Source organism: Podarcis tiliguerta, assembly GCF_965153285.1.
Source record: "Podarcis tiliguerta genome assembly, chromosome: 1".
NCBI classification, from domain to species: domain Eukaryota; kingdom Metazoa; phylum Chordata; class Lepidosauria; order Squamata; family Lacertidae; genus Podarcis; species Podarcis tiliguerta.
This window is the reverse complement of record NC_139534.1, coordinates 62,547,345-62,619,433: the sequence shown is the minus strand read 5'-3', so window position 1 is coordinate 62,619,433 and position 72,089 is coordinate 62,547,345. Positions and strand designations below refer to the sequence as shown.

At 43.1% G+C, this 72,089-nt stretch overlaps 1 long non-coding RNA gene across 2 annotated transcripts; it reads right to left on the bottom strand.

The window, feature by feature from the left end:
* Positions 1 to 37,194: 37,194 nt before the first annotated feature.
* On the bottom strand, positions 37,195 to 71,446 carry LOC310670466. 2 transcript variants are annotated; one of them, XR_014507577.1, is made up of 3 exons: positions 71,384 to 71,446; positions 38,774 to 38,908; positions 37,195 to 37,259 (listed from the first exon to the last, which is right to left on the bottom strand). It is a non-coding gene; the product is annotated as an uncharacterized lncRNA (long non-coding RNA). The 2 variants fall into 2 exon arrangements; XR_014507578.1 differs by lacking the exon at positions 71,384 to 71,446 and adding an exon at positions 59,975 to 60,098.
* Between the last annotated feature and the right edge of the window lie 643 nt (positions 71,447 to 72,089).

The window sequence follows — 72,089 nt, the reverse complement described above, 5'->3', positions numbered from 1 at the left end:
TGACATTTTGCTGTTGGCACTTTCATGTTATGAAACCCTTTATTGACAGATTAAAGAGCTGTGGATATGAAAACAGTCATCTGTGTTCCCAAAGAGTGAGACTCACTGGAACCTCATATATCATTGCTTTCTGAAATTTTCTTGGCCCAAAGCATCTTTTGACAACTAGCCTAGTGTCTCTTGGGAAGGATCTTAAATTGGGGTGTATATTTAAAGCAGGGATGGCCAATTATTGAATCCTCTGTATTAAGGCAGACAGTGGTTCAGGGACTGGAAGTACACGTCGCTACAGAAAGTAATCCCCTTGTACAAATTATTCTAGAAAAAACTTTCCTATTTATATTCTCACCAGTGAAACTGGGGGCATGCTGATTACCACGTGTTACATCACCTCCTGGCAAATAGAAGGGGAAGAAATGGAGGCAGTGAGAGATTTTACTTTCTTGGGTTCCATGATCACTGCAGATGGTGACAGCAGTCACGAAATTAAAAGATGCCTGCTTCTTGGGAGAAAAGCAATGACAAACCTAGGCAGCATCCTAAAAAGCAGAGACATCACCTTGCCAACAAAGGTCCATATAGTTAAAGCTATGGTTTTCCCAGTAGTGATGTATGGAAGTAAGAGTTGGACCATAAAGAAGGCTGAAAGCCGAAGAATTGATGCTTTTGAATTATGGTGCTGGAGGAGACTCTTGAGAGTCCCTTGCAGAGAGACTGCAAGAAGACCAAACCTATCCATTCTTAAGGAAATCAGCCCTGAGTGCTCACTGGAAAGACAGATCCTGAAGCTGAGGCTCCAATACTTTGGCCACTCCCTGGAAAAGACCCTGATGTTGGGAAAGATTGAGGGCACAAGGAGAAGGAGACGACAGAGGATGAGATGGTTGGACAGTGTTTTCGAAGCTACCAACATGAGTTTGACCAAACTGCGGGAGGCAGTAGAAGACAGGAGTGCCTGGTGTACTCTGGTCCATGGGGTCACAAAGAGTCGGACACGACTAAACGACTAAACAACAACAACAACACTTAAAATTTAGAAGGCCTACTAGGGCTCAGATGAGACTGCTTCAGGGTCTATATTTATCCCACAGGCCAGGGGCTGCCAACCCAGTGCTCATGGGCACCATGAATACCATGGTCCCTGCAAAAGTGCCCCAGAGCTTCCATTCATTTTTATATTAAAGTAAGTAAGTCTGTAGGCCTCCTGGAAATAAAGTTATGGGGGAAATTTGCAGGTACCTTCTAGTGATTATGTGATGTGACAGTGATTATGTGATAGTGTAGCTGCCTTGTATTTCTTGGATTCTGCCTGTTATTATAGGACAGCAAGTGTGTGTGTGTGTGTGTGTGTGTAAGTAAAATCAATATTGTGTGATCTATACACTCTGGACCAGAAGGCCATAGCTGAGTTTCCATGTTAAGCATAAGGTTGTCACAGGGGTGCCTGTCTCTCTAATGTTATGCTATACCACTCTCCCCACTGCAGCCATTCTGTGGTCCAAAAAAGCTTGGCAACCCTGATCATTGGCCATCTCTGATTGAGAGTAGAGATTTGCACAAAGCTCTTTTCATTGTGGTGCCAATGATGGGTGAAGTGCAATGGATGTGAATTCTATCTGAATAAAGAGCAGTTGATAGGAGGCCATTCTATCTTTTCAGTTATTAGTGGATAAACAAATGTTCTGTCAGAAAAAAATAATTATGTTTCAAAGCATATAAATATAGATATGGGGCTGGATCCTTTTAGTCTACACCTTATTTGAAGTACATTTTTTCCCTCTGGGCACTGTAGCTTAACCCCTCAAAGAGTTAAAATTCCCAGCAACCATTAATAAACTACAGTACCCAGAATGCTTTGAGGTGGCGAAATATGTTTCAAAGGCATTGTGTGCACACATCCATACTTTGATCAGACCCATTGAAATCAACCAGATTCACAACTAACATAAATCAAACTTGATTTCAGTAGGTCTACTCTGAGCATGGCTGCATCTGGATACAAAACCCCATAATAAGGATACTGTTATTGGTTTGGATGAGAAGCAAGCCTGAGGAAACACCAAATAATTCATTTACTTAGGGTGCTAATTAGTAAAATTATTCTGGAGGAAGCTCAATATGTTTGTCTGTGCGAAGTGGGTTGATCTGAGGTAACAGAACCCTTTAGGATAGGAATATTTTCCTCCCAAAAAGACCTCTTGTGTTTGTGTGTGTGTGTGTGTTTTTACAGTGGATATAAACCATTTTATGGTATTTCCAGCAAAAATGTTTCTGAACATATGCACACATGTTCTCCATTAATTAGGAAGAAACCACTGCTAACAACACATTGCACCAGAGTTGCCAAGAACTGTCAGATGAAGGACAAGGAAGACCACTGAGTAGAGCTTGCTGCCTCCCTGGAGAAAACAAGAGTCAGCCAGCAGGCAACTCTTGACTATTGGACCAGGCCAGATTCATGCTTAGGGCTGCCACCTTTTGAAAAACACAACTAAATATCCGTGACTAGAACCAGGGGCTTACCAAAAGAGAGGGGGGAAAGCATCTGAAAACAGCAGTTTAGCTTTGGAACTATTTTTGGAATTTTTAAAAACACTCTGAGGGGAGAGGCGCCTCCCACTTTTGGAAATTTGGGTAGAGAAATCTTTATTGTGTATTAAATAAATTAGGGGGAAGATTTGGAGGGAAGGGGAGGGAAGAATCTGGCTCCCTGCTTTGGTTTGATTGAATTTACTTTAGAAGTCAAACAAAAGCAAATCTGTACTAAAGCTCTCCTTCCCCACCCCCTCCTTAGCACACTCCCAGCATGCACCTCAGCTTCTGATAGCCTCAGCCAGGCCAAGGGGTTTTAACTCCCCATATGGATACGCTGCACAATCTGGGAAGTCTGCCCTGGGATTCTTTGCAGTGTTGTGGAGGTTGGGAGAGTTCCATTCTTGGGCTGTGTGTGGCAGTGCACAATCTGAGGTTTGCTCCCCTGGCATCCATCCATTATGGCATTGCAAAGGATATTGGGATGCTTCTCTTATATCTGCTATGCCTGTAAAAATATGTGATTGTTTATTTGCTTTGTTATTTGTGATTGTTTAAAAACTATTTAAAGACCTCCTGTCATTCATATATATAAATGTGTGTTTGTGTGTGTGCGTAGGCAATTTACAGCTTCATCACAGTGACCCTCACTCCCAGCCTGCCTGCCAAGCCAGTTCAGTAAGATACCATGACTGATGGTATCAGAAGTTGATGAGAGATGCAGCAAGATCAATAGGGTCACACTCCATCAGGGTGACCAAGGCATATTCTGTCTCATAATGAGTCCAGAGTGAAACGAACCTAGATAATTTGTTTTCTCCAAGGGAGTCTGGAGATTCAAGGTGGGCTTTTTTTTAGTTGTGATCACCCTACCACTTCCTTAAGCGAAACAGGAACCACTCCCTCACACAAAGATATGTTAATCACATTCTGGAGCCACCCTGACAACCTCCACATCCACATTTTCAAACCAGCTATGGTAGACAATTGAGAGGGCATGTGGTAGACATGACAGCTGCAGATACCTTATCCATGCCTCCATTCTCAGTTTCCAAAATATTTAAATTGTTCTATTCATAGTCTTTAATAAAAGTTCTTTTGAAAACATCCTGAACCAATTTTTTTTTTACTGTCCCTCAGCTTGAGAGCTGCACCCATTATGGATCAGCACTCACCTCTTTTTGAACAGATTTCCTCCTCCCACATTGAACTGAACTCAGGAGCAACTAGTTCTTCCTTTCCCCCATCAGAATCTGACTACATAGGATGCTGATTGGATGGCCCTTATGATAATCGGGAAACTATGCCTCCTAGCCATAAGTGGTGTTTCAATATTTTTTCTTTTAAAAAAGCGGAGGTTGGCTTTTCTTTTCTTTAAAAAAGGCACCAAATAAATGTTTAACTAGATCAATGAGTCAGGTTTAGTATCATCTTTCCATTTCATTTCATTAAGCAGTAGTTGGAATCAGTGGCAACTTTCGTTGTTACTAAATTTATATACCTTGCAGCAACCAATTGTCATCTGGCAAACTATGCATGCCCATAGTACTAAAAATAGCCCCATAATCCATGCCCCTATGGCCAGCAGTTCCAAAATGGCCAAAGGTGCTTCCACATGCAAGCTTTCTTCACAGCCCAGCAGTTTACCTAGCTGACCTTTTAGCAGTTTAAAATGTGTCCAAATATATGCTCGTATGTGGGAAGCAGTAACACCTCTTTGTCTACTAGGTGGGGGGTGAGGGAGAGAGAGAGAGGCGGAGAGCAATCCAGTCAGGAGCGCAGCCAAGGGAGAATATTCTGGCAGCCTGTTCTGGAGGTCATAGTGAAGTTATTTATCATCACTGTGCATTTTCCTTCTCATCTGTGTACAACCAGCTCCAATGGCTCAGCTTGCATTTTGGCTCCCAGAGCCAAGCCAGTCCCTTGGCTATGCTCTGCCTTGGCTTTCCATTCACACTTTCTGTCTCATTCAGTTGAGAAGAGAAGGGAGCGATGAATGCAATAACTCGATTGGGAGAACCGGGTCCAAAGGTTTCTTTTTTTGGGGGGGGGAGGGGGGTGTCTGTAGCCAAACTAGAGAGAAACAAGATATCAACAACACGTATCTCTGATATGCTGCGAACGTATAGTTGTGTGTCTGTATTCTAATTAGGCAAGTTTGTGTGCCACTGTTTATTTCAGCTCATGTTTATTTTAGCACAAAGGAGCTTGTCCACAAACTCCTCTGAATTGTTTTCATCCTCTCAGCCAGCATGTCTGGTGGAGCTAGTGGGCTGCCTGATTAGTGCTATACCAATGTTTTTTTCAAAAAAACACCCTGGTGTTTTTTTTCCAAATTGGCAAACACAGTAACATTTCATTTACAGGCACTCTTACCATACCAATCGTAAACTTCTTTTTCAGATAAGCCTGAAGCTATGTTTTTAAAGTAGTACAAAACAATATTTAGAATGGAGGGTGGTGGGTGGGGAGACAATATATAGAATATATAAAATGTGAGAATTTTAGAAGTCATGCAATGCACCGCGCACACCACAATTTCCATGCTTTGTTTAGTGAACTTTGTGTCAGTTGCATTAGGGTGATCCAGACATAAAAAAGAATAATGAATAACTGAACACAGAATCACAATCTAGAATTGTGTCAGATATTGAAACCGATCTTTCCTACAGCTAGGAAACAAAGACTGACTCCTCTGCAACAGAAGGTAAGTTCATATGAACCCCTCCATGTTTTAAAGAATGCACAGAGAGGGGCATGCTGTCAACCCCCAACAAGCTCTGCATGGGTTAGACCAGCCTTTCTCAACCTGTGGGTACCTAGATGTTGTTGAACTACAACGCCCATCACCCCTAGCTAGCAAGGCCAGAGCTCAGGGATGATGGGAGTTGGACTACAACATCTGGGAACCCACAGGTTGAGAACCGCTGGGTTAGACCTTCCTGTAGATTCTCCCTCAACATCTGCTTGTTCAGTGCTTGTCAGAATGTAATCAATGCAGATCTTCTCCATTTGAGAAGAGTTCCTGGTCAGAAAGGGTACCCCCTCATACGGAAGAGCTCCACTAGTATATATCTGTATACAGTGCTATTTTTCTAGAAAATGGGGTCTGGAACTCACCATGAACACCTCCCTTGTTCTCTTATAATGGTAATGACACCCACCTGAGAGGTGCCGGAACTGAATTCCCTGTCTGTATCTGCATAGATCTCATTCTGACATCTACCGAACAGACAAATTTTGGGGAGGAGTGGTGGTAGCTGTCTCCATGTATTCTCTCTCTCCACGACTCTCTCCACGTATTCCTTCTACATGTGGATTCTTCCAACATGAAGAGAAAGCTAATGATTTTACACATTACCTTGACCACTTTGGTGGAAAGAAAGAAAGAAAGAAAGAAAGAAAGAAAGAAAGAAAGAAAGAAAGAAAGAAAGACTGTGGGGAAAGAAAGACTGTGGGGAACCTCGAGCCACGGGTCGAATTTGCCTCCAAGCCTCTCTATGTGGCCCTTGAGGCACCCCATATGCCACCACCCTCTCCCCAATCAGTGCATTAATGCCTCTTTGTTTCCCTGAATGATTGCAAGAGATTGCATAACAATGATCAAACTCACGAGCAACCTAAGCATGGTCATCATTAAGATTAATTAGTGAAAAAAATCCCTGGTCCCTATAATGTAGTGTGCATGATACATTGTATGACTGCTGTAACTCACAAATTTTATCAATCATATGTGTGTGTGTGTGTATTATCTTTTTAGTAATAATTTTAGTGTATGTGTGTGTGTGTATTACCATTTTAGTAATAATTTTAGTGTGTGTGTGTGTATTAAAATGTATATATATTCATATGTAAATCTAGTGTTTGTGTGTGTGTGTGTGTGTGTGTGTGTGTGTATTTCTGTGTAAATATGGTTCTGTACTAATGTAAAAAGTTAGCTTCAGGCTTATCTGGAAAAGAAGTTTACGACTGGTAAGAATGCCTGTAAATGGAATGTTTCTGTGTTAGCAAGTTATGAAAAACCCACTATAACAGCAATGTGGTGTTAACAACCAAATGCCTAAGGCCTGAGAGAAGAGAAAAGTCTTTGGCCCCTAAAAGATGTTAACATGGGTGCCAGGTGAGTCTTTTTGGGGATAACATGCAACAAACAAGGGATGGACCACTGAGAAGACTTTGTCTTCATATCTCTCTCTGCTATCCACCAAATTTCTGTCTGATAGGGCACTTGGAGGCCCATTTCTGAATATGATACCTGCATATATTTGTTAAACATACCAAGTATATTTCTACATGCTATATTGGGGATAAAAATGTCCTAATAGTGGAAGATTTATAGCCAATAGATAGTGGAGGAGACAACGGGTGACAACTAGCTTTGTTTGGCATTTCAGGACCTGCTTAGTGCTATTTTCTAGAAAAGAGGTTCTGGAAAAATGAGTGCCTCCCTTATTCTTTTATAATGGCAATGGTGCCCACCTGAGAGATGTTGGCTGAAGAAAAGCCCTGGGCCTACCCAATCCCATACTCAACAGATGATATCATCATTCATGCATAAATGGAATTGGGATTGAACTCGTGAATGAGTATCACTACCTTAGGTTTTTGTGATCATCATCAAATCATAAAGGTTATCACTCATAGTCCACCCAAAAAATCAAAAACAACTCCTGGAGTCACCTTCTGAGCTGATTCTGCCTTGTTCTTAGAAATGTTTTCAGGATTGCTCAAAGTCTCTCAGAAATAGCCACTGGGAGTACATTTAATAGGCTCATAATAAATAATCTGGAGAACGTAAAACATGTTTGATGGAGCATTTTATGTTACTTTAAATTTGGAATTCTTTGGAGAACATCCGAGGAGTTTCAGAAACACACATAAAACATTTGCACTGTAAGACCTTGACCTTGAATAACTTTTCAGCTTGGTAGAGTTGTGAGAGGACCCCTAGTATCTTATAAATCTGAAGACTTTGTTTTCCATATAGGTTTTTCAAGGATAAATTTCAAATCCAATATGGGAGGGGGGGAGAACAAGCGAGCTGAGAATGCTCTTAAGAGAATAATACAAGGTTCACATGCTAACTCTATTTTCTTGAGTATATTAAATGATGATGATGATGATGATGATGATGATGATGATTTATTAAATTTGTATAGCACCCTCCATCCAAAGATCCCAGGGCAGTTCACAACAGAAAAATACAATATGCAAAAATGAGCCTACATAATCAAACAAAAACAAACCAATAACCCCCTCCCACAAACACATTTTAAAAGCCATAGAATGTTAATTAGTCAAATACCTGGTTAAAGAGAAACATTTTCACCAGTTGCCCAAAGATATGCAATGAAGGTTCTATGCCAGCCTCCCTGGGGAAAGGAAATGGATAGCCAGTTCAGAAAAGGCCTGTTCTCTTGTTTCCACCCTCTGGACGTCTCACAGAGAAGGCACACAAAAAGGGCTCCAGATTATGATTGCAAGGTCTGGGTTGGTTCATATGGAGAGAGATGGTCTTTGAGATACTGTGGTCCTGACCCATTTAGGGCTTCATAGGTCAAAATCAGCACCTTGAATTGGGCTCAGAAACTAATTGGCAGCCAGTGGAGTTAGATCAGGATTAGTTTAATATGTTCAAACCATCTTGCCCCAGTGAGCCACTTTTGCCGCTGAATTTTGCACCAGCTGAACCCTGAGGAACCTCACATTGAAGGTTCCATGGGGCTGAAGTGCATCACCTCAAGCATCACCCTCTGGAAACAACCATCCAAGTAGGACCCGAACTAGTTCCACCCACTCCTAACTCAGACAGCGACTTCAGAAGAATATCATGGTTTATGGTATCGAAAGCTGCTGAGGGGTCAAGGAGAATTAACAGGGACACAATTCCCCTGTCTCTCTCCCAACAGAAGTCATCATATAGGGTGATCAAAGCAGTTTCTGTGTCAAAATGAGGCCTAAATTCTGATTGAAATGGATCTAGAAAATCAGTTTCCTCCAAGAGTGCCTGGATCTGGTCCATGACCACCTGCTCAAGAAGCTTAAAAGTATAATGTTTCATTCACCAGGAGGTGATGTATTTTTGAGGTATTGTTTTGAAAAATGATGCATTTTCATATAGGGCAATCTATTTTGACTGAATCCCTCCAAAAAAAGTCTTCCCAAGGTATGAAACTTTCTCCCTTACCCCATAAAATTCCTAGTCCTTTTTAAAATAACAAATATAGAGACTGACTATTAGCACCCTCAACTGACTTATTAGTACTTCACCAAACAAACTATTTAATTCATAGTAGTTTTAGCCATAAGGGCATTCTGATGACAATATGAATGGATAAGAGCCTCTTTCTTTTGATGTGTCTCATAAATCTATCAACCTTATACTTAAATATCATAATTTGCTACTAAGTATGCCATCCTCTTCATCTTCAAATTATTACACAAATACTGATAGTAGAAATGTCTATGCACATCATTGAAAAGTTTGGGCCAATAGTTTCTTTTAAAAAGTGATGTATGGATGTGATATTAGATGTCTGAGATGAAGAAGAAAGGCAAAGCAAAAAGGGATGCAGACTAAAATATTAATGCTTCAAACTATGTTTATTCGTTTAAAGGAATGAGTGTAATACCAAATACTACTTGATCCACCACTTGATGCGGTAATATTATTTGAACATAAACCCATCATTTTACTTCCATGGATACTTTTGTCTATCCAGCAAATACAATCCTATGTTCCCCCAAACACCTGTTACTTTTATGAGAGCTTTCTGACAAATCAGATGATCAGAGTGCAAAGCAGCTTGGCTACAGCACTTTGACATCAAGACCTCCAAGAGAGCAAGACATACCATAAATATCACCACATCTTGAAAATGCCCCGAGAGAAGATTTGACCCCAAAGCATGGTGACGAGAATTAGGTTTGCTAAGTAGGAGGTCAGGCCACTATGCCTGACAACCCTAACGCATATCAAGATGGGGAGGAAAGACCGACTGATAAGGAGAGATCCCGTCTGCCATCCCTGTTAGAGATCAGGCAAACACACACACACATATACCTTTCAGTTCTGTGAGACCTCCAGGTTACTGTGGCTTTAGTTTTACAACATCCAAGGCTCCAAGCAAGCACTCATCATAAACAGCTGCTTCTGGTTTTATGAAGGGGGAGTTCTTTTTATGGCTCTTGTGGCTACTGAACTTAATGGGGAGCCAACAATGGAAAGCCAGTTGCATGGATTACCCAGCAACTGTTGCTTGAAATCTTTTATTATCATCACAGGCTGAAATCGTTGGCTCCCATTTGCAGACCCATGGTGTGGCTACAGGAAATATTTGCAAGGCATTTCTTCCTTTCTTGAAATGTCTGTGGCAAAGCAATCTTTCCATGGGAGTGAGAAGCCCAGGCATGTCGTTTCCTTCCACCCTACCCATTGAGTTCTTTCTGCCATACATTACAGAAAACATTAGCTGGTGACTGGAAGCTATAGCTAATACTTTCCAAAGGGTGGAGCTCGTGAACATGCAAGTAACATCTTCCAGAACCTGCAAGCCGTATCATTCTTTGGGAATGCTTCCATTGATTTCTGCTGATATATTTTCTCCAGCTATGACAAGGCTTCCCAAACAGAGCCAGCCCTATCATTAGGCAGAATGAGACAGCTGTCTCAGGGAGCAAATGTTGAAGGGTGGGAAGCAGCAGCGAGGTGCTGGAGGACAGAGCTGCATGTGCCACATGGCCTGCCCTGCCCTGCTTGAGCCAGCCTGTTGCCTTCAAGTGCAATGGAAAACACAAGTTTGCAAAATTGTTCCATCGCCAGCTATACATCATATTAACATGTCTTTCAGAAGCCACTAATGTTGAAGGAAGATTCAAGTGCTGGTCTGATCAGCTTCTGTATGTGGGATGGTGAGAAGGGCCACACCACATCCTTCACTTCAACCCACCAGGCTCACCCCATACTCAAACTTCCGCTGGATGAGACACACTTTTTGTGTAAATTTGATCATTCATAATGGACAAAGTCACAGGAATACAGGAACTGCAGGAGCCACCTGTAGGCACCAACCAATATTTACGGCCAGGAAATGTTTGGGTAAACAGGTAGGCTTTCAGCATCTGGTGGGAACATAATATCCTTGGCACATGCCTTATTTGTGACGGGAGGCTGTTTCTCATGGTCTATGCCACTACTATAAATTTGACAAGAAAAAAGTAAAAGAAGGTGAAATATAGATAAATGGCACAATGGATGCCAAGACACAATGTCGTACAGCTCCTAGTACCTATTAGGTACTTTACGTGACTATTTGCATGACTAGAGAAAGGGCCTTTTCAATAGTGGTCCCACAGCTGTGGAATGCCCTGCCCAGGGAGGCCCACCAGGCATCTACATGGGGAAAAATTCTACACCAGAAAATCACTTTTTTATTTTTTTTAGGTCCTTGTAAATCATCTTATGGTCTTATGCTAGCTGTAGCTCTGTGAATTTTACACCTCTGCCATCACTTTTAATTTGATTTGTTGCTATTCCTTTGTTCTAAAGTGATTTGTAATTTTAGAATGGTGTTATATTTTGTTATTTTATTGTAATTTTCTTGGCCTTTAATTCCTGTCAGCATTCCAGAAAACTTTGGACATAAAGTAGCCCATAAATTGTAGAACTGAGTAAATAAATAATGATGATATTTAAACCTGTAGCAGCCTTTCAGGTGGATGGTTCTTTGTTTTGTTTTGTTTTACAAAATTGTTCCTTAAATCATAGTAACATATCTTTTAGAAGCCACTTCCACCCATTGATTTGCCAAGTGCCATCAGAGCAACTAATGGTTTTTATAATTACCTCAGCTTAATGCGGCTGCAATTTCCACCCTGCTTTTACAAGAAAACATCATGATTTCAAACTAAAATTGTAAGAAGTCAGGAAATGAATAAGATATGGTTCTCATAACAGCACTAACTCCCTTGTGCTGTAGTTATGATATGTAGTTCCATTATTTTTTCATGGTCATTATCTAACTTCCCATTGAAGACAATTCGAATATTTCCGTTGACTTTTAACAAGAATTAGATCAGGCCCTAAATGTCAACATTAATCAATTAATATTTATTTTGTTGGATGTATGTCATGAAATAGGCAGGATGTGTAGTCTGGCCAACTGCAAACATGACTATGACAATAATAAATCTCTCAGACTTAGTCATTTCTTGACAAAAAAGAAAACCTTAACATTACTAGTAACTTGGGTTACAATAAAATCACTGTAAATGGTTTTAGCTTTCTGGAAAGCCAACAAATCATCTGGTTCAGCTTCTTGGACATAAATTCTCTATCTAGTCATACATATATAAATAAAACCCTATCATTTCCATACTTGCACATTAAGAGTTCAAAATTAAAAGGCTCTTGAATCATAAGAGATACATTATGGATTGTGTTATATATATATATATATATATGCAGGTTTTGGTGTCCTCGGGTGTCTTCCCGTGTAAAAGTTGGGGTGTCTAGGCGACGTTTCGACGAGGTCTCACTCGTCATCTTCAGGCTGGTGCTTTCGGCTTCTTGTTACTGGAACAGAGCAGGATCTCAGTGTTTGAGTTCCTATAAATACTGTTGAGGAGGTGTGGTGTATAGCCTCCAATGTTCTGGGCAGAGAGGAGGTTCCCAGGCTAGTGTGCCTTTTCTTCTTTTGTTCCTTAATTACTTGAGGGATATCTTGAGTGATTTCTTGAGTGATTTCCTGAATCCCACTTAGGTGGGTCATTAGGTGTGGATTAGTTGCTAAAGCCTTCGTGTCTTGAACTCTTGAACTTTGTGAAGAGTTTTTCTGAGAAGATGGCTGTACTGCACTTGGTTGTGCTCTGGCTTGGCTTCGTGTATAGGGGCGAGCTGTGGTTTTGTGGCCTGTGCCAGCCAGATCTGTGTAGGGATTGCAGGGGGGTGCAGCATCCGGAGGTGCCACCCTGGTTTGGCTACTGGATGGTGTCTGTAATTTATCTGTGGAGAGGGTCTGGGTTTGGGTCTGGTGTGGTTGATTGGTGATGGCGTTCTGTGTGCCTCTGGATCTGGTGTCAGATTTTGTGGGGAGGGCTAATTTCCAGATGTCTGGCAAGCGGGATGTGTCGTCACGCTTGTTCATGTTGTGAGGGTGTTTCTCTATCTCGATGGCTTCCATGATTATTCTCTTGTGGTGATGTTCCATGTTAAAGAGCAATTTGGAATCTGCAAAATTAATTTCGTGTCCTGTTTCTTTCATGTGTTGGAAAAGAGAGGAAGTTTTTTCTTCTTTTTTGACGGCATTCTTGTGTTCTGCGATCCGTGCATTTATTCGTCTGTTTGTTTGTCCAATGTACGTGGCTGGGCAGACTTTGCAGGGTATTTCATAGACCCCTTGGTTTTCCAACTGAATTTTATCCTTGGGGTTTCTGAGGATATTGGCTATTTTTTGGTTGGTGCAAAAGGCTGTTTTGATATTGTGTTTATGGAGGATTTTGCTAATTTTATCTGTAGTGCCCTTGATATAAGGAAGGAGGGCTATGCCATTGTTTTCTTCTGTGTCTTGGTTTTTGGGGGGTGTTTCTTTTTGGATTAGCTTCGTAACCCTGTTTTGCTGGTATCCATTGGCAATTAACACATTTGAGAGATTCTGTAACTCAGTTGTCAAGTGGTCTTCGTCAGCCAGGCGTTTGGTTCTGGAGATGAGAGTCTTGGCTACGGAGTTTATTTGTGCAGGGTGGTGGTGTGATTGTGCATGTAAGTAGCGGTTGGTGTGTGTTTTTTTCCGGTAGATAGTGTGTCCTAGGGAGCCATCAGGTTTTTTGTAGATTAGGACGTCAAGGAAGGGAAGTTGGTTGTTGGCTTCTATTTCCATAGTGAATTGTATTTTGGGGTGTAGGCTGTTGAGATGTGTGAGGAAGCTATCCAGTTTTTCCTTCCCGTGTGGCCAAATTACAAAGGTGTCGTCAACATATCTGAGCCAAAGTTTGGGTTTAGCCTGGGAACCTCCTCTCTGCCCAGAACATTGGAGGCTATACACCACACCTCCTCAACAGTATTTATAGGAACTCAAACACTGAGATCCTGCTCTGTTCCAGTAACAAGAAGCCGAAAGCACCAGCCTGAAGATGACGAGTGAGACCTCGTCGAAACGTCGCCTAGACACCCCAACTTTTACACGGGAAGACACCCGAGGACACCAAAACCTGCATTCCTGTACCCGTGAAAATCTACGAAAGCATATATATATATATATATATATATATATATTCATTTGGCTGGCTGCCATAACTTCAAAAGAGCTCTGCAAGACTAAGCTGTTATTGTAATTTCCCCACATACATGACAAGTGCTAGCCATAATAAGATGGTTTGGGTTTTTGCTGTGTGGGTGAAGAGAGTAATTGTGTGTATATGACAGGATAGCCTGGTACAAAGATAGATGGTGTCTTTCTTGGACTTTCATGAAAAGGCTCATTAGTCATTGGCCGAGGTTGTCAAGGTGTGAGGAAGCCTCATGAATGATACACAGACCTTCACTAGGAAAGAGTGAGCAAACTGGTCTGTCTTGTGGATTTTGTGAATGAGACAGAAAAATCGAAGCGGAAAACCTTCGGGAAAATTGAGGAGAGGTTTTGGAACAGAACTAGAGTTGCGTTTAAGGCAGGAAATATGGACTAATGAGACATCTCCAGGAATGGTAACTGATCTGCTGCAACCAAGCAGTTCTGCCTGCACTTCTACTAGGAGAGATGAACACTTCACCAACATCAAACCAAATTCATGTCTTTGCATTTAGCCAAGAAGCTCTATTATCCCCAAATATCCCTATTTACATGATAACTTATTTGACTTCTAACAAATCTAACAATGACTTGAACAATTTCCTCACCTGAGGACCTTGAAGTACAACATTGGTGTGTGTGACTTGCTTCCTTTTTTTACATGAACTCACCTGTCTCCAAGTGCACAGCAAGAGTGAGTTCTGCTAAGCTGGCTTGGCTTGTCACTCACCAGGATACACATATATACATGACCACTGAGAGCTCGGTTCAAACTACTTCACCTACATCATCAATCAGTGATTATATATAAAGAGGCGGAGAGAGAGATTGAGGGGTTGTTTCCACTTTTCATGGAAATCCAAGGAAGATTTCCAACTTTACATCAAATTGTTTATGTCAGCTGATTGGCAGTAGAGTTGGATCAGCTGTTGGATTGGCTGTGTGCTTTGAAGTCCCAGCTTCAGGACTTCAAAGTGCTCAATCATCTAATGCCATTGTGACAGCAGGTGATTGGCAGGTGGTCTGCCCCACCCACTTGCCAAATTTGGCCTACAGAACCAAAATGGTTCCACACCTCTGCATTATAACAAAGATTGGGAGCTTATAGTCCAAACTGAGTTACTTCTCATGAATCCCCCTAACAGCTCACACATTTCACCATCTTTGAAATTCAATTTCAATAGAATAAGGAACCAGAAAACTGATGTGTGTCCTGATGCTAACTGGAATGAGGCTGAGTTCACTTTAACAAGCTCACTGAGTGATCATACATATTATGAAACTTCTACTACAGATGAAACACTCAGGTGGTGTCACATCATTTATCATCAGAGTAGCAAACACAAAACTGTTCAGTGGAATGTGTTCACACATTGAGCTGAGGCCCATTAAGTAAAATTTATTAAGAGTGATAGCATGCTCACTGATATATGTGCAGGTGTGAATCGGTCCCTGCAAAAGTTTCACAGAGAGGAGAACATTTCTGGGCTGCGCATAGATTTGCAGGACCTTTTCATCCAGTGTTAACTAAATCTAACTCTCCAGAAAGAAGCAAAGGTAAATGTTCTCAAACATGTATGGGCTCAGCTACAGCTCTTCCTAAACTCCAAAGAGCGTATCATCTTACCATTCCCTAGCCTGCCACATGTTTTTATTTATTACACTTCCATGCTCTTCCTCTGAAGTGATAAAACACTATGTATAGTTTCCAGACAGTGTCCCAACCAGGAAGCTTATAGGGCCAAATCTGCTTAGGTTTACCACTGTGCTCTAAGAGAATGTGCAACCATTCTCTGCTGTAAGGAACAGCTCTCCCCCAGATGGGACATCTCCTTCTGACTCTTGTTCATCATCTTTGTTTCAGTGGCCATTAACTTTCTAAATCTCAGCCAGATGGGAAGTTGTTCCTATTACTCTACTGAAGTCATCTATATTCAGGCTAGTTACTTATGTATTTGCCCTCATGGCTATGATAATATAGGTTAAATAGATGGAATCAGTCAAGTTCAGAGTTCCCATGGCAAATGGTACTTACCTCACATTCACATTAAAAAAAGTTGCTTCTTCTTGCACTGCTACACAACTGATTTCCTCCAATGTGACTCTTAAGTCTGCCCTAATGTGCTTCTCAGTCAGCTCCTCGTTACTATTATTTTATTGTTTTACTCCTCTTCCTTCCATAGGATCCCAGGCCAGTTTACAATATAGTCAAATAAAACAAAACAAAAACACAGTACATTTAAATATATATCTTTGGTTGACATTAGAAAGCTGACAATCAGGGGAACTGTTGCAGCTACAAAGGAAGGGAATTCCACAACCAGGCTGCCACAACTGAGACGGCTCTATCAGATCCTGTGCTGAAGGAGCTAAGCCTATTGATGGGACTAGGTGCACAACCTCCCCTGCAGAGCTCAAGACACACACCAGCAGATAATGGGAGTAGTGCTCCTTTAAGTACTTGGGTTCCAAGCCCTTCAAGGCTTTAACAACCAGTTCCAACACATGGTATTGGGCTGGTAACAAACAAGCACACAATGCAGCTCTTTAAGGATTGGTGGCACAGGTCTCCATTTTGCTGCCCTATTTAAAAGCTTAAAACAAACCCGTGTTGCAATAAGAACCAGTCACAGCAATACAAACACAACACATAGGCTAATAGTAGAAAATATATAATAGAATAATGATAGAATATAATAGAATATTCTGCTGTATATTCTCTACTAACTATTAGCCTACGTGTTGTGTTTGTATTGTTGTGACTATTTAAAAGCTTGGGAGCCCCATATTTTACCAGCTGTAGCTTCCAGACTGTCTTCAAGCAAAGTATACTAAACAGAGCACATTACAATATCCCATGGTAATCTTATCTCCTTTTTTATACTCACTAGCTTTGTAGATCAGGGGAAGGCTAGGACATAGTGTGTCTTGATTTCAGCAAGGGTTTTTGACAAGGCCCTTATTGATCTCATATGGATGTAATACACCTTTTAATTGCAGTGCTTACATGTGGCACAACAGCAGTTTGGTGTTACCTCCACATTTTCACACCTAAGAGCTACCCCAAGGCTACAATGAGTCAAGCTACTCTGCTTCAATTTACAGTGCAAGAAGTAAATTGCATGTGGATAGAAGTCCCACAATAGCTTCTGGAACTCTGCCATGCTATGAAGGAGGAGCAGATGTCCTGCTGTTTGCACAAATGTGCTGTGTATGAGTAAGACAAAGAAGCTTGAACAAAATCCCAACTGGAATATCTTGCAGTACGAAGATGATTTGCTGGTTTTCTTTAGATATGGCTAGCCACCCTATGGCACAGGTGATGCAAGTGGCAAAGGCATTTATTAGACAGGAAAATGAGGGCTTATTAGCCTGGATTTGACATAGACTCAGGCCTACATTCCTTCTTTAGGGCAATACTAGGAAATCATCAGAGATTGCTTCTGAATCATACTACACCCTGGAGGGGTACAGTCGCATGATCAGGCACACTTGCCTATGTTTCTATCACACGTTTCAGTGTAGCTGCAGGAGCTACCGGTATGTATCAGGGCTTTCCCCCCTACCTTCTTATCTGCTTCTTCAAGCTTTTTTTAGGGGTCTTTTTGCTTACCTAGACATCACTACTACTACTACTATGTTGTTGTTGTTTAGTTGTTCAGTCGTGTCCGACTCTTCGTGACCCCATGGACCAGAGCACGCCAGGCACTCCTGTCTTCCACTGCCTCCCGCAGTTTGGTCAAACTCATGCTGGTAGCTTCACGAACACCATTCAACCATCTCATCCTCTGTCGTCCCCTTCTCCTGGTGCCCTCCATCTTTCCCAATATCAGGGTCTCCTCCAGCACCATAATTCAAAAGCATCAATTCTTCGGCGATCAGCCCTCTTTATGGTCCAGCTCTCACTTCCATACATCACTACTGGGAAAGCTTTCCCCCCTACCTTCTTATCTGCTTCTTCAAGCTTTTTTTAGGGGTCTTTTTGCTTACCTAGACATCACTACTATATCTCTTCCTAATCCCCAGTAATTAAAGCACTCTAAATTGGCATAGTGAATGGTGCCCTAATAGTCCCCCTTGCAACTCCTTAATTTAATTTAAACCATATCATCCACTGGACCCCCCAAGACTGACCCTCCCTTTGTGGAAATTCAGAACGGTTTCTTGACCTGAACATTACAAAGTCAGGGCTATCTTTCCTTACAATGACAGGCAACAAAAGACTGGCCTATTGACAGAAGACAGCAAGCTCAGAAAAACACAAAGTCACAACATCCAGAACAATATTTTTTATTTTGATAAGTAGCCTTAGGGTTGGTGTTATTTTATCATTCTGATTGCGGGTGAAAGGGCAGGAAGCAGAGGGACAGGATGGAATTTGGAGCCTAACTAAGTCCTGTTGGGACACGGGGGAGGCATGGTTTGTGGAAGAGAATCTGTGGAATGGGGAAGTCGGCAGATTTCAGTTTGCATCCTGTGGATCTGCACTTTTCCCTGAGCGTGATGCCTCTGACTGACACACACATTCATGAATGCAGGCTTCTACTACTACTTTGGGGCCAGAAATTTAAAACAATGAGGCAGCATTTCAAAGGAAATGGAACAGAAAATAAGTTTACCTGTACCTGGATAACCCCCAAATAAAACCTGTATCAGATTTAAGAAAATAAAAATTCCTTCAAAGAACAAAGGATCAAGGGCTTTTTGTGTGTTTTTTACATCTATAGACAGGCATATAAAGCCAGTTGCCAAATGCACATTCTTCAAGTAAGATTGGAATGGATTTTTGGTCTGGTGGCCTCTTGGGCATGTATTTAATTAGCAATGTGGATGGTCTTGGTTTGGTAAAAAACAGTTGTCTCAAATATTGGGAAAGCTTTCCTCTGAAAATAGGAAGTACTTGTTTCCCTCAAACTGAGCCTCAATCCCCTTATGAACATCTTTCAGGCCTCTGTCTGAAACTGTTGCCAATCTATGGAGACTATACAACACTAGATGGGTCAGACTTGGCATAAGGCCTGTCCCTAACATGATACTAAGTCAAAGAACTGGAAGCTGCACTCCCCATAATGGCAAACAATCACATTGCAGTGCTGGACAAACAAGACAACTGCGCATGCTTCACTGAGGCTGTGCCCACATCCCTTCTCCCTCTTGAAATGGTTTCCAAGACAAGAAAGGACAAACTATCTCCTTCTTTGCCCTGGTAGATTTCTGTGCTGTTCTTTGAAATCTAGTCAAAGGAAAAGCTGCAGAGGAATTGCTGCCTGGAATCCATGGTGCTTTCAGACAGGGGTTTAATACTGCAAAGTGAACTGGTGCCCTGGGCAAGGACTTCCACACCCCTGCCTCCAGTGATGTTCCTCAGTCTTCTTTGCTAATATCATTAATAGTTTCATTCCCATACTGCTGTCCCTCCCAGGATAACAAGGTTCTTTCCACTCACAAACTGACTCTATAGATCCACTTGCATGGAGGACGCCAGCTGTCACTTGAAACTGCAGACAAAAGAGAGAGTAATGAAACAATCTATTGCAGATAAACAAGCTTTCCCCTGATTATATAGTGAATTTCATATACAGTATGATTGATGTATCTTTAATAAATAAAAAAAGGAGAGAGAAATGCAGATAAGATGCAAGTGTACCATAACTCTGTAACACTATTTTTCAAGAGCACGTGTCCTGGTAAAAACAAGCTTGAGATACCCTATCCAAATTGGGTTGAGTCAGCTTCAAATCACAACAGTATGGGTTTGTACTAATTTATGCCTATCTGTAGTTGGAAATAGTCTCTGAAAATCAGACAGGCTGTCTAAAAACTGTTGCAATTATTAATTACAACACCATATAAGAAGAATGCCAAGGTGGGGAGGAGGGAGAGCTGCACTTTGCAAATTCAGAGAGGTGGGGCTAGATTATCATACTGCATACACTGCTTGTAGGGGAGGGATGGTGAAATCATAAAACACTCAACTCTTCTGTAAGTTCTGTCTCCTAGAAAACATTTGATGAAGTTTGGTGGCATTTGTTCAACTTTTGTTTAGTTTCTGTCACAGCATATACCTGTTTGTTTTCTATCCTTTCACAAGAAAGTTTGCTGCCTATGTCTCAGTATCCCCCCCCCAAAAAAAAACCCTTGCTCTAAATAAACTGGTAAGGTTTACTTACACCACTTGGCCACCCCTTAATTATTTTAAGGTAAGAAAAAGACAAACCCTATCCTCACTTTCCACCCATAGGGGATTATGGAGGGCCATTCATAAGTGATTATGGAGGAAAGTAAATACCTTTTCCTTTCTCAACAAAATCCCCCAGACCTATTTGCCCAATTATTTCTTCAGGGAGCCCTTGTATGCCTGGGCTGTAGCACTGGGCTATTTCTCAGCAATTTGGCATGCTTAATCCACTCTTGAGGGGCTTGTGTGCCTGTAAATTTCATCCACTTTAGCCAAAAGCAAGGAGGTTATACATATTTTTTGGATTCCCTCTTCCAGTGAATGGGGAAACATAGAGCTTTGTTTTATACAGACAGGCTCAGAATCCAAACCACAGATCAAATGGAGGGATCACAGAGTGACTCAGAAACAGAATGGATTTAAAAAAAAATGTACAGATACAAGGGGCCTATGAACAGACACACACTATATGCCACCTCCAGGATCAAAGTCACGATGCCTCTGAATACCAGTCACTGGGGGGAAAACAGTGGGAAAGGGCTATTGTCCTCATGTCCTGCTTGTGGGCTTCCCAGAGGCATCTGGTTGGCCACAATGGGAAATAGCTTGCTTAACTTGATGGCCTTCTGTCTGATCAGGCAGCACTCATCTTAGGTTCTTGGGCAGATTTAGAACTCCCTGGCCAGTTGCTTCTATATTTACTTCACTGTGGTTGTTAATTTGAGAGAAGACTTTTATTCCCCCCTTCCCAATTGCAGGGGGGGAAACACGACCTTTCAGATTGTTTATTCCAATCAATAAAAAAAGTCTCACACTGCCAGATTCCAAGAAACATGAGACTTTCCTGCCTGGGAAAATGCGGGGGGAGTCTATGCTGAAAAAAGAGAAATGGAAGGTCAAGGGTTCACAGGCAGGATGAGCCATGAGATGGAAAAAGCAGGTATGATAGGAAGGTGCATCCTTTCTATTTAGCACACACAGAATTGTAAAAGAGTGAAGGCTTCAGTAGGAACATCCAATCAACTTGATTTTACTGGCCCTCATAGCAGCACAACAAAGCCACCATTAGCACTGAAAAAGGAGCAAATATTGAATTTGGGTATCCCAAAGGCATCTGGTTGGCCACTGTGAGAATAGAATGCTGGACAAATGGCCTTTGGTCTGATCCAGCAGGGCTCTTCTGATGGTCTTAATTTTAAAATTTAAGAACATTTTTCCTTTCTTTTCTTTCGTTCCCCCACCCACCCAAAGTCCTCCATATCACTGCCTAGCAACACCAGATCTGACAATTAGAAATGGCTCATCACCGAATGTATATTTGCTTTATTATGTAGCACATTTATATATTTTTACACTGAAGGACACCATTTGGAATTCTTCCCTTGGGCACCAAAATATCTTGGGCTGACCATGTGTGTGTGCGTGTGTTGCCTGAGCCTTACTGCTGTTTGCACAGAATGTTGAGCCCCATCTTCATCATTCTGTCTAAAGAGCACATGGATTCCCTCCTTTGACTCTTCTACATTCAAGCTTTACTTTAGACCTCTTGAGTTAGTCGACAAGATCTGTGTATCAGATTTGCAAGTGGTTGTTCAGACTTTATCAACACTCCTATGGATTCAGAGGTTTTTCTTTTTGGTTTGGTTTGGTCTCCTTACTTCCCTACTTTGTGCAAGTAAGGAAAAGTAATGACTCTGAAGCTGTCCTTGGTCTGCCAGGCGAGCAAGCCTTCAATCCCACTACTTGCTCAGTTTTCATAACACTGTGGTTTGCAGTGATCACAAAGGTGGCTGAAGAATGAACAAAAGAAAAAGTTACCACTGCTAAATGCAAGAAAAATGATCAGAATTTGTGAAGCTCAGAGGGACATTTATTCAATAATGTTCAGGAATCCTTTTCCTCTGCCAGATTTAGCCACAAAGGGAGGCCCTATGCTGTCTGGCTGCCCCACATGCTTAGCTTGGTTAGATGAGGCTGAAAGAGGGGAGGGAATGATATCCCAGGCACAAAGATGGGATAGTGCCATAAAAATGCAATCTGAGTTTATGACTTAATAAGGTTGCAATGACAGATCACAGGATGTGGTGTGGACTGCTGAACCTTCACACACAATGTTCAATAACGGACAACACTAAACACAGCTGGTTGGTATCCTCAATCACCCTTATCCATTCTCAATGTTTCATCCTGGCCCATGAAACGTACACAAAACTGACACACATCTAACCAATATCCAGGCAGAAAGGAGAGTGATTTTCATAAGCATATAAAACCCCCCACTAAAAATGCCTTCCTGTTTTGTGACCTTTTCAGGAAGAGATACTACCTTTTCAAGAAGCATGTGCTCTAAGTAGGTTCAGTTTGCCCTCACAAGCATTATGTGATTCCTGGTTGATGAGGGTTATTCATGTGACTAGTCAAAGGAGCATTACCTTCACCCTAAATTGGCTTTAGAGTGATATCAGCACACTACCAGTGACAAGCATTCAGATGAAATTATGGGGATTTACATCTTAAAACTTGTGCCCATGTTTTTAGGAGCATCATAACAGGGAAAGCTGGGTGTCCTGCAGTGTAAGTCAACAACAAGCAGGGGATCGGCTCAGTGATCACTGAGAAATGAAAATGAAAGTTGCAAACTTTATACCTGAATGTAGTCAAGAACAGCATCTGGCTCTTGGCAGTGAACATAGGCTGCTACGTCAAGCTCAGTCATAATAATGTTCCATTGAAGGCAGTGGGGTTTGTTCTCATATGTATTTTATTTGCTCTACAATATCTACCCTACTTCTCGGCCCATAAATGAACTGTCATAGTAACTTAACACCTTATCAAAATTAAGTGTATATTATACAATAAAAGGAAGAATACAAGTATGTTTACGGCAGGGACCTCAATCCATACCCCACTGAAGTGAAGGATAAAACGGCCAAGGATTTGTGGATTTAAGGTTTCAGATCACCCCTTTGTTTACATTAAGTGCAGGATCCGTAAGTCTTGTAATATACTTTTAGAAATTACAAACACACAAACATGGATAATGGATTCTTACTTTATTCTTACTTGCCCCTTTAACAGATACTTTTACACGCACACAAAATACTACTACAAGTCCATTGTCTTATTAGGTGTTCCAAATTAAATTATTATTGCATGTTGAGTAACAACTGGTTATTAAAAACATTTCATCCTCTCTTACAAAGAGGAAATGTGAACATAATACCACCACTTGCCTTGGTAATATCCCTCAGCACAGACAAGGAAACAATTTAGAGGGCCACATGATTTTGGAGCAATAGCTTGAACAACTGACATATTTACTGAGCTTTCAAAGCCGCAGGCAGGACAGATGTTTGAATCAAAACAGCCCAGGAAGGCTAATGGGATCCTTACATGGCCTTTAAAGATGTATGTGTTCCTAATTGCCAATGATGCTTATGGAGCCAGTTATTGTAGAATCTTAGCACCTACTGCTGTTTAATGCATTCATCCTCAAAACACCCCTGTAGTTATTATTAGCTCAATCGTTTCCTATCAGTAATGTAAGTGCAGAGAGGTTAAGTGAATGGCTAATGTCACACAGATGCTATAGCTTGGCCTGGACTTGAACCCATTTTTCTCAACATTGCAGACTATCACTCTAACCCCATGAATATATTATCTCTCAAGTGAACCATTTTACTTCCCCAGCCATCAGACCTCTTGTGCAGAATGTGTCCGCACTGTTGTAGACTGCTTACAACCCTGATATCCTGCTTACCCAACTTTCCAAAAACATTTCTGTTAGAAAGAAAGGGGCATATAGAGTTTTCCTTGCGACAATAAACATATCAAATACTTTATGTCTCTAGCATGGTACTCAACGTGCTTTCTCTTCATACCAAAGTAAAGCTCTTAGTTATGATGACTTCTATACAGTGGTACCTCTAATTACGGACTCGATCCGTTCTGGGGTGCCATTCACACCCCGAAAAGTCTGCAACTAGAGCGCCGCTTCTGCGCATGTGCATGGCATGAAAGAGCGCTTCTGTGCATGCATGAAGCGCGCAGAATGCCTCGTGCACATGCATGGGGCGATACCCGGAAGTATACACAAATGAGGTTTGCCGCGTTCGTAGCCTGAAAAAATGCAACCAGAGACTGACGTAACAAGGGGGACAACTGTAATGAGACAGTCCTGAGTTACTTTGGATATCCTGCACCCTTCCTATATATGGACCTTGTGTCTCAAATAATATATTTTAGAAGACATCTGAAGGCAGCCCTGTTTAGGGAAGCTTTTAATGTTTGATGCATTACTATATTTTAATATTTTGTTGGAAGCTGCTCAGAGTGGCTGCGGAAGCCCAGCCAGATGGGCAGGGTATAAATTATTATTATTATTATTATTATTATTATTATTATTATTATATATAACAAAGGAATTCCTACACAATGATTGATACACCAAAGAACCTGAGATAGCAGTTCCTCACGTGAGTAAGCACCAGGAATAGGAGGAGAAGGATTTCTAAGTTGGCCGGATCTGTTCTATTTCATTGTTGTTGCGATTCTCACCTGTGAATTTCCTGTTATTTGATCAATACTTGACTGCTTTGCATGAAGAGGTAGCTGTGCTTTGACTTCTCCAATAATACTGATGACAGGGGCCTACCATTCCATTCAGTGAGCCTCATCTACTGAATTTCACCTTTCTTCCCAGTTCCTCTTCCATCTCTTCCACGGGGCTAATTTGGTTCTCTGGGGCTTTCAATCTATCCCTTTTACTATTATACCCAGCCTTTTGATGCTTTCCCCCCTAGTCTCAGAAGTTATTACCATTAGCTGCCTTTGCCCCTTTGTTCTATTCTGTTCCTTCTGAAGGTCTTCTCCCTCATCCAGAAAATAGCCACATTCCTCATGACCTCTTCTTTTAGCTTTATTCCCAACTCCATGCCCTCCACTAACACCCACCACTATTCCCCTTCCAGAGCTGCAGTGGTGGAGTCGGTATTCTTGCCAAGTTCTGCCATCTCTAACCCCTGATTTTCCCCAATTCTCACTGCTACCCAAGCTTCAAAATTCATTCCACGTGCCTCTGCGGTCCTTTCCTGTGCTACAGAATCACCCTGGCTCCATTTCAACTTTCTTATCTGACACTGACACATAGTTTCCTACTCCCACTTTGCTCCTTAGTGACTTCAACATATACACTGATAACCTCATTGACCCAGTGTCCTTCTGCTGTCTCTCCCTAACTTCCTCCTTTAGCCTGTGAACCCGGCCTGAAAATTTGGACTGATTCCCACACCCACTGTCATGGCCACTTGTGGTCTCTAGGGATCTTGTGGTCTCCTAAGCATTTATCTGTGCCAGAACCCTCCACTGTAGAAAATCCCTCCTCACCAACCATTACTTCTGTTGTTTTCAAAAATGTGTGCACCCCACCCTCTCTGCTATGCCTCTTTCCCTTCCATGACCAGCAATATATCAACACTGGTACTCTGTGGCAGAGAGAAGCCCTGAAGTTGAAGCAGGAGAGGAGAGAGGCCAAGAGGCAGAGATGGATCAGACGGGTGAACAGTGACATGTGTGTTCCCCTCCTACTGCATCAAGCTCCCCTCTTCCCTTGTCTCCCAAAACCAGAAGAGGCATGAAAAGAGTAGAGGAGAGGTTGGCTGCATGCAAGTGCAGTCTCTGATTGCTTGGGGGGGGGAACCTAGAGAGGAAGGGACTTAGGAAGCTGTGGGAAGGTGGGGACCTTCAGGGATGAGTTGCTGTGTTCTTTAGGCCTGACACTCCACCAGGTCTGCAGATCATGCTTTGGCTAATAAATAGTTAACTCCAACTTGCAAGGTGTGATTTACTGCCAGCTAGCCCCTGGGCCTGAGAGTCCCTGTCCCTACTTCAGGACCAGTGATGATTTCTTTTCAAAGAAGGGAAAGATTTCAATGAAGATAGATTTTCGTCTGGAGTGAACAAATCATGGCAGAAAAATCTGTGTCTAAGTCCCTTTCCAAGACTTCTCCATTACCAATATGCAAAGCCAAAACAATAAACAAAGCAGAAACAAAGCCTCCCTCACTGTATGCATCCCTGCTGTAATGTCTGTGGCTAACATCAGAGGCGGACTCGCAGCAGGAGTCCCTGTGCTGACTCACTCGCAGCGAACAAAGGAGATTCCTGACCATTGTTATTTCAATTATTTTCATTAATTCATTCATCACTTTAATTTTATCCTTCTCTTCCCAACCACAGGGAAAGGACAGTGTGGTTTACATCTGGAAATGAGTTTCTCAGCACTGGAACAAAGGAACAAGCCTCAAATAAAATTTCAAAATCTTGAAAATGCTGATTATTTCACTGCAGAATCCCCTTCAACATTATCTCTCTTTAAAAAAAAAATAGGGGAAAGAAGCAAAGTTAATTAGAAGCACTTCAAATGTAATAATTCATGTTAGTTAGGGGTCATATTATGGATCTCTACAATACAGAAATCTTTATGGTTATGAAATCTGGGGAAGCCTCTTTTAAAATTCTACTTTGTCAAATCTCCCAGTTTTTCAGTGGCTCCTGCCTATTGCTTGATGCACTAAGCAAGGAGTTTCTACATGCTTATTTTTAAAAACAAAAACAAAAAAACTTGAGTGGGGTTCCACACTCAGAGACATATTTTCATCATTTATTTGTTTGTTTATTAGATTTTTATACTGCCCTTCATCATAAGACCACAGGGCGGCTCTCAGGATAAAATACAGGATAAAAACAAAACAGCAAAACAATAACCCCTCCCTTCCCACAAATACATTTAAAAAGCTGTAGAATATTAATCAGCCAAAAGCCTGGTTGAAGAGGAATGTTTTCACCTGGCGCCTAAAAGTAGATAATGAAGGCACCAGGCGAGTCTCCCTGGGACAGCATTCCACAAATGGGAAGCCACTGCAGAGAAGGCCCGTTCTTGTGTTGCCACCTTCTGGACCTCACATGGAGGAGGCACACAAAGAAGGGCCTCAGATGATGAACGCAGAGTCCAGGATGGTTTATATGGGGAGAGGCGATCCTTCAGGTATTGGCATATTGTGTGTCTTGCTTAGCCTTCTCACCAGTGTATCAAGAAGAGCAGGGTTAGGATGGCAGTTTTATGAATTCCCATTCCTTATAGCAAGGGCTGCCCTCCGTCACAGGCAATCTTCTGGAGAGCTCATGCAGAAGTATGTGTGGACTACCACTGGGTAGACCAGGCTAGAGGGTTGTGGAGGTTGTGTTGCTGTGGTTCAGCAGAGTTCATTCTCCCTCATCAGGAAACGTCTCCCTAAGTACATTAAGGATCTTATTCCTTATGCTCCGTCTCCGTCACGGAGATCCTCTGGTGAGGCACTCCTTGTGGTTCCCTATGCCTTGAAGTTCAATTGTCTATTACTAGGGAGCAAACTTTAGCATGGCTTTGTCCTGGGGAACTCCCTGCCAGGAGAGATTCAACAGGAATCATTCCTGGCTTCATTTAGACATCTCCATAAAAATGTGTTATTCTGACAGGCCTTTGCAATGTGAATTTCTTTTTACCAAACAGTTTTTATTGCTTTTTTTAAAAAATGTGTGCTATACACTGCCTTGCTACATTTTTCGTGCAAGTGCGGCCAATAAATATTTAAATAAATTAATTTAAAGCAGGCTACCACTATGTCACCCTTTCCATCAAGTGGCCTTTTCACACAGGCCATTTCTGAGATGAATGAGTCCCTGTGGAGTGGCTTTTCCTCTCAGTGTCAAAGGGTCTTGTGAAAATGCCCTCACTTGATAAGAAAACAAATTGTCGCATGGGGCTCATTTAGAAAACTTGCTGAAGATAATCCATTAGAGCATTTTCAGAAGTGATTTAAATACAATGCCTTTGCTGAAGAGCTTGACACAAGTTGGGGTTCACCCTAGACCTGAGTTACAAATGCGCACTTTTACAGTGGTATACTTTCCCCTTTCCTTCCTGTTTCTTTCCCCACATTCTCACATAAATCTAAAGTGGGGAAATTATGTCCTGGTGTTTCTTCTTCCTAAAAACAATCCTACAAAGTGGACCCCATTGAAGAAAGCATGTAGTCCAAATGTGCCCTTAGGGTGTACATCAATTCTTGTGTACTCGTGATGATAACAAACCCATTGATATTAAATTTGGCATCTGCATTGTCTACATGGGAAGCACTCCAGATAATCTATCGGCACCTTACCGCCTCTCTGCCACTTAAAAGTATACCGAAAAATATGGAAGTGTTTTAAATAAATACAAGGAAGGTAACCTTTTCTCCGGTTTGGAATTTCCTCCCCAAAGAGGCATGCTGAGCTACAATAATACATGTGTTTTGTTGCCATCTGAACACCTTCTTATTTGCCCAGACATTTTAGATTTTAGGTTATTTTTGCTTGTTTGCTCTCTCTTATGCTTCGATTTGCTTTGGTTATTTTGTACGTTATTATGTTCATTTGTTGGTTTTAAATTGTATTTATACATTGTGCCTGAATTAGTTCCCCTCTCCCAGACTTTTGTATGCTCGTCTGGAATCTTTTGATGAAAGGTGATTTACAGAGATCATATATAAAATATAATATACTGTAAATGGTGCTAGCACGGGGGATATTTACATCTCAGTTTCCCTTTGACATACTTTTACTCCTGTTTACAGCTCAGTAAATACACACACATACACACATCAAGTCAGAATAACAATATTCTTAATCAGAGATGGGTACATTTACTGGAATATTAAAGGATGTTTCATCATTGCTCTTCCATGAAGCCTAAATGTGATCCTTAAACTGTCTCTGTGGCAGCCAAACATAGCTAGGTCAAGTTTGTTTCTCTGTGTGAGTCAGAAGATAAAAGAAACTCCAAAGGGTAGTCATGACAGTTGGGTCCTGCTATCTAGTCACAAAGAAAATCATTTTATTTCTCAGGCCTTATTCAAACCCTTCTGAATCAGACAAGTCACTTGCATTCCTGTGTTATGTGGACAAATGGAGTTAGGAGCCTGTTCCAGTAAGTTTCCTGGAAAACCAGGCTGAATTCTTCCATACAGATTCCTCCTTAATATGTATGGCATATTTCATGCTGCCAAAGAATTGTGGCATGCAATGCTGCCGTACCAGCCTTTTCTATGGAACTGCCATCCTTTCTTCACTCACTTTTAATATAGTGTTCAGACAGCCCAAATGCCAAATTATGCTTTGTCAGCCCCAATCTGCAGTTGTAATAAAAGGCAATTTCAGCACTCGTGCATAGTGCTATGGCAGAAAGAGGGGGATATTCCATGGCGGAGCTACTGCCACTTCTTAAGATCTGCCAGCTCTTGGTGGCCAGGACAGAAGGCTGCGGATGGTTTTCCTCCTCCCTCCTCCCTGCTCCATATTTTCTTTTTCTTTGGCAATCGATGGGAAGGAATGAACTACACCAGATCCAGTGCTGGAATACTTGAGATCTCATTTTTTGCTCAGGCAGGGGTCAGCAAACTTTTTCAGCAGTGGGCTGGTCCACTGTCCCTCAGACCTTGTTGGGGGCCGGACTATATATTTTTTTTTTGGGGGGGGAGAATGAATTCCTATGCCCCACAAAATCACCCAGAGATGCATTTTAAACAAAAGGACACATGCTACTCATGTAAAAACACGCTGATTCCCAGACCGTCCATGGGCTGGATTTAGAAGGCAATTGGGCCGGATCCGGCCCCCGTGCCTTAGTTTGCTAGGGAAACAAAAGTGCTTAACATCTTTCAAATCTTGGGTGACCCCCCCCCAACACCTCATTTTGGTCAGTCGAACATCTGCACATGCAGAGCTTTCAGAGGGTATACCAGTGCGCCTTGGGAAATAAGCGCCATCCTACTGGTGAATTTTGGCAAAGTGGCATTTACACCAATCGCAACAGCACCATGGCTAGCTGAATGACAGCTGTAGGATTGCTCTCACAAGGTTTTTCAGGCCTTCTATGCTTTTGTATTTTAAGATGTTGCCGTTTTCAGGTTCAGCCCATTAACTATATTTCTTCCTGTTAATTTTGGCCAGGGGATCAGTGATGAATGGACAGCTAATCACCTTTTGACTAGACTCTCCCAATTGCCCCAATTTCAGTATCTGTTCTCATGGAGGGGTAGACTCTAATAGCTGAATAGCTTGTGTGTTTTTTTTCTTTCTTTGAATAGCGAAATAGCATTATTTTGCTAGGAAAAAATGAAAAGAACAAAAATTCAAGGAAATGAGTAATCAAAGCCATCTTCTCTGTGGAAACAGAATCTGTCATTGGAGCAATTGAGAAAGGCTATTCAAGGGGGCAATTAACAGGCTAGTTATCCTTAATCCCCCAGCCAGAATCATCAGGAAGCAATAAAACAGGCTCAACATGTAATATTGAAGATGCCAGCATTATTTGCTGAACAGGATTTATTTGCATGTAAACTGGGGTGGTCAGAAGCTCACAGATTTGGACTTCAAGAAAATTTGGGGTAAAGGGGAGTCTGAGGACATGAAAGTGGTGGAAAAAAAGGGTGTGTGTGTGAAGGGTTCTGCTGCGACTCTTTACTAGCGGCAACAGTGGTAGAGATGGTGTTCCTTTCTTCCCACAGCACCCCTTGGAATAGTGCAGTCATGTGACCTGTTATTGTTCCATGGGCAATGAAATGTGGTGGCAGGTAGTGGTTCAGCTAGTAAGAGCACTTGTGTGTTCCGCACAGTCCATATTTGAAATTCCCCCAGATAATTGCCAAAATTCTCCCCCCTCCCGAAACTCTTGTAGCACTATTATAATAGGACCGTGACAGTGATTGGGGGTGGAGACTTTTACAGTGTTCTGAATTTCTGCAGAATTTTTTCCCTTTTCATAAATTCATTAGTAAAATTAATAGATGCCAATTTCAAATACAGTATCAGTTTTTATCTTTGTTTACTAAATACCAGCAAAATAAACATGTTAAATTACATCGCTCTCTAAGGCATCAGAAAATATTCCCATGCAAGCTGAAGGTTTTCCGATGCCGATGCACATTACTCTATGGAAATTGCCCTAATTTGCACTGGAGATTTTTCTCTCTGCAAGGGGCTTATCAATAGCAGACCATCAGCTGATCTCCAATGGGGTCTTGCAGAACCCTTTGATGGCACAGCTAGATGGCAAACCATGTGGGCAAAAAAGAATCAGTTGACCGCCCTATCAAATCTGGTGGTTGACAGGTGGACAACCTCACCCAACAGTCAAATATGGCTGACAGGGATGGGGGAGATCATGAAAGGTCCCACCAGTTAGAGACCTAGACAATCGCACACACTACATGTAAACTCATTGTTCTGGATGCATGAGAGAACAGAATTCCAAGACCTCTGTTTAAAAAAATCTTTAGGAAAGTCAAATGTTTCATACTCTTGCTAATTCTCCCCCCCCCTCAAGTTAAAATGCTTAAATGTGCCTTTTAACAACCAAGGGATCTTCCTATCCCAGATAAGAGGAACAAATATAACACTGGGCACATTAGCAGATGCAATTTTCAATTATATGAATTTGTCCTGCATTGTTTATAATAATACATTTATTGCAGGCCTCTCATACAAATGGTTAAGGAAGGAGTGATTGAATATTTAAAGCTTCCCAGAAAAAAAGAGAGAAACCAAACACTGAAAGAATATAAATGAGTCACTGAAAAAAATGTTATGAAATTCATCATGTTATGTTAAAATATGATACCTAATCATTTACAGGAAATTAGTGAAAAGATTGACTGGCAAAAGAAAACACCTAATCAGAATGCCTTTATTCATTCCTTGTTGCAGGGTGATATGGGATGAGTGAGCAGAGAAGAAAGATAAGTCAAGAAGGACCTGGGAAAAGAAGAGGTCAAGAACAAAAAGGAACAACAAAAATAAAATAGGGGCTTAGGGCTAGAGAGACTAAATCGCAGAAACATTTTTCCCTTAAAAAAATAACACATAGACAGTTTCCATAACACTTCCTTAGCACAATAAACTTCAATTATCCTCTTTCAAAGAAGAAGCTAGAAGGGTGAGAAGAATACATATAACTGAAGAAATCAAAATGAGAGGTTGTCATTAATATGAGCCAAGCCATGTGTTGAGTTGACCAGTTAAAGCAAACAGAGAGTCTGGGTCAGTTCCCCTGATTGATCTTTCAATATAAGCATTGTTTCTGAGATTATTGTTCTTATGAATGTGATTCACAGCCTGTTAGTCAACTAGCCAGCCAACTCCAGAGAATACTCCACTTGCCAATTTCTATTAGAATGTCAAATGTATTAACTGTGTGACATGGAACATGTTTTATACATGTGGGAGTGGTGATATAGGGAGAATCAAATTGACTTTGGCATCTATGGCAAAGTTGCCTTAAAGGATGAAGCAGATTTTTATGATGTTCCCAATCATATTCCACTGAACCTAATCCCCACCTGAAATATACTATAAGCTGTTAAGAGCTTGAGCAGGTCAGTTTTCTTCCTGTTCTGTCTATTTTTCCTTTCCTTTCTTTTCAAATTACAAATGAATATACTTCTGCATACTAAGGAGTCCATCAAATACGTAGAAATCCCCTTATATTTGGCTGTTCCTCCATCACTTTCAAACTAAGGGCCCAAAATTGTTGTTTTCCCTCTTGTATATTTTTAGCTCATTGCCCTTACCATAGTTTCAATCAGAAGAATCATGTATTGCCCCCACCATGCCTGTTGTTTGTATACAAGACAACATAAATCAATTTCTACTTCAAAAAAAGCTGTCAAGTGACTATGCAGATGCATAGGAATATTGAATGCACATATAAGAGTGGTTCAAACAGAAATAGCCTCTTTAGTATTACTTTGTTTGTTTATTCCATCTATTTCTGTACCACCTAACTTACAAGAGAACAAAGACCTTCTTAAATAAAGTGAAATTTACAAAAGACAGAACCAGGAATATCAGCCAGTGACATTCTTAATATTCCCCCTCCTTTCCCCCCTCCCCAATATAAAGTGACACGCTACAATTCTAAGCAAATATGGTATGTCTGGAAGATCAGACTGTACAAAAATCTCCTGTGACTATTCAGGATTGGATAGAAATTCAATTCAGTATGCATGGCAGGGATAGTACCTGTGATGGGGGACACATTGCGCTCCTTCTAAGGTACCTTTGGTCCCTCCCCTGCACACAGCTCTCATCTGTGGCTCCTAGAAGCTGTCAGCATGCGACAATGGCCACATCGTTGGGATGGCTTCAACTGGCTGGCTAAACCAGGTAAGGGCAGCCAATGGGTCTCAAACCCTCAATGAGTTAGGGACTTCCTCTGCATGTGAAGACAGGCTCTGGCAGATTGAGTGGTTGAGACTAATAGTGGGTCCATTGGTTAAGAAGGTAGTTTCTGCACAAGCTGCACAGGGAAGTGAGGGACAGATGGGGATTGCCAACTTGGGAATGTAGCCCTTCTAGGGCAATAGTGTGACTGCCATTGACTCCAAGTAGCACATCTGTGCTGGCAGAGACTGATGGGCACTGTAGTTCAAATTATTTGAGGGCACCAGGTTGGGGGAGGCTGTGGTAAAGCAGTTTCCCTGCTTTCATACCTCCCTACCCTCCCTCTGCCATCTGATCCTTTCTGCTCATCCTCAGAAGCTTTAAATAGTCAACACTATTTCCAAGGCAAGTTTGAGCTTGCCCTTAAACACTCCAGGAATAATCCTTGAGAGTTTGCTCAAATGTGTGTGTCTATCCCTGTAACAACATATCCCAGAGCTGGCCCTGACTGCGGTCACTCATAAAGAACTGAAATGCCATTCCCAATAGATGAGAGGGTGGCATATAACAGGGGCCCCAACATCCTGGCACTGGCGCCATTGTTTTGTCTCCCAGAGCTATCTATGTGCATAGTGAAGCTTGTTTCAGCAAAACCTAAACTGAAAGCCTGCCATTCAAAAAGAACACAGAGATCCACTGTGATCTGGAGGTGAACCAAACTGTTTATTTCCATGTATGATGATTTCATCTATCTAATACATTTGTACAGCTTCAGAAATGCCAAGGATCTATTCTCAGAGGTGTGGAGTGCCTTCGTAGAACATTTTAAGTAGTGGTTCATTCTGAAGGCGCAGTTGGGTGCTGAATGGGGGGGGGGGAGAGAGAATTGCATATAAAATCCAGGTATTTAAAATTACATTCCACTAAAATATGAAGCTCTACAGCCAGGTTCAGCTCTACAACCTGTTGCCATAGATGTCACAGACACTGTCCAATGGCAGTGGCAGCGTGCAGCTGCAAGATACCTTTTTTAAATAGGAAAATGTGGTTAAAAGTGGTCCAAATGTAATTGTTTTAAATGAAGAAACATCTGCTATCACATAGTTCAGAACACTTTGGCATGATACACAGCACCCAACTGAACACTGTATGCAGTCAGACCAGGATCCTCAAATTCTGTTCCATATGTGCTAAAAGAAGAAAAAAAGCAAAAATGAAATCTGGCCTACATTCAATAAACTGAGTGGGAACATCCACACTTCCATTGCTGATCCTCATAGGCTAGAATTACAGTAAGGAAGTTGGAGAGTTATTCTCTAAGGCCACACCCACACCATGCATTTAAAGCAGTACCATACTACTTTAAACTGTCATGCCACCTTGCCTCCCCACCCCACCCCAAATCTTTGGAACTATAGTTTGTTAAAGGTCCTCCACACACAGGGCTACAATTTTGAGAGTGAGCATAAGAAGAGCCTGCAGGATCAGGCCAATGGCCCGTCTAGTCCAGCATCCTGTTGTCCCAATGGCCAGCCAGATGCCTGTGGGAAACCACAAGCAGGATGCAAGCACAAGAGCCCTCTCGTCCCCTGCAGCTTCCAGTAACTGGTATTCAGGAGCATAAATCATGTGATGTTAATTGCAGGGTAGGGGAGAGGAACACCTGAACAGAGCTTGTATGCTTTTGTGAAGCATTTTACTACAGGACACCTGTGCTCCTGTGCACTGGTAAAACAACCCAGCCCAAAAATCTAGAGAGAATTTTGGATGAGCATTTTGGAACCACCACAAAGTCAGAGCACTATCCTCTGAATTGTATCCTGGTACTTGTCGTTGTCCCTTCAACAGAGAAAGGAGTCATGGTTGCACCCTTTGAAAGCAATGGAATCGGAGAAAGGAAAATCCTCTCCTTAAGGTCTCTGAAGCTGCAGGTGTTAGCAGCAGGCTTTCCCAAAGATAGCACGACACAGCCAAGTAAATGATTACATGTGCTATTATGATAAAACTACCTTTGCTGATAATTTAGTTCCTGTTTACCTGTCCTGATATCCTACAAGCTGGCTTGAGCAAACTGCTTCTCATCGTCCTTGTCCCATTTGCCCTCCCTCTTCATTCAGATGCACAGTGAGATGTTTGGGAAACCCGCAGAGCACAACAGAAACATCTGTAAGATTGGTCCTGATTAAATTACCCTAAGTTGCAACCACATCCTAAAACTGACAACTGGATTCGCCCTGGGTTTGGGCTCCAGGGAAGAGACAAACCATTGCGATGGGTTTTGCCTTCAAATTCCACTTTTCCCTAGCTTTGGAAAACAAACCATTTCCCTTGTTGTAATTTAAGGGTCAAATGAAGGGAGGAAGAGGCAGGAAGAATCTCTAAAGTGTACAAAGGTACCTTCCAGCATATTACCAGCAGGGGTCATGCATGTGACGGCATCAATTCAGGTAAACACAACTGACAAGTCCTATCTGTTTGACAACAGGAAAAGCTTTTGGTGATCTAGCTGATCTCTTCCCATACAAAGCTTTTCCTCTTAACCCTCCATATACCATTCCCATTTGTGCCTGTTTTAGCAGAGCACAGAGAGTTCAAAGAACTGCCCCTGTCGGTGATGTGCTAGGTGGCGGGAGGTAGGGACTGGGAAAGAGGAGGAAAGGCCTGCCTCACCCCCTCTCCCAGTGTGTGGGTGGGTTTTTTTGCTTTTTACGGTGCCAATTAACGGCAAGCTGGGGTAGGTGGGAGGTCAGTGCAAGAAGCCTCCCTTCTGCCCCCCACCACACCGCGTGTCATCGTCTTTCAAGCATCTGCCAACTCAGTTTGGTCGGTGGAAAGGAAAATGCTGGGCAGTTTGTTTGGTTTTCTTTTCTTCGTGGGCACTTTACTACTTCAAAAGGCTTGCCTTTGGTTCACAGGGGCCAGAGGGCAAAGGTCAATGGGCACAGCTTGACCTCTCTTTCACCCACCAAAGAGGAAAAGGACGGGAAGAGACACTTTTCTACTTTAATCTTTCTTCTGCCTCCCATTGTTCCTCAAAGTTTTGTGGAGGGAAACAATGGGCTCCTTATAAGCTCACACTTCCACACGGAATATACTGAAGGAGTAAATAGAACACACACGAATTCCACCTGAAGGAGAAAGGAAGGGGGTTCCCCCCCCCCCCCCGCATTGGAATGTAACAAATATGTTGATGTCTTTTAGAAGCAGTTGTTTTATTTTGTATTTGAAACACACACACACACACACACACACACACGTCTCTCTCTCTCTCTCTGTGTGTGTGTGTGTGTGTGTGTGTGTGTAAAAACACTCACTAGCCCTAGGGTATTGAGGAGTAAGTTAACATTTCACAAAGCTCTCCACAGCTGGTGATTATATCCCTTGCAATGTGTACAAAGACATTCAGAAAAGGAGCAGAGAAAGTAAACAGTATCACTTCTGGGGAAGATTTGGGGGTGGGGGGAAGGAGGAGGAGAAGCAGATGAAATTTAATCTGGCAGGCAGCCCAGCCACCAACTTAAAACAATACAGAGAAGGGAAGCCAAAGAGGAAAGAAAAACAGAGGGGAAAGTGTGGAGAGACCAGCGTGTGCAAAGGGAGGCGGGGAGCCCTCCACAAAGGTTTCAGGAATCTTTGGGGGCCACTAAATAGCAGATTAGATTGCAGGACTAGGCTTCAGGGGGCTAAATTCCTGCCTCATTATATAATGTGTGTGTGAGCATTCTTAATTGAATTGGCAGAGCCCCCAGCTGTTTACCTCTCATTGGAAAAAATGAGAGGAAGGCACCGGGCCTTGAAAAAGGCAGACACAAAGTCGTGGCTTTGGCATCCGAGAAAACAAAGCAGAAAATAGCATTGTGTTGGCTTCAAGCTTTGCCGTTTTGTTTTAGAACTAGTTTGCACTTAACGACTTGGATGTAACTGCTGTGTTAAGACATTTTAACACGATGCTTACCTACAGCATCTGCATGAGGCACAGCTGGGCATAGGTGTTGTCCCTGGTCATGCTGAAAGGCTATTGCAGACTGAAAGGAGATTAACAGGATGGTCACGCCTGCTACTGCCACCCCAGGGTTAGCTTAGTTGTGATCTTACCAGCAGCTAAGTCAGAAGCACAATGACAGCTACTGAAACAAGTGTCGGCCTAGCAACACTGACAGACCCTTCCAAGGTAGCCCAAGTAGCCCAAGAGGCCTGTCGCAGATGATGTTCCCAAATTAGCCATGCAGGAGAGTCACCAATTAGGGTGACCACTTAGGCATTGCTCCAAATGAAGAAATTCCTCATCAAAAAGAAGGCACAAATGTGCACAGCATTGACATATGATAAATTATATGTAGTAGATGCAAATTTAGAAGTAATTACTATAAATGAATACTATAAATTTAGACGTAATTACTATAAATGAAATAGAAATGAAATATATTTCACCACTCTGGAGAAAACTGTGACTAGGTGGCCTGTGTGCCTGCTCAACCTGCTGTTCAGGCGAGTAAGAGGGGACATGGTAGAAGTTTATAAAACTATGCACGCCATCGGGAAAGTGGATTGAGAAAAGTTTTCCTTCCGCTTGCATAACGCTAGAACTCATGGGCACCTACTGAAGTTGAATGTTGGAAGATTCAGGAGAGATAAAAGGAAGTACTTCACGCACACACTCCCACAGGAGGCAGCGATGGCCACCAACTTGGATGGCTTTAAAAGACTAGACAAATTCATGGAGGACAAGGCTGCCAATCACGATGGCTATGCTCTGCCTCCATGGTCAGAGGCAGAATGCTTCTGAATACCAGTTGCTGGAAACCATAGAAGGGGAGAGTGCTCTTGTGCTCAGGCCCCACTTGCAGATTTCCCACACACTTCTGGTTGGCCCCTCTAATAACAGCATGATGGGCTACATGCGCCATTGGCCTGATTCAGCAGGCTGCTCTTACATTCTTATGAGAGTGATTAAACTTGGGGTGTCTGTATTAATTTTCCTACTTAACTGCAGGTATTTTTTTTTTGTGAATCTGAATGTAGTACTTAACTGCAATGCATCATCAGCAAATTATATGACTTGTTGTTATCTGGCAGGGTTACATTTTCAAAAGAGCTCTTGATTAATTCAAAATGGGTTCTATTGAAACCCTGTCCCATTATCATAAGTGGAACAAGGATGATAACATTTAATTTCTCATAGGGATTCTCCGTCTGGAATCCTGTGCTTGGTTACCCGGAAGTCAGCTCCACTGAACTCAATGGAACCTATTTCAGAGTAGACATATGTAGGACTGCATTGTTGGTATATGAAATATAGAAGACAGTGATAAATTGGACTATTGACCTGAAAAACACAATGCAGCGACCTAAAATCAACAAATATTCTGTTATGGTGGTGTTTTATAGACTTTATTTGTGGATACAAACTAAATATTTACCATTGCCCTGCTGGCCCAGTAAGTTTTAAATGGTTCTTCAAGAAATCTTAACTCCTCCTCCATTCCCAACAATGCAGATGGGAGAGATGGGGCCTCTAGCTTATTGGAACTTTGCTCACCTTCCAAGATGGGTCTTGCTCATCAGAAGCCTACCAGGTCATGGTGACCCTGATCTCAGTAATGTAGTCTGAGTCATCATAGCAATGGGAACAGGAGGAGGGAGAGCTGCCATGTTTTTAGATTATCCATCCTCACTAGAAAAAAAGGCAAAATACTTTTTTTAAAAAAAAGTATGCAAACTTCACCCAAAAAAGGTGAAGGGATAATACCAAGCAATATACACCTTTAATTCATTAGGTACCTCAGCCCTCCTTCCCACCCTTTACAATGATTGTCTTAAGTTTCACATATGGTAAGTAGAAAGTGGTGGTTGCTTTATATTGCTCCCATGCTGCCCCTCACCAAGCACTGTGCAGACCACTCCTGAAGAAATCCTTATTGAACCCAGAGGATTATAACTACTGATGGCAAGTGACAGGTGTCCTTTTGTTGGGTAACTTGTTGGGAGCAAGTGGTTACTGGTCAACCCAAAGACCTAGTAGATGAAACTGATTGGATTGACTTCAACCTGGATTCTGCCCCAGATTTGAACCTGGAATGTCATTGGTTGCCAAAATGAATTACATACAGTGGGAGAGACAGGAAGAATACAACCCCGTTGGTTCTGTTAGATCTCTTGGCAGTATTTGATACCATTGGCAAAGTTTTGTCTCCCAACTTAAAACTCTGTGGGTTGGAGATTGCAAGCACTGTTTTGGGTGGCTCCATTTTTACCCTGAGGACTCATTCCAGGAGGTGGCATTCAGCCCCATGCTATCTAGTTTGGGGGTCCCTTGGTGATCCACGGTTTTAAAGGGTTGCCCTCTGCTGCAGAATATTACCATACTTTATTTCTGAAAAGTTGATCTCTTGCACTTGTCCTGCCATTTTACTTATTATTTCTTGTTGTAGAATACCACAGAACTTGCAGCAGTATTCACTGATTCATACTCAGGGCTTTTCCACAGATTATCCTGGCCACACAGTTTTGTTTTGTTTTTTAATGCATACCATCAGCATGGAATTTTCAAAAGGCTGAGACTTTAATCTCATTTCGATATGACCACTGTGAACTGGGCCTCCAAGACCTCTCTTTAGGCTTAGGTAGCCTTGACCTTTGAACTCATTGGACCAACATATCATGAGCTTGACTTTCAAAGACATTGCAGCAGAGGGAAAATTCTGAATTTGGGATATATTGCATGCACACTTTTCCGCCTGGAAGCCAACTGGCCACTGGGCTTTGCACATAAATAAAGGTGAATCTGCTTCACTCATGAATCTGCTACAAGTGATTCCCAGGGCAAGAGAAGATGAAAGATCTGCAGCTTTGATCTCTTAAGCTAAGGTTGTAAATTAAGGCTTTTCTTCCATGGCAGGGCCAATTTAAATGGGCGGGAATAGCATATCTTGCTCTCTTATCTTGGGCTGGTTGCATCCAGTTTCAGGAATGAAAAAAATGCATGTTCAACTGCCCTCATATGTCTATATTCTCTTTTTGGAGGACAGAGCACTGATTAATACCTCTAGACGGCTCTCCACCTACTGCCTATTTCCCTGTCTTTGCTGCCCGTTACATTAATACAGATCTGTTGGGTTGGGCAACAGAAGCACCCACATTTTGACCCACACCAGCTTTGCTGCCACCCCTTGCCCTCTCCTCCAGGGCTCTGCATAGCGCACAGCTATTCTAGTGGTGGGCAGGCAGATGTGCCACCTCTGAATAGGAGAAGAAAATATACCACAGATGTTTTGGGAATATGTGCACTGAAACTGTGTGTTTAGGCACCCTGCTGAGAGCCAACTGAAGTCTGGCACCAGCCCTGCATTCTTAGATTGTGTTCACTACCCACAGCTTGGTCCAAATTCACTGAAGGTAAGACAAAGTCTTCCACCCTTGCGACCAACTAAGGATCAAGCCCTAAGCACATACATGGGTGCTTAGGGTGCAGAGGGACATGGGTGGCGCTGTGGTCTAAACCACTGAGCCTCTTGGGCTTTGCCAATTGGAAGGTCAGTGGTTCAAATCCCTGCAATGGAGTGAGCTCTCGTTGCTCTGTCCCAGCTCCTGCCAAACTAGCAGTTCAAAAGCATGCCAGTGCAAGTAGATAAATAGATAGAGTGGTACATCTGGTTAAGAACTTAATTCGTTCTGGAGGTCTGTTCTTAACCTGAAACTGTTCTTAACCTGAGCTACCACTTTAGCTAATGGGGCCTCCCGCTGCCACTGCACCGCCGCCACACAATTTCTGTTCTCATCCTGAAGCAAAGTTCTTAACCCGAGGTACTATTTCTGGGTTAGCGGAGTCTGTAACCTGAAGCATCTGTAACCCAAGGTACCACTGTACTGCTGTGGCAGGAAGGTAAACAGTGTTTCTGTGCACTCTGGTTTCTGTCACAGTGTTCCGTTGCGCCAGAAGCGGTTTAGTCATGCTGGCCACATGACCCAGAAACCTGTCTGTGGACAAATGCCAGCTCCCTCAGCCTGAAAACGAGATGAGCGCCGCAACCCTATAGTCACCTTTGACTGGACTTAACTGTCCAGGGGTCCTTTACCTTTTACCTTAAGCACATGCATACTTCACCCTCCAATACTCCCTGGACAGCATTTAATACTTGAACCTTTTCCATCTACCACCAACAGCAAAAATGCTACCCATCACTTGTCCAACAGCACGTGGCTATTTAAAGAAAGCTAAGGGTGATGAGAAAAGGCACAGTTTCTCCCTCAGGAAAACTAGCTCTATTTTTAAAAGCTTAATGAGAAATAGAAGAAACTTGGGTTAGCCAAAAGAATGAAAATAAATGGGTCCTCTTCTCCCCACAGCCACCAGCTCTTTAGCTGAAAAATGCATGGTTTTGGTTTGCCTGCAGGTGATCACTTTGTATCGACTCAGACATTTTGTTGCTATAATCTAATCAAAAGGGGAGACATAGTGCCATTTTTTCAGACAAGATGTCTTCCCAGTTCCTCTTCTACAGTGTCTATTTCCTTAAGCAAGGAAGAATCCAGCCAGTGGTTGACATTATGGTGCTCCCCCTTTTGCTATAATTCTTTACCTTAGTTTTGTTTTTGTGTGGGGTTTTTTACCACGGGGGCATTCGGGAGAGGAACATGAGACACTTCGGCATGAGAGACACAACCAATAGGAGAGATGTGCCCAAGGCACTGCAGGAGGTGCTACTGCTCATTGCCTCCAGTGTATGTGGAACCACTTAGTGCAGAATCCCCCATTTGAGTGTCTTTCATGATAAATCGGATTTGCTGTAGTTCCACTATGGGATGCCACCTGAATCTGACATGCATCACCAAAGCTCAGTTGGATGATGCCATGGGCTTGGCTTTGCCCCTGCCAGGGTTCTCTAAGCCATATACAAAATGAAGAGGTGTGTTGAGTGAATTTCCATTCTGCTTGAAGTGCACAAGGTGGTTTTCTTTGGAGACTGAATTCATTCAATTTGGTTATATCCTGTGCTTCCGGCTCAAGACCAGAACCTATGATCCTGCTATTATATAGTTTGGGAGAACAGACGGTAAGGGCAGGGGTGATATGGTGGTACTGTTGGAATACCCTACCCTAGAACTTCTTCTGCCAGTAGTGCATGAACGATCCTTCCTTTTTCAGCAATCAGAATGTTGGTGTGCATTCCACAATATCAAAGCTTCTTTTGTAAAGGCTTGGGGTCAGCAGGTGACTTTCCATTTTGGTGTATTATCCACACTGTTAACTTGCATCCAATATGTCACCAGCTTTAGAACTCTGAAATCTTACACCCAGAAATTATTACTCTTATTGGGGAGATGAAGAGATTAACCTCCCATTAAACAACAACAAAAACTGTTTTTTTATACCTTTCTCTGAGAAGCTCAGATCAGCAATAGCCAATGCAAGTTAAGTTCATTTGGAGCAGATTTAATTTTTTCGGGAGCTTTGCAAGTTTTGGATTCCCTTTACTCTTCCTTGGTTGGCATGGAAATCCAGCTTGGACTCTACCTTTTTTCTGTGCCTCTCCATAAGAGAAGAGAAGACACTAGATTGGACTGGGACAGATAAGGTGGCAATGCTACTTCCACATCTGTAATGGTGGCATCTGTGTCTAACTGAGCAGTGCCATGTTGGATGGGGATCAATACGCATGGTGCTGCTGCAATATTTATAAGATAGCACCATCTCCATTGTCCTATTGCAATCTGACTTAGAATGACTGCAGTGTTAGATCACATAAAACAAGGTATGATTGAAGGGAGATAGGCAGGAATTCAGGACAAACACTGTGCAGATTTATTTTATTTACCGGGCAGCCACCATGTGCCCAATAACAAAGCAACATCTGAATAAAAGGTTACTGTTTCTAGATTCTTTCTAAGAACATGGCGTCTTGTCTTTCTGCTCAAATGAAAACTTCTCAGATAATACTGCTGCATAGTGTCAAACTGAAGAAATCCAGTGCCTCAGACAAGGAAAAGAAAGAGGCCCCGCACCCTCTAAGATTACTACAACTATTTATTTACAAAAATGACATTGCTGCTATGCGTGCTGTGACTGGGCCTCAGACCTTTCCTGAAAGATTGTGAGAAAGGTGTGTTTCTATTTTTCAGAGGAGGCCAACTTTTTCGGTTGTAACTTCCAGACAGGGCAAAGATCTTTAAGCGACAAGCATTTCAGAAAACCACTGGTTAATCTTTCCAAGAATATTTTAGAGATTAAACTGCAAAGTGAGTTCTGGAAAGCCATGCTAGTATTATATGTACTGTGAAGATGTTTACCGCACACTCTGATCACATAACTGTGATCGATTTGTTGTAGCACGTACCATATGCTGGAGAGATACAGCAGACGCATAATCGGCCTGATATCATGTCATAAAAATGTGTAAATGCAAGCAGATGTTTGTGAAACAAATTAGCCAAAATGAGGTTTCATTCATATCATTTGAAATGCATAATTCAGTTACAGTAGGAACTGGCGCAGGCTTGTCTTGCTTCATTCTGAACTCTCTATAACTTTCTGGGTCTGCTCCACAACCCACAGAAATCAATAACATGGATCACATTTGCTTCACTGGGGTCTGGAGGAGATCTGAGGAGATCAAAATTCCATTCTGAAGGATGTTAGTGCTTCAGTGTGGCTGGCTTAACATTCCATTTGGAACGCATTGTATAGGTCTGTTGTCATTGCTTTTGCAGATGAGCCGAGCCATAACTGTGACCTCAGAATAAATTTAGCCATTTGAGGGAAATGGGCAAGCATTTGTGAAAGGGAATGAAATGTTGCTCAGCTTATTCACCTTTGCCCCTGTACCTATAAATCAATTGACAGTCCAAGATACTGTGATCCTTGCGTCCTACATGAAAGGGATTTTCATGTGCGAGGCTTAAGTTGGTCTATAATGGATGTATAAATTCTACATTGGCTACAGTCTGCATTCAGTCTCTGTTCCATGCTCTGTCTAGTCTTTCACATGTCAAAGACAGCCCTTGTCACTTTGGTGACTGAGGCAAAATATCCCAGTGTTGCTCCCACAGTGGTGAAAATAGAATAATAAAAATAATGGGCAACACTACCCGCTAATGATATATTAAAATCTGCTGTCTAAAGTAGTCTTAATTGAAGGACTGCATCTGTTGTGTATTAACAGCATTTACATGTGGCACAAATGGGCTCCAATGTACTTTTTAGTATTTCATGGGGGTAGGTCTAGTGCACGGGTGTCAAACACAAGGCCCACGGGCCGAATCCGGCCCACCAGACCTCATCATGTGGCCCATGTAGCCGCCGCCAGCCGCCAGCCTTCACCTTTTATTCTCGCTTTTTTTTTTTTTTTTGACACAAGAAAGCCGCCTCTTCAGCGCATGCGCGGCAGCCTACAAGCCAGAGAACATCTGCCCTCTAGCGGCGCCGGCCGTTCTACACAGGAAACCTCCACTTTACATGCATTCAGGAAACCTCCACTTGTTTTTATATTGAGCGCATGCCATCCTGTGATGTGACAGATCCAACGGCTGCCTGAACCCTTCTCTCCTGTGCTGTAAGTCCTACAGATACAACCGGCCCTTTGAGGGTGACCAAACTGCTGATGCGGCCCCCAATGAATTTGAGTTAGACACCCGTGGTCTAGCGCCTTTATGCTTCCCCATGTGAAAACTGGAAATATGCCTCAATGGCGCTGTGTGTGTGTGTGTGTGTGTGTGAGAGAGAGAGAGAGAGAGAGAGAGAGAGAGAGAGAGAGGATCTTCTCTATTTAGACCAATTCTCTGTTCTATAGTCTTCTCTATTTGGACCAATTCTCTGTTCTATAGTTTCAGGCAAAAGTTTTATGTGGTTGCTTTGTCCTTTATATTGTTCCTTAGCATCTTCACTTTGGAAATCAAGGGTGAATTTCCAAATGACCATGGTTGATGATGCTGGGAACTCTATTTCCCAGCACACAGGGTACCATTAACATGCATGTACCATCATTACAAACTAAGGGAGAATGGGGAAACAGACAATTCCCCCCTCCCCCCCAAAAAAAGTTCCTAAAGAAAACTTGCAATTGTTGAGCCAATTCCTAATTAAGCTGAGAAGGGTTTGCTTACTACTAAACTGAACTGAGGAAAGAAGGCAATGCAGATTATTATCCTTATTGGAATAATAAAAAAAGAAAAACTTGTGTTATTAGCTCCCCTGCAGAATTAATGTTATGTAATAAGTAATTCAGGACGCCTTCATAAAATGATTTCTTGCTGGATTTTACCTAGCCCATAGTTTCTCCTTTTACTCCAAGCTTTTTGGATTCTTTTACTCTGCTCCTGAGATTCTGGTCATTTTCTTCAGTGTACGCACTGTCTCTTTTGATCTTTAAGCAAAACATGTGTGGTGGTGTTGGAGTCACTCCCTTGTCACCACATTGGTGAGGTCGGGCACACATGGATCCCATCTCTGGCCAGCCATGGCTTCACTCCATGAACTCCACAGGCTTATCACATTCACTGTGTCCTAAATGTCCCCACAAATGCCAAAAATAGTAAAGGGTAGTCAAAGGACAGTAGGAAAGGAAAAACTGTTGCAGCTGCACTATGCTCTTTAGTCAATATGTATTTTTAAATTTATGATTTAATTATATAATGCCCTGCTCTTCAGTTCTGAGGGACTGTAATATGGATGTGTGGGCATATTTCAAAACAATGGGCTACAGCATGGCTAGGCAAACTAAGGCACAGAGGCCAGATCTGGAAGCAACGGGAGGTCACCCTGTCATGGGGATTCAAACCGCCGACCTTCTGATTGGCAAGCCCTAGGCTCTGTGGTTTAGACCACAGCGCCACCCGCGCTGTCACCACAACTACATCCCCTTAAATCATGTTGTCCATCAGGGGCACCGGGGGGGGGTGGACGAGGGGCCTTGGCCCCCCCAAAAAATCAAGGAGGGGGTTGGGCCCCCTGAATATCCTGCAGCGACATGCATATGCCATGTGCATATGCCATGTGACGTACTCACGTCACTAGCGCATGTCACACAACATGCACATGTCACATGCTCAAGCCGCACAGTGTGCACGTGACACACCAGCACATCTTGTGGCATGTGTGTGTGACGTGAGGCCTGCATGCAACACTGGCCCCTTCCATCATGGGGGCAAACCAGCACGCCTCTTGTCCATGGTCCAAGATAACAACAACTGAACCACTAGCTCCACAGGATCTTCCTCCAAAGCATATAGTGTTTTCTTATCCACAGCCAGGGCTGGTAAGGTGGAACAGTTGAAGAACATATATCAGAACAACTTCTGGAGCTCATTGCTCCAGTATTAGATTCAGCTGAATAAGATGAAGAAAACAGGACTGAGAGTGTTGGGATTACAAATATACAACTGCTCAGTTGGCCCCTTTCTTAATGACTATCATCTGGGTGCAAGGATGGCAAGTTGAGAAACAAATTCTTTATGTGCATGGAGCAAAGGAAAGCCCTAAAGCAAGCATACCAGCAGAACAATTAGATGGTTAATCATAATTCTGTCTAGGGGATTCGTTCTTCATTTTTTTCTACTTCAAAGAAACAATGATTTATAAACAATGTTGTCTCCCCTTGTGAAATGACTCACTCTTCAGCCCACATTGGGGTTACCCGTACACTGCTTCACATTTCAGGGTTACAATATCAAATGTCAGGATATACAAAGATACATTGCTCAAATTCCATCTTGAGAGCTTCTCATTAGTGCTTCTGGGTTGTGGGTTGTTTCCATAATTGTAATGAAGATTTACCAAAGCAGAGCGTTTGTTTAAGATCTATGGGGTAGGAAACTCTGGGAGTTGACTGTGTTGTCCACTGTAATGGGCCAGTGTCAATCACAGGTAATGGGTGTTAGCTGGAATTTGTCCACCTTGCCTCTGCATCCCAGAAATGAATCTTGCTGTGTTATTTTCATGGTAATATATCTTGGGGTAGAAAGAATGAAGAGTCGAGACAAGAGCTTGATTTTAACAGGAGTTCTTTTCCAATTTTTGAGCTTATTCAGCATTTCATCCATCCCATCAATATATAAAGGTGATCTCATATATTAGAACCTAGGCAGCTGTTTCATGCAGAGTCAGTCCATTAGCCTAGTGTTTCCCAACCTTGGATCTCCAGCTGTTTTGGACTACAAATCCCATCATCCCTAGCTAGCAGGACCAGTGGCCAGGGATGATAGGAACTGTAGTTCAAAAACAGCTGGAGACCCAAGGTTGGGAAACACTCCATAAGCCTATCTAGCTCAATGTTGCCTGCAGAACTGTTCCCCGGTCCCTGGGACATTTCTGCATGCAAAGCATTTGGGCTACAATCCTTCCCCATATAACACAATTCAACTTGCAACAGGCAAAATAAGTTTAGTTAGTTGCAACTCTGGATCCCATTAATTTCAGTGGAATGTGCTGCCCAAAGAAAATGTTTATTTACCCCAATAGTTCGTATCAACTTCTATTTAGCTAACACATTGATGCATGTGTATTGCATCAGTTGTGACTAGTCACATATATATCATCCTGTCTTTGCCCTTTAAAGTGTTTGTTGAGTGATCATAGAATTGTAGAGTTGGAAGGGACCCAAGGGTCATCTAGTCCAAACCCTTGCAATGTAGGAATCACAACTAAAACATCCATGACAGATGACCATCCAACCTCTGCTTTAAAACTTCCAATGAAGGAGGGTCCATCACCGTCCAAGGAGTTCATTTCTTACCGTCAGAAAGTTCTTCCTGATGTTGAATTGGAATCTCCTTTCTTGTAACATGAAGCCACTGATTTAGGTCCTACCCTCCAGAGCAGGAGAAAACAAGTTTGCTTCATCTTTTGTGAGATAGCCCTTGAGCTATTTGAAGATGGCTATCATATCTCCTCTCAGGCTCCTCTTATCCAGGCCAAACATGCCCAACTCCCTCAACCGTTGCTCATAAAATGAGGTGGCTGGTGGTGGGAAAAGACTGGACTCCCTTCTATGAGTAATCATTCCCTCTAATTCCATATTCAGATGAACCCATTCTGGTCAAATGGGGCCATCCACCAACAAAAGGGAGGTTCCAGCATACCCAGGGGATCAGTAAGCTATATGCAAATATTCAAGGCTGACACAAGTATACAATATGGGGACAATTGCTCTCCAACAAGGGGCCAAAAAAGTGAAGAATTAAGAAAATTAGAAATATGCATGGCCTGGGTAGGAAGGCTTTTTACTGACTTTGGGTGAGCTTCTGCCTTTTAAGCTGGAGCTGTCATTTGCTCCATCTTAGGATGGCTAACTTATAAGCCCACAGTTTCTCTTCAAGGACACAAAATATGCCACTGCCAACACCAGCACTGTGTTGTTCTCAAGGACTGAGAAGTTCCAGAAGCAGCACTACAGGATGTTGGAGGGAGGGGGATAAAAGAGCACGGACTTAAGGTGCCTTTGTAATGTCTGTTTTATTTACAAATATATGGCAGAGCATAAGTGGAGACAAACAGGCACTTCTACAGCAGGCAGCAGGTCCCCAGAGAGCAACTTGTACCATGGCTGCAACTCCAGTTTCAGCTAATTCATGTCTCTCCCTCTCCACTGAAAAACATCTGCATAAGTGCAAGTCTCAGACTTAGACCCCCTGCAGGTGGATTGCCCATTCAGGAAACATCCACAGCCATTAAAGAAACATTAACTTTCTTTTGCCAAATCCCTGACTTTCATTAGGTGACACTTCAGGAGAAACTATAGTGGCAGACTCGTTCACAGTACTCCAACAGCCAGACTCCCAACACTATTATACCACCCTTGCCTTTGCCAGCTGATGCCCAGTGGTCTTGTTAAGGCCTTGTTGTCCAATCCTGTGCCCCATTTATTTCCCTGGCTTTTCTAATCTTCTCAGCGCTGTTTACTTCTACTTTGGTCAGTGCTCTGGGCTAGAGGAAGAAGGTCTGTTAACTTTGATTTCACTCTGCTGGGCCTCCCTTCATTTCCCGGACACTTTTTGAGGCATTCCCTTCATGACCAAATCTGGGCTGAGTTCCCAGCTTGAATTTTAACTTCTGCTTCAATATATTTCAAACGTCAGCTGCTGTAAATTATTCTCTGACAAGGCCGCCCTCTTGTATTTTGGCACATTTGTTCATAGGCTATAATATATACTTTCCCTATCCTCTCCTTCCCTTATGCAACTGTCAAAGAGATGATTAAAATACTAGAATCCTGAAGCCAAAGAATTGATGGGCTAGTTCAAACGCAAACACAACTATTTGGCATTGTTGCCGCCTTCAGGTTAACCAGGTCGCAATGCTGAACTAACTATCAAACATACAAATGGCAGGATTCTCCTGTCAGGGTCTAGAGACTGTGTTTCATAACTCTTTGGCCCACAGTCTCTCATCTTCGATATATCCCTGGCCTGCCCACTTCCTTCCTTCCAATAGTGCATAGCTCATGTCCTACTTTCCAGTTCCCTGGACCACTGAAGCCCTATTTGGGTATTCACACAATTACAGCTGCATGAGGGAGAGAGCAGGGCCACACACAGCATACACGCAGAGACTCCCTGTATGATTTAGAAACCTAATCACACACCCAATACACCCCCCCCTCACCAAACATGTGAACCATGAGAGGTAGCAAGGATGCAATGCTGAGGGTGGGGCCAGGGAGCACAGTCCCACTCCCCCCCCCCCCATGATTATCATTATATAGTTATAACTGTGTGATGGAAGAAAGCCTGAAAAGGACTTAATGGACATCTCAAACAGAGCCATAACTAGATGATATTGTGCTCCTGACAGAACCGTCCAGATTGCGCCTCTTAGCCACGGACAAGTTAGCTCTTTCTTCTGCCTCTCTTCCAACCGCCCCCCCCCCATTCAATTCACCCTCAATTTAAAAACCTTTTCTTATGAGGCAATAATCAATATTTTTATTTACAGACATATTTATGGACATATTTTTAGCCGATTTTGCTCCTCCCACCCCCCCTGCACCCCTAGTGGGGGCCCACCTCTCCACCCCCTAGCTACGGCCGTGATCTCAAATAAATTTTCTGAACCTCAAGGAACTCAGAGACACATCAGAAAAAACAGATGGTTACTTTACAGTGACTGTCAGTATTCACTGGAATAACAGCAAAATAGGGTAGCTGTATGCCTATCTGGGGGGATTCTGAAAGATTTGCAATATACTTCCACCCTTTCCTACTTTTGTTTTTAGTTTTTTACTTCCATCATTCACACTTTCCTGAATTAAATATGGTGTGGGTTTTTAACAAAATTGTTTTGGTATATATGTTTATGTATTTTTATATTTCTTATGAAAATCTAAAGCAGTGAATAGTAGAAGCAATCAGATCAACACTATGAAGATCAGTTGTCCTTAAATAACTTTCTTTTTTAAAAACTGAACTCTACTCTGGCAATGAATTGCTCATTAAAAAGCTTTCCCGAGGTCTTGCCCTCCTTTCTAAAATCTAAACGAGTAAGCAGTGTGGATGTCACTGCAGAGGAAACTCCATTAAAACAATCTTATGAATGGGAGGGGGGTGGAACCACACATTATTCTAATGCACTAACAAAACCCTAACAGATGCTTCTGTTAAGGACAGCTGCTCATAATTTAGGCCCCATCTGCACGATAACTTTAAAGCGGTGTCATACGACTTTAAATAGTCATCGCTTCCAACAAAGAATTCTGTGAATTGTAGTTTTGCTAAGACTGCTGATGGTTCCCTATTCCTCTCAGAGAGCTACAATTTCCAGAATTCTCTGGAAACAAAAATTGACTGTTAAGCCACTCTGAGAATTGTAGCTGTGTGATCACTCTTAACAAAGTACTGTCATCACTCTTAACAAAGTACTGTTCCTAGAAGCCAATACTGTCCAAAGTGGTGTGGTACTCCTGCCTTAAATGTATCGTGCAGATGGTGCCTTAGGGAAGTATTCAGGGCCGAGGGGTGTGGGATCCTTGCCCTACCCATAGTTTTTTCTGTAGCCATTTTCTGAACGCATACAAACATTGTGTGTGCCCCGCTGGGGTACACAGTGTCTGCTTGCTCCCCTTGAAATGGCTTTTCCGTATAGGAGGAGTGGAGAACCTCAGGCCCAGGAGGCAAATGTGCCCCCCCCCCACAACCCAGCTTCTCTATCCAGCCCTCAAAACTCTGTGCTGGCCAGACCCTCCCAGGCCACAACCCTCACTGGCCCTCGTCCTTTTGTGCTTTTACCTAATTGGGATGTGTCCTGGAACTGTAATATATACCTTGCTTGCCTGCACGGAGGGTAGGGGTTGGTTTGTGTGTGTGGTTGTACCAATGTTTGCTACACACACCACTGTTATGCGGTCCTTGAGGGAATGTGAACCTTGACAAAGGTTCCAATTAAAGAGCCAGTCATATGGGTCACAGCTTGCAATCAAATGCTAACTGTGGCGTAAGTCCTAACCTACTGCACGGTCTTTCAGCTGTTTGTTGTTGTTTGGTTTGCTTTGTGTTGTTTATTTAACTATGGCCATGGGCAGCTGCAAATCTGATTGGAGCTACAGGGGAAAGGACTACTCAATCCTTTCCCCTCAAGCTATGATAATCTCCTCTATCCAACTGCCATGCCATGCAGTGGTGGAAACTGAGTCCATATATTTCAGTGGGTAAGCAATGGGGAGGGGTGGAGGTATTGATTAGGAAAAAATAGCCCACATGGGAAAGGGTTAACCAATGTCAATTAACATCCAAAGTGGAAGATCATGGTGAACCAACTGTTTCTATGATTAGAAAAAATACCTTTTGATTTTTCTAATACAGGGAACGGTGACAGCAGCCACGAAATTAAGAGACGCCTGCTTCTTGGGAGGAAAGCAATGGCAAACCTAAACAGCATTTTAAAAAGTAGAGACATCACCTTGCCAACAAAGGTCCGTATAGTAAAAGCTATGGTTTTCCCAGTAGTGATGTATGGAAGTGAGAGCTGGACCATAAAGAAGGCTGATCGCCGAAGAATTGACGCTTTTGAATTATGGTGCTGGAGGAGACTCTTGAGAATCCCATGGACTGCAAGAAGATCAAACGCATCCATTCTTAAGGAAATCGGCCCTGAGTGCTCACTGGAGGGACAGATCGTGAAGCTGAGGCTCCAATACTTTGGCCACCTCATGAGAAGAGAAGACTCACTGGAAAAGACCCTGATGTTGGGAAAGATGGAGGGCACAAGGAGAAGGGGACGACAGAGGACGAGATGGTTAGACAGTGTTCTCGAAGCTACAAACATGAATCTGACCAAACTGCGGGAGGCAGTGGAAGACAGGAGTGCCTGGCGTGCTCTGGTCCATGGGGTCACGAAGAGTCGGACACGACTGAACGACTAAACAACAACAACAATACAGGGAACACATGCTGTCATCGCCCGTTCACCTGAGTTACTCCATTGCTCATTCAAATGGACTGTTTGCATGAGTTTCTAATTTGGGTTAGCAGAACCACCTCTTATAGGAAGGCAGAAGTAAGTTCTATACAAGCAAAATGTGGTTAATCCTCAGGAACACCTATATATCCGCATATTATTAAGGTAAAGGTAAAGGTACCCCTGCCCGTACGGGCCAGTCTTGACAGACTCTAGGGTTGTGCGCTCATCTCACTCTAGAGGCCGGGAGCCAGCGCTGTCCGCAGACACTTCCGGGTCACGTGGCCAGCGTGACAAGCTGCATCTGGCGAGCCAGCGCAGCACACGGAACGCCGTTTACCTTCCCGCTGGTAAGCGGTCCCTATTTATCTACTTGCACCCGGGGGTGCTTTCGAACTGCTAGGTTGGCAGGTGCTGGGACCGAGGGACGGGAGCACACCCCGCCGCGGGGATTTGAACAGCTGACCTTTTGATCGGCAAGTCCTAGGCGCTGAGGCTTTTACCCACAGCGCCACCCGGGTCCCTTTATCTGCATATTATTATGAAGTATTACAAGTATTTTACACATAATGCTCCCCAAATAAAAATGTTGTCTCAAATTAAATTGAGGACTCAGCTACATCGCTGCAAATAAAACGTTTTAAACATGTTGTAAAGTGCAATATACAAATGTAACACTAGATGGCGGCAGGGAGCTATGCAGAATCCAATGTATTTTTCAAAGTGTTTTTTTTAAAAAACCACATTTTCACAGCATTTTTTATATGTGTGTAAATTCCACCTGAGTAGGTCCTTGAACCTTAATGCATGAATCTTACTGCTGACAGGGTCTTCTAGACTCAGTCCAATATGCATGTACCTGGCAATTCCTGGTCATATGGCAATCTGTCTGAACCTCCATGCCCCACCATTCCACATACATACACAGAGAGAGCACTAGAATAGAGCCATCAGCACTGCTTCTTTTCTGCATCCCTGAAATGATAGTGTCCAGAATACAGTGTTTCAACCTTCTATGCTAACTGTCTGCAGAAATTTCATACTGTTTTCTATTTGTTCACTAACCGAGACTGGGCTGTAGCAAACAAACTGGGTCGTGAATCAAAGGGAGAGAAGAGCTTATTTAGAGAACTGCTCATAGGCTGTCTACCATACTCTTTTACTTTGCAAGATATGTATCATGTCACTGAAGATTAATGCCCTGCATGGCTAAATCTTCCTGCCCTGCAATCCATTAAGTTGTTGGGGGGGGGGGACCATCACTCTCACAGCTTAATTAGAAGTCCCTTTCAGAGATAGGAAGTGAGCTTGGAGGATGTGCGTCTGACAGTGCATGTCCTTAGAGGCTGATTCCTTCTTCTCTTAGATCCTAGTTATATCACTTACTCCCCTTCTTCTGCCTCACTCCCCAGCCTCACCCAGCTGAGAATTTGCACCTGTGCACAGCTCTCTGCTTCCAATGTTTCCAGGTAGCATGAAGTTTCTTAGCCCATCTGGTTTTTTTTGGGGGGGGGGGGTGAGGTACAGGTCATTTTGACCCTCTGCCCTAATTTTCTGCAAAAGTATGAGTAGCTCTGTACCCTTTGGTTGATGCTGTCTCCTCCCTTGCCCTCTCCCATCTTGGCTCCCATGCTTACTCACTTCTTTGCTGTCACAAGGAGGGAGCGATACAAGAAAGACCATTCCTTTTGTGGGCTCCCTCCTGGTTTGGAATGCATGCCCCAAAGGCAGAGAACGGGAAACTGGGAGGGGGATGAACCTCACACAGTAAACAAAAACAACTTGAGTCTTCCAAAATCTAACAAACACTTTGAAAATGCTTTTGTCCTTATTCTTTACTCCTCGGGAATTTCTTTTTTTCTTCTTTGACAAGAAGCAAAACAAGAGAGAGAGAGAGAGAGAGAGAGAGAGAGAACAATTCATAAAAATATGTTTCCTGTTTTGGTGTCTCACTCAGCTGTTCAACTCCATACCAAATCAATTTATGCCAGGAAATAGCCTGGCCTCTGTTTTTCGTTAATGATAGCTGTTTAATTCCAATACCAACAGCTAATTAGCTAGAAGGGACGATACAATGCAACCTCATTTATGAGCTGGGCAGAGAAAGGGGTGGGGGTGTAATGCCAAAGATATTTAGATAACCAACAAATCAGATTAATGAAGGCTCAGTCAACAACAGTCGAAAATATAGTGGGCACAGGGACAGTTTGGGTAACTGGGAATTTTGGGTTACCAAAGTTGTTATAATGACAGGATCAAGAAAGATTCTACCTAGTCCAGAAATGGGAACCTTTGGGACTGCATCCTGCTGCTTCATGTGACAAGACTAAGAATTGCAGATCAAAGTCCCTGTGCTTCACTGTGACTCCAAGTGTTGTTGTTGTTGTTGTTGTTGTTTAGTCATTTAGTCGTGTCCGACTCTTCATGACTCCATGGACCAGAGCACACCAGGCACTCCTGTCTTCCACTGCCTCCCGCAGTTTGGTCAAACTCATGCTGGTAGCTTCGAGAACACTGTCCAACCATCTCGTCCTCTGTCGTCCCCTTCTCCTTGTGCCCTCCATCTTTCCCAGCATCAGGGTCTTTTCCAGGGAGTCTTCTCTTCTCATGAGGTGGCCAAAGTATTGGAGCCTCAGATTCATGATCTGTCCTTCCAGTGAGCACTCAGGGCTGATTTCCTTCAGAATGGATGCATTTGATCTTCTTGCAGTCCATGGGACTCTCAAGAGTCTCTTCCAGCACCATAATTCAAAAGCATCAATTCTTTGGCGATCAGCCTTCTTTATGGTCCAGCTCTCACTTCCATACATCACTACTGGGAAAACCATAGCTTTAACTATACAGACCTCCAATTCATCTTCTCCCCTGCTTGCTGGATTATCCTCACAAACACAGATCTAAATGTGTAAGAGCACCTGAGGTGAAGGGAAACTGCAAGAGACAAAAGACTGGCATGGGAAGAGTAAAGCACTCTTTAAAGCTTCCATCATTTCTTTGCGGTCAATCACATCCTCCTGATGGCATCTTTGCTATCAAGGCTTCCTTACTCAAGGTTGCCTGCTGTGCAACATGCAGGTCACACCTAAAATGGCAATCCAGCCAGCAAGACACATTAAAGTGCCACTGATTTCAGTGGGAGTGAGGGTGCCAGGTGCATAATCTGCCCCAAATCAAGGGGCCTCTGACCAAATCATCCCCTATACCAGGGGGGCAAACCCCCAGAACAACACCCCGGCATCCTGGGCTCATCACACCCTACTCTTCTTCTTTGTGGCTTCCAAAGGGAAGCAAGAAGTTTGTAAAACACACAGCCTTATGTATTTGTGCAGATTCAGTGTGTTAAAAGGATAAAAGTTGACAAAGACTCCAGGAGGTCTATTGCACAAGTGTGTTGGACAAATGGCATTGCCTTTAGGAAACCTTGTCTTACTCAACTACATTTATGCAATAAATTGTAGAAGAGCCCAAAATGTAACTAATATGCTGTATGCAAGCACAAATAGAACCTTAACAAATAATAAATAACTTGTTCCATATGTGTGGCTCTCCCAACAGCCACTAACTATACACCCTCCCCCTTCCCCACCACACACATATAAACACACACATTCTGACTCTAAGGTAAGGAATGCACAAGCTTTCTGATTTGCCAGCAAAATTGGGAGGGGAAGAGGTTAAACAACGTTCTCGGAGTATTATGAGGCCAGACAGAGATGTCCACAATTAGCTTGTAAACTACTCAGAGGTTTCCTTATAATCAAGCGTTATATACATTTTCTTACATGAAATAAAAACAATGCTGCCCTGCCCAGGCATGCCCACGCCACACTTTCTCTTCTCTTACAATTTAACGTTACTCATCCAGATTATCATGCGCCACAAACAGGCCTTCTCAGGAGCAAGCAAGGAACACTAGACCAGATGCGCCTACAGGCAAGGAACAGCAGGATAAGAACGGGGGGGGGGGGGATAGGGTGATCTGAGTATTATTCCTCTAGGCAAGGCACAAATGGTGACTAGATATCATTAATGCAACTGTAGGAGGGACACTGTGCAAAGAAAAAATCCATTGGTGGGGTGGGAGGTTAAATGCAAGCAACATGCTAACCACTGTTTACAGCAGAAAATTATCAGTAAATGCACAGGTGGTTAAAGAAGTTTGAGACTACAAGCTATGTGACCCTCACATTGAGGACTAGTGTAGTAAGAACACTCTGCAGATCCACAGTAATACTTATATAGACAGGTATGGAATTGCCGCAAAAAAAGGGGGAGCACATTTTAGCAATACTTGTGGCAGTTACTTTTTATGCCTTGTAACACTTTTGAGAAATAGTTATGAGGTTTGAAAGACAGGTAGGAGGGGACAGTGGTCTCACTTGCCATTCTTGAATGGTTCCCCTGCTAAGAAGTGGTGAGCGCTATTGAACTCAAATCCTTCTTGCGGGATTCCCAGAGGCATCTTACTGACATCGCTAAGAACACGATGCTGGACTAGATGGGCATGTGGCCTGATCTGGTAGGGCTTTTCATTTGTCCTTAAGTTCACAACAGGTGCCAGTTTTGAACAAGAGACTTTGCAGCTGAGACCCAAAGTCTCTAGAATTAGACTCTCCAGACAACTGAAATTGATGATAGGGGCATGCTACTAGCTGCCACCTCTTCCTCAACCACCCATCTCTCTCTCTCTCTCTCTCTCTCTCTCTCTCTCTCTCTCTCTCCTGATGCTCTAAGAACTAATCAGAAGATATTTCACTGTAAGTCACAGTGTGGCCATGAAAAGATTCAGCATACAGGAGCTGCTGTCACAATAGCGGTTTCTCCGTTAACACTTCTAGCCCTTTAACATTTAGCATATTTCTATGCTGATTTTTTTAACATGGGGCAGATGTGCAGCGACTTCACAACTGCCACTGGATGATGTGCACCACATTGTTATTTTGAGATGAAGCCAAGGTGGTAGGATTCAGCTAGTGGTAGAACACAATGACCATTATAGTTGTGCTCTTGTCTGCTAGCAAAGGTCTTTCTGGGTCATACTGTTCCTGAACTGTGAAGCTCGATTGACCTCACAATTCTATTTTCTTAGGTCATGCCAAGGCTGCAGTTACTGAAAGTGAGGATATGGCCGAAGATCATAGTAGAATGTAACATTTTGGCTGATGGACAGCAATGGATGGGAGGAAGCAATAACTATGGCACCGTACAACAACAGAGATGCAAACCACTTAGACAGAACTGGTCCACCATCAACCAAATTCCTTGGCTCAGTGTGTTGGCAGGTCAGCCACTGAAAATGTGAAGGTTTGGGGAAGGAAAGGGGGAGGCAGCACTTTGGACAACAAAGGTGCAGGCTGCTGTTGCTGCTGGGACTGAAAGGGACTCATGATAAACCTGTACAATTGTGTAGAAATGCTTTCAAATTTTGCGCGTGTGAAACTTGACAGATTTAACAGTTGGAGAGGAAAGTAGAATTTTACAAGCTGCAAACCTCTTTGTCATATGCACAAGCACTATTCCTAAAAGGCTTGTATCCTTGAGAGTCTGCATTTGGTTTGCATACATTCAAAGTCAAATGTTCCCATGAAACCTTTCTTACTTACTTTTCTGCAGCCCCCAACCCCACTACTTGTTTTACCCTGCCCTCCTTCCTTTCCTTTTTCTATTGTGGCATTCTTCCTTTATTATCCTTTATTATTATAGTCATGCCTAGACGCCCCAGTGGAGATTAGGTCACCATAATATGAGAAGCTATGCAAACACATAGTAACACATTTGTTGTGCCCACAGGGAGCTCACAGTTTAGAATGGAAAAGAGTACGAGGTAGGAAAAGAAAAGCTCAGAAAGACTCCACCAGGTCACCGCAAAATAGCCCCAAGTTGTAGTAGTTCAGGGCTCCCTAGCCGAACAGACCACCCCGCTTTGCTTCCCACCGGGCATCTCTCTCCTCTGCCATCCATTCTGCAAGAGGCAATTGTGTGTGTCTACCTGAACTGCCCACGGCAGCAGCGCTGAGGGCTGCCTCCCCTGCGATGCCTCTTAGGCAGTTGTCAGGTTTGGATAACCATCTCTAGATTTCCTCATGGAACGTGCTGTTCCTCTTTGTACTATTCCTGTTTGTACTATTAACCCTGATTTTCCACTGCAGTAAACAATAAAAAGGCAAGACAGATAGCCCTTCAGACCATTCCAGCTGGGCAAGATACACTCGAGCCATTATCCATCTTTCCTCTCCCTCTCCCCATTTGCAGCCTCATTTTCTCAAAGTTCTTTTCTCATCTTAAATTTGCCATCTCTCTCTCTCCCTCTCCCCAATGTATGTTTCTGCCTTACGAGTCGATTCACTTTGCCCTTTTTCTCTTCCACACAACGTTTCCCAGCAGAAAAGAGAATCCCGTCCAGTCACCCAAAATGCACCGAAAGCCCCCATAGGCTTATTCCAGCCTCCCAAAACAAGACTTGAAATACTTTGTATCATGGTGGTACCAATACTAGAAAGAGATGGGTGACAGAAAACACGTCAGTTTCCCGCCCAGTCATTTCTCCATTACTTATGTCCTTTTTTGCCAACTCTACTTGGCCTAAGAAATTAAAAGGCCAGGATTACCTCATCTTTCTATTTTATTTACATTTAAGGCTTTTATATAGAACACCTAGGGCTGTTTGCAGTGAAACTTTAAGTTGCTAATACAGTTGCTAACATTAAGCCCCCTGCTCCACACTGGAAACTTCAATGCCATGGTCTTAATGGGCTTTTTTCCACTGTGGGCCACACTATATAACAGATTATAGTGGGGTGGTTGGCTGTCACCAGAAACATATGCCAAGTGTATAGTTACCCCTTCCTACTCCATAATGTAGAACTTGTCAAGGTTTTCTACCCTTTTGTAACTGCAGTTAACCTATGTGCTAGAATTTGTCCATGCCATACTTCAATGTAATTTAGCAACATGGGTATTTAGCAACATGGGCAGATATTTCATTACTACCAACAACAACATAGTTCATGCTAACTTGAAAGTAAACACAAGCTCCGGGGGAAGACCTGCTTTAAGACCTGGGAGCCACTTGCATGCCCAAGCCAAGCTCACTTTGCTAATCTGGGCATGAAACCCTCTCCATGAAAGTACATAGCCTAACAATCCAGGTAGACTTTTTCATTAAACACAGCTGAAAACAGAATCCTTTCTTAGACCAAACTCTTATTAAAAAGAAAGTTAGCTTACTATGGAAAAGAAGCAGATAAAGTAACTTAAATAAATCCAACTCTACAATTCTATGCTAACTAAATACAAAAATGCTTATGTGATGCCTTCCTAGCCTAGATATGGGAATATCAAACAGAGGCCAAAACTTACATACACGTGCTGAGAGTCTTTGTTTCAGGCCATTTTGAAATGGCCACAGGCACATGTTCCCTGGGCTCCGAAGAAGCACCAGCCCAATATGTTTGACACAGAAACCAGGAAGCCAGAAGAGAGATGGGGAACTATCCTGACTCTTTTTAAACCTCAGAATATTCAGGATGGAGAAGAGGGCATTACCCATTCCCTGTGACACAGACCAACCAATCTCTCCAAGGCGGGGCTTGTCAAAAGCCAATCAGGAATGCCTATACTAATATGGTTTCCCAATCTCCATACTAAAGAAGGTATCAGGAAGAAGGCCAAATTATCTCTGGGTCAGCCTGGCCAGGAATTACTCATACCCCATGGCTGGGTAATTTCACCCTGGGAACACATTAATAAAAAATAATAATGGGAAACACCCAGAAAGTTTCAGTGTGTGTTTCTCCAGAAGATCACAAATTTGCAGAGAGGAAGACTAGAACCAATATTCCATTGGCACTATAGTGTTGTCATTGGGAGAGTCAGGGACTGGTAAAAATGGATGCCTGGCCATTAGGTCAATACAAGTCAAGATCATCACAGAGCTTACTTCATGTCATGATGTCATGGCTTTCTGTGTCTTCTGCATCTACTCCATTCCCATCTCAGACTGCCAACCATGTGAGGGAGGCTTGGGTCAAAATACACAGACTGTCCTGATATTGCAGTATGGGGTCTTATCTACTAGATCAGGGGTAGGCAAACTAAGGCCCATGGGCCAGGTGCAGCCCAATCGCCTTCTCAATCCGGCCCACGGACGGTCCGGGAATCAGCATGTTTTTACATGAGTAGAATGTGTCCTTTTATTTAAAATGCATCTATGGGTTATTTGTGGTTCATAGGAATTTGTTCATCCCCCCCAAAAAAAATATAACCTGGCCCCCCACAAGGTCTGAGGGACAGTGGACTGGCCCCCTGCTGAAAAAGTTTGCTGACCAGGGTGTGTTATAGAAAAGAAGGGGAGAGGGGAACTAGACACATAGTTGCTGTTTTCTGTGCTCGCTTGCCATGTCTACTTTGGCCCTGTTTAAAATGTCCACAATAATAATTTTAAGAATTAGAATTTCATGCTCAGAAGCTATTCCTATACTGACACGGCAGAGTTACAGAACAGTGTGACCGGATTTGGCTTACAACCTAACCTAGTATTATTGTGCCAGCCCATTGCTTTTAATAGCCAGGCTGATTTCATTCTGGGTCACCTAGAAGGCATCAAAGGAAACTGCAGGTATTGGAAGTGATAAGTCATCAACTTGTGGCCATCCAACATGCATGTGGGCAAATGCCACTGGCATCAGTCAGTTTCCCCCCTACCTGCTGCTTGAGCAGTGTAATAATGCTCCACTTCTTCCACTGCAGATAACTGCAGATACTATGTAAAAAATTTCCTAAAATAATTACAAATAATAACGTGCAGCCAAGGGACCATGGCTATGCTTCTTGTTGTCCTTGAGATGCCCTTCTATGCATCACTGGTCATTACACCACTGCTGATAAATCCTATGGTGCTTGGTTATTGGGTGGAAGGTATATGTTATGTTCAATAACAGCATGCAAATATATGTGTGGTCCATACTGGATCAACCAGTAAAGCACAAATCCTTTTGTTTGCCCTAAAGTTATTCTCCGTGGTGAACGAAATAAATTACCTAAGGTGGAAAGTCTTAAAACAAGATCCCAGCCAAAACTGGTGCTTGATCCAAGAGGAAGGGTGAATAAACCCCCTAGCAGGAAGCCAGGAGGTTTATCAAGGTCTTTTCTGTTTCTGGAAAAGCTGGTTTTCATTAAAGAAGGAACTAGCACCAGCTCTCCCTTCCCTCGCCCCAGTAACTCACAACACACCATCCCCATCTCCTTCATTGCCAGTTTGCGCTAATAAAAAGCAGAATCGTGCCTAAGAAGGGGAGGGGAAGCCCCATATTGTACAAAGATGGCCCCTCTGCACAGGCAAGCATCACAGGCACATGAGCCAGGACTTAAACCCGTGCCTACAGATTTCTGTTGCTTGCCTGAAAACAAGACAGGTCTTGTGATAGTTTTTGTGCTCTTCTTGAAACAAAGTCTCCCAGTGACTGCAAGTGGAATCCGATGACAGCCAGTCATGAAGTGGCCACTTTAAAACATACCATATGGAGGCTCTGATTGCATAGAGAGGTGATCGCCTGTCGTTTCTGGCCGTGATGTGAAGGGGGAAGGGATGGGGTGGGATAATGTTTGCTTTTACCAGTGGCTACAGATGACCACCACCCACTGCGAGGAAAGTAAGTCATTAAATGACCAGTGATGATCCATAAAGTGTGCAATGCATGCATCATGGCAGGGACAGGAAGAGGATAGCAAAGCAGCTCAAAAATCCCCCCCCCCAAAAGGTGTAGCTATATTAGGTAGTAGTAGAGAAGCAACTTGGCAGGCTTAAATTTCTGCTACTGAACATACTGAGCAGCCTGCACATCATGAAAGTCAGAAAGCAAAGCTATGAGGCAGGGAATGCAAGGATGAGTTGGCACATGCACATCCGGATTGTATTATGAAGTGATGGTATTTGTAAATAAAGAGCCATCACATATCACCTAACATTGCCTCCAAGTGCAAATGATGAGATATTATGTGATGTCCACAACAGTGGTGGAGCTTCATGCTCCGGCACTGGGGGGGGGGGCAGAAAGCAAGCAGGGGTGGGTCTGGTGAGCATCCTGGGAGTGTGGCACGCCGCCTGCGGGGCTGTGGCACCCAGCGTGGGCGGGGGTGTAGCCGCAATGGCACCCCACTGGGATCGTGCTGCCGGGGGCGGTGCGCTCCCCCCGCACTCCTCTTCCTCTGCCACTGGTCCACAAACATGCACATCAATCCTAAGACAACGGAGATGCAGAGACAGGCAATATGCAATGATATTTGCATCAGGTTCTCTCCTTCTGCAAAAGTCCTTTTGGGATTCAGAGGCCCATTTTGAAGAAATAAAGCCCAGATTCTCCCCCCTCCCCAATCCTGCTTCTCCCTCACACACAAACTCCAGGTGGTATTCAGCTACAGTTGATATGTGTGTGGAATGAGGTCTGCTCATGCAATAGGACTTCATCATCCCCTGCATTCCCTAACACTGCTCTGGAGGGTTGGGGGAGGCCTCAGAATAGGCTTAGGTAGTGTGGGGTGTGGGAGGAGGAGAGGCGGAAGTCCTGTTACACGAGCGGACCTTATTCTCCCCCCCCCCCCAGTGCTACACTGAATTCCACCCTCAATCCCCTTTCTGAACTCACAGGGGCACAGGCAAACAGCATGGTACTTACCTCGCCATCACTCCCAGACCCGGGCTTCCCCCGCCCCCAGCCCCGCAAGCTCCAGGAGCGATGGCGAGGTTGCGCAACCTTGCCTTTTCTCCCGGACCCCCAGCCCCGAGGCTAAAAACGAAGCCAGGACAGCTAGCGGGATCCATCCCGCTCGCTGTCATAGCTTCTTTGCTCTTTGGAGCTCGGGGGGGGGAATAATTTCCCCCCCTTTATTCCCCCCCCCCAAAAATAAGTGCGCCCTATGGGCCTGTGCGCCCTATAGGGCGAAAAATACGGTATATAAGCATCATTCAGGAGGGCATGCCTTATTTCTACGCTTCCTACAGGTTGAGTTGTATCTGGATTTAGTTGTGTTTTCAATCGGCCTACTGTGAAACCAGTTGGACTTGAGTTAGGCATGTTTTTATGATCAAGACTGTTCCCAACTCACTATATGTTCCATTTCCCCATTCAAAGATGTATGTTCAGTGGATTCCTGTAAAGAGATCCCATAATTCTCTTCTCTCCATTGTGCTTTGCCTCTAGGAAGTGGAATGGGCCATACTCTGGATACATTTACATGTTTCTCTCTTTCTCCCTCTACGGGTCCATAAATATTTTCTCTCATTACTTTAACATTTCTTTTAGCGAGAATAAAGACAACCGTTTGCCAAATGGTATCTTGTTGCAATTCATATGCAACCACACTGGACTCCTTAACTTCTGCCTATATCACAAGGGAGTTCGCCATCACAAATGGCAGCCCATTGCCATGGAGTATTAGCCTGCTGGTGATGGGGACCCAGATGGGCATGCTGATGTCATGCTATTAGCACTTCATGCAAACAAATGGTGCATATTGCAGATGCATTTAAATGTGTCAAGGCATGTGTGAAACATTTACATGGGTAAGCATTTTGGCATTGCCCTGTGTCATGCATAAATCAGGCCTTGGGAAGAACAGAACAAGAAGTCTGTTAAATGGAAGTAATCGTGCATTGGTGCCTGGCCTCTCTGTTGTATTCTTCCTCCGATAACTTTGCAGGCCTTTGCATATGTTAATAGTCCGATGCTAACTGTTATTTGTAGTATGACTATTTATAGATGTGAAGCTGCTTGCCACGGGGTTTGGAATGAGAGCATCAGGGATTATTTAGAATGTCTGGCTGGTGGTGCATTCAACTGCAGGGAGTGCAATGTCCAGTTCAGGGTTACTGCTTTTGCCTCTTTTGAAACAGTACACTGCCTGACACATGTAATGAAAGCTCAGAATCTCCCATCTCCTGAACATGGAGATAAAGAAAAAATCTAAAAGCCATGTCAGAGAAGCAAGGTGGAAGACCATTCAGGGCCAAGAGCGTGCTTTTAGTTTCCTACTCTGGGAATAAGATCCTGCGTGATCTGAGTCATACAGTTCTCCATGTTGTCCGGGTGGGAGTGACAAGTTTTCCCTCCCTTGAAGGGTGATTTGGGGTAAACATGTTGAGGATTGCAAAACACTCACATACTACGATGCTTAAAACTAACAGAGTGAGGAGCTCTCAAAGTAACAAACATGGATCAGCTTTAATAGGCTGCACCTGGCACATCTCTCTCAACCTACTATAGACGTTTTGTACAAGCAGAGGCATGAAGGCTTGGGCAGAGGATTCGGAAGCCAGCTATGGGTTCTTCCCACTTGTTTGCCATTCCTCCTTCCTTGGCAGTAAGATCCATTCATAGGCTGCCTTCTGTTTGTGAGCTGTTCACTCTGCCATCTTGCAAATGTCTGCTTGCAACTCGGTGTCAGCATTCAGCCACGTTATCTTTGCTTATTGGCGGGGTGACCAAATGCTTTAAAGTGGGAGACGAAGCAATGACAAACTGCCAGGAGAAGTCACTTGCAGTTCAGTTTTTCAGGATAAAGTAATCATTTGTTCTAACGTTTGTGAGCCATTCTAGATTCATAAACATTTTCTCTTGCTACCAGGAGGTTATCCAAGTGCAAGCAGCCCCAGTTATATGACTCCACAGAGACCACCAGCAGGGCCTATTCAGATGGCCTGTTTGCTAATATATTTACAATTCTGTTTTTCATTAGCCCAAAAATGTATTTGATGCTGTCCCGTTTTTTAAAAAAATTATAGTCCAAAGTGCAAAACATGTTTTAAAGTGTCATTATCCATCAGAGTGACCTCCGAACAGTACATGACGACTTTCTCTTTGCAGCTTATTTTGCAGTTCAGTATTGCCGTCATCCCTATGTGAGATGTCAAATGACAAGGTCCATAAACCTGTTTTATTGTAAACACCAGCATCCTGTCTCAGTCATTTTGAAGGTTTGTTTAAAAAAAGAAAAGAAAAAAGAGCCAGGGCCCATCTAACTCACCAATGCAACTATTGCACCCTGGTGCTCTGGAAATGTTTTTGACTACAACTCCCATCAGCTCCAGCTGGCTGGGACTGATGGGAGTTGTAGTCCAAAGCACCCAGCGGGCACCAGCTTGGAGGAGACTGCACTAACGCTATGGTGTTTCTGAAGCAAGCAGACCCGCTTCCAAGCATGCCAGAGGCAAATGGGGAAATACAACTTTATTATTATTATTATTAAAACCTTTTGCTGTCTCTTTTCAGCACTACTACAAAATCCTGCTTGAAAGGCAAGCCTGAAAGTTCAAATTGCCATGTTTTAAACAAAACACAGTGTTTTATTGTACTACACTTCTGAAATGGGATCTGAACGCAGGAATTTTTAGACCTCTGGAGGTTTAAGGTATAGAAATGCTGGCTCCTTTACTAACCAGACCTAAGGGTTTTTGTACTCCCGCTCCCTTGTATGACAGAGAAAGCAGAGGCAGTCCACAATGAAATTTCAGTTTAAATGATCTGTTTTATTTGCTCTCTCTCTCTCTCTCTCTCTCTCTGTGTGTGTGTGTGTGTGTGTGTGCAGATTCTCTTTTTTGTCCCTTCAGAGTTTGAAAGGGAAATTAGAAACCCTTGTTTCCCAAAAGTTGCCTCAGTTACTTTGCAGAATGTGTCAACATGAGTAATGATAGCAAAGGATCTGCCAGGAGGACCATAGGAAAAGCACACACAAAGCTGCAGCCCTCCAGCAGCTATACAGAAGGTATGCCTTTGCTTGAAAAGTTCTACCACAGGGATGGGTTACAGATATAAAAACAACCCTATGCAGAAATTAATAGGAAAACACTGTCCTGGGGTTGGTGTGCTTTTGTTATTTGTTTGTTTGGATAGGCCTAACAAACAAATTCATTGGCAAAATCATCCACACATAAAATGTTGGATACCTCCACAATATCCTCCCTTTCTGACCCTTCCCCTCCAAACTTAGAAGTCCCAAATGTTCTAACCTACTTTTAAAGGGGAGAAGCTCAAGTGCCTTGATCAGTTTGGCCACTCTTTTTCACAATATCTTTTTTGAGGTGTGCCAACCAGATTCTTACACAGTGTTCCAAGTGCCATCTCACCATAGATTTGCACAAGTATTATGGCATTAATGTAAGCCAGGGGCAGGGAGCCTTGTTCAACCCAAGGGCCACATTGCCTCTTGAATAAACATCTGGGAGAACCATGCCAGGGGTGGGTTTTTTCAGACACACCTTTCATCCAGGCAATCAAGAGGTATAATCACAGATCAAGGATGCAGGTAACATAATTAGAGAAGGGTACAGAGTAGGATCAGTGCGGTCAGGGTGTGCATGGCCTGGACAGAGCCTGAAGGGCTGGAGAGAGAGGGCTAGAGGGCCACATTCAGCCCCCAAGGATAAGGTACTGTCAACTGTCATGACAGAAAACTCTAGACGACACCTAGCCACCTCTCTAACAACTCTTAGGAGCCCAGAACAGAACTTCTTGGAGGCAGAGTCCTCTAGCAACTGCAGCCCTGAAGAGGAGACTGATACAAACACCAGAAGAGCCCAGCTGGATCATACCAATGGCCCACCTAGTCCAGCATTCTGTTCTTGCAATGTCCAACCAGATGACCCGCCTCCTAGTCACCTGGGAGACTCTTTTTGTGTGCATAACAACTGACCCACAAGTTCAATAAATAATTACAATGCTTATTATCATGACTAAAATCTGTCCCATGTAGGTCAATGAACACCAGAGCTCATCTCCTTGAGCCCTGAGTGGACACATCTGTTGCCAGACTCTGACAGCTGATCCACAGTCTTCTCAGGGGATCAACATAGCCCTGAGGAGAGATTCCCACCCCGCCAATCTGGAAATCTCATGACCCGAAAAGAGCCAACAACTGCAGAAGAAGGTGTCAGCCCTTTAGCTGGCCAGGAGGCAGCACTTTGGGGGTGGTGGTATGGAGTCACTAGTCAATGATTCCCCAGCCCTGGAATAAACCCCAGTCAGTTGCTGAGACAACCTAAGACTCTTGGGCTCAGCAGCAAGAGCACCATCCATGGTCCTGAACCCCACCTCAATCTCCCTCCAAGGTGCTGACTGCCTAGCCTTCCTTTGCCTTGCTGCCCTGCATTTCTGATAACTACCAATCTCCTCTTGCTCAGGCTATCATGCATCCTTGGTAGTGACTAATAGCTGCCAGACTATCTGCTTCTCGGCAGAATGCCAGCAGCAGAACCCCTCTACATTGTATCTTCCAGGCTCCAGTTAGATGTCAACTCAGTTACCTATTTACAAACCAAACCATGTTTTTATGACACATCCCATGCTCAGCCCTCATTAGGGAATTTGGGGGGGGGGGTGTTTTCCAGCCCTTGGGGTTTTCCTCTGAATATTTGTGTGTATGCGCACGCTTTTGCAAACCTCAAGGCTGATACCTCCCCCTTGCACACTGGGTGGAGTGATGGTGACTGTTTTGGCTACATAAGCACAGTCACTCTATCTTGAAGGACTGAAAGTAGCCTAAGTGCTTAAGTTTCTTAAGCTGGAATCTGGCATTGCAGAAATGGTGCAACTGCTGACAGAAGCAGTAGCCAACACCTTCTCCTCAATTCCCCATACAAAGGGCATGAAGGGACATCATTTCACTGTCCCACTACATTCTTGTAAGTTTCATTTGTAGGGAAATGCACACCATGGTTATGTCACATTTTGTAGTTCTCTGGGGGGAAGAAAGGAAGAGACATGCATGCAGTTTCTTTAATGACATCTTGGTCTGGTCTTTGTGAAGCAATGCAGCAGTGGCCATTTATGTGACTAGCCAGTTCCCATCTCTTACATTTGTATTGCTGAGGCTCTGGTGATTTAAATGATTTAAATACTGCATTCAAATCATTCTTCCTTGTTTAGATACTTTCAAGAGAAGTGTTTGCCCCAAGACAGCTACTTCACATGCCCCAAAATATATTTTAATAAGGAAATTCTCTCATCGTAAAGTTAAACACTCTGCTACCGCTGTCCTGCTCTGCCGGCCACAGAGCACTTTGCCACTGACCATCAGATCAATAATAACATATTTCCAAAGTATTCAAGTGAGAACACAGTGATGCCTTTCATTGTAATCTGCAGAGATTCAGAAAGCCCATGTGTCTTCAGGCAAAGAAAGAAAAAGGGTCAACCTTTTTACTGCTGCATAAAAATATAATGGTAATAATACCAAGGAAATTAAATTTCATCAAACTGTGTTACAGTGACATTATGAGTTTGTCTTCAAACCACAACAAGCATGGTAATGCAGTCATTCCCTTTGCTTTCCTGTCCTTAACTTGCCCTGTGTTGCTTGAGGTAAGGTAAGGACAGAGTTACAGCAATGTACCACTTTAATTTCTTGAGGCTTCCTACTCTCAACTATCCTTTTATCAACACTTCTCAGGCTAGTGAACAAGACATGTTGCTTTCTTGACAAATGTCAAAGGACATCCCTTTAGTAAAATATTGATAACTGAGGAGTGTATTCGCATGTTGAGCGCTGCCTTCAGTTTACTGCTATCCCTGTTGGAATGTCTTTTCCCTCGTTGCTGCCAGAGAATAGGCATGCGTGTACACACAAACTTCATTTGTGAAATAGCAATTATGAGCTTGCCTTGAAGCAGGAAACCCTACATGTGTAGTGCAGTCCTAAATGTATGTCATTAGGAAGCAAGCGCTACTGAATTCAACAGGGTTCGCTCCCATAGCATAAGATTGATGTGCCAGTGTTGCATCCATTCCATGCACTTGCATGTGGAATTTAATATTTGAAGAATGAAACTGGCACCTTGGGTCTTCCAACTTCAGGACTTATCCCCAGTTTAAAGCAAACATTTGTAGGTCCTTGTGGCTGTGAAGAGACACTTGAGAAAACGCTGCATCGTTTGTAGATAGGGTTGCATCCTCCTACACAAAGTCAAGCGGGCATAAGCCCATGAAGATAAAGGGCTCTGGGGACGGAAGGTGGGCTTGGGTGTTCATTGACCAACATGGGACAGATTTTTATCTTGATGATGATTATTTATTAAATTTATGTATACTTAATCCAAAGATCTTAGGGTGGTTCACAAGATAACAACTATTGAAATTATTTATTGATCTTGTTGGTCATTTCTCTCTCTCTCTCTCTCTCTCTCTCACACACACACACACACACACGTGTCTCTCAAGTGACTAGGAGTTTTAAAAACCCTGAACATGATCCTTCCATTCACTCCCCACATCATTTGTGGAAAGGGTGATCAATAGTTTCTACTTGTGATGTCTGTAATCATGGCTACTCTTCAACTTCAAAAGAAGACAGGAATACAGATGAGGCAATGCTCAGGAAACCATCACATCCCACTCCAGGACCCTCTGGGCTGGGGTATGTGGCCTTTCCGGACTCCTTGGAATCAGAAGTTGCATTTCCAAAACAGTCCCCATGTTGTAGGAGTGAAATGCTTTTTACAAACAGAGGCTGTTCTTCATAAGGAGTGAAGCTAACAGCAAACACAGACCAGTCAGCCTTCAGTAGGCCTCATCACTCTGCTGAATCAACAGCTCTGCTTTTAGGAGAATTCTCCAGCCAGCACCTTCTTCAGTGTGCTATCCAAGGTCCTGATACCCACCGCCTTGCTCTCTTTGATGCGATTCTGCTCTACCTGAAGTGCTGTTGCTACATTCTGCTTCTTCTGAGCTTTGAGCCTAGATAGGGCAAACCTCATCTAGCAGACAAACTCTGATTGCACATTACTGAGGTAGCAGCAGAATCCCTCTTTAGCCAGTATATGCAGTATGAAACACCATCCCTCAAATCACAGCACATGATACACCGTATCAACCTAAAGTCGGTGGCTTTCACACACAAACAAAGTATCGTGCTTACAATCTTGTGTGACGCAAATAACACTTCATTCGCAAACTATTCCAACCAAGCCATATGTTTTAAATGTGAATGAAATGTTAAAGTTATCTTACCAAGTTTGTGATTTGTCATGTCTGGGAACAGTTTCAGATGATACCATAAAGAAGTGTAAAAGACTCTTCTGCCTCTGGCAGGAATATAGGTCACAGACACAGTCTGTGCAAGCAGGATTTATGATTCAGATTCTAGCTTCTCTTTTTCTCTTCCTACTCTTTCCCTACCTACCAAGGAAGCAAAGATACTCAGAATGGATCCTTGCTATTGATGAGTAGCGACGAGACTGGAAAGTGGTGGTTTTAAACACTGGCAGAAGTTTGAGTAAAGTAGGGAGGGAAGAAGACAGAGAAAGGGGAAGTCATTTTAAACAACTGGAGAGGTTGGAATAAAACAAAGATGATGGGACACTGAGAGGAGGGAAGTTATGTTAGTAGTGTTGTTTTAAAAAAACAAAACCCAGCAGAGGGTTGAGTAGAGCAAGCATAGGGTGACACTGAGGGAGGAAAGTGGCAGTTTTAAACAATGTTTGAGGTACAGTAAGTAAGTAAGTAAGCAAGTAAGTAAGTAAATAAATAATTTTAGCCTCTTTGTTGTACCCATTTCTGCTATTTCTCCTTCTTAAAATGGCTTTATTTTCTTTAAAAGCATGCTCTCAGTGTTCCTCCACCCATCACTTTACTCAAGCTTCTGCTGTTGTTTGAAACACTCCCCTTTTCCCTTTCAGTGTCACTCCCTTCTCGTTGTACTCAAACCTCTCCCTCTTCCAGACCTCGGCTGCCTCATGTGAGAGAGATAAAGGATGCAGAGCCCTCAAATATTCCACAGTACCTTCACACAACGTATTCCGCTGCTGGTATCATGTGTTGTCGTCAACATGAAGGTCCAGATTCTATGTAGTAAATTAGAACAGATAATTTATTAATAAGCAAACATATATGTACAACATCCAGTGTTGTAGCTGCTCAATTGATACGTAGCATGCAGCTACATAGCAAGTTTCTGCTTATTTAATTACAGGCACAGCTGGAAAAGGGATCCTCATTGGACTGCAGTGTGCTTACCACATTGCTCTCCAGCACAATCAGAACGAACCCTCCTCAAGCAGCTAGGAGGCTTAGTGAACAAATGCCCATTGGTGCCAGTACTGCCTGGTAGCCTGCAGTGCTCTACTGACAATGATCATATGATACTTCAGATCTTTCCTTTGTGTTCTGCAAGCTTGGAAAGCTGTTGTGAACACCCCCCCCCCCAAAACTGCTGGCCTTTTTCATTTCAGAGACTCATGCCTGTGGCTTATTGGTGCATAGAACTGTGCATTGTGTGCGTAGTCCTCTTCTCCACCTCCTCTCCAATCCCACAGCTCCTGAAGAGCTGAATTGAGTCATGGATGATTTTACCTACTGGAAAACAAACCAGGCACATCCCAAGAGAGCCATGCTGAAAGCACACGAACAGCATGCCATTTGTATGATGTTAGAGAAGCGTTTGGGTGGGTGTGAAAGGACTCAAAGACTCCTGGATGCTACAGTGTGGA